The sequence below is a fragment of the Oncorhynchus tshawytscha genome, linkage group LG13 (assembly GCF_018296145.1).
Source record: "Oncorhynchus tshawytscha isolate Ot180627B linkage group LG13, Otsh_v2.0, whole genome shotgun sequence".
Lineage (NCBI taxonomy): Eukaryota > Metazoa > Chordata > Actinopteri > Salmoniformes > Salmonidae > Oncorhynchus > Oncorhynchus tshawytscha.
In genome coordinates this window covers 33,661,969-33,734,057 of record NC_056441.1, presented here as the reverse complement: position 1 = coordinate 33,734,057, position 72,089 = coordinate 33,661,969, and the positions used below count along the sequence as shown (strand labels likewise).

At 42.4% G+C, this 72,089-nt stretch overlaps 2 long non-coding RNA genes across 2 annotated transcripts; both read left to right on the top strand.

The window, feature by feature from the left end:
* The first annotated feature begins 33,914 nt into the window (after positions 1 to 33,914).
* LOC121839003 lies at positions 33,915 to 34,934 on the top strand. The gene is made up of 4 exons (XR_006078530.1): positions 33,915 to 33,995; positions 34,115 to 34,201; positions 34,511 to 34,615; positions 34,850 to 34,934. It is a non-coding gene; the product is annotated as an uncharacterized LOC121839003 (long non-coding RNA).
* Positions 34,935 to 58,525: 23,591 nt separating this feature from the next.
* LOC121839074 lies at positions 58,526 to 59,095 on the top strand. The gene is made up of 3 exons (XR_006078639.1): positions 58,526 to 58,618; positions 58,815 to 58,892; positions 59,015 to 59,095. It is a non-coding gene; the product is annotated as an uncharacterized LOC121839074 (long non-coding RNA).
* Positions 59,096 to 72,089: the final 12,994 nt, after the last annotated feature.

The following is a 72,089-nucleotide window of genomic DNA, read 5'->3' as shown; positions in this document are numbered from 1 at the left end:
GGAGAAGGTTTTACCAAACAGTGCCAATTGGTGCCGATGAACCTTGTGTTAAGAAACACAAAACTTTTTTTTTTTAAATTCCATTTAGTTTAATTTGATTAAAAACCAAGCCTCATCTCCCCTTACTGAAGGCTCCTATTTTAACTTGCCCAATGTATTCGCCAACTAGCCAAGCCTATCAATAAAGGTGTTTTGAGAGACGGCCTCGAAATAGGCCTAAAATATTCATCACCAAAGCTTTGTTAACAGTGCACGTTTGGGAGCAGCAAAACAGTGAGCAGACATTCCCTTTCTATCTACTGGACATTCTTTTAGTCAGCTCCTGCTATTGTTTTTGAATTGTGTTAAAAGGCTGCCTTTCCTTCCAGTTCTCTGCTGCCAATGAATGGAACGAATTGCAAAAATCACAGAAGTTGGAGACTTATGTCTCCCTCACTAACTTCAAGCATCAGCTGTCAGAGCAGCTTACCGATTGCTGCCGCTGTACATAGCCCATCTGTAAATAGACCATCCAACCAACTACCTACCTCATCCCATATTTGCTATTTTTTTGCCATTTTGCACACAAGTATTTCTAATTGCACATCCTCATCTGCACATCTATCACTCCAGTGTTAATTGCTAAATTGTAATTAATATGGCCTATTTATTGCCTTACCTCCTTTCTTCATTTGCACACACTGTATACAGATTTTCTATGGTGTTATTGACTGTACGTTTGTTTATCCCATGTGTATCTCTGTGTTGTTGTTTTTGTCAAGTCGCAGTTGTTGAGAACTTGTTCTGGCCTACCTAGTTAAATAAAGGTGAAATTACCAAATGTAAAAAATAAAAACTCCATGCACTAGTGTCCGTTAAGCTCATGGAACTAGTGATACGATGATGTTAGCCATCGATGGGAATAGAGATTTGGACTTGTGGTTTTCGATTATAACGGGGATTCTGATCCAACCATTATTTCATACATTGTGCCCCTGGTCTGAGAGAATGAAAGTTCAGCATGTAGCTAATGTTAACAAGCTGGCCTAGCGTATCGTTGCCCATGAAAGGAAGTTAGGCTAGCGAGCAAGTATTTTAACAAGGTAGCCTAGTGCAACAAACACTAAAGGCTCGTACTGTATGACAGAGTCATTGACTGTTTAGGCAACAGGAAAGAGGATGGCATTGGTGTTTCTCTAGAAGTAGGGTGATTCAACATCTTTTTTCTATTTGCACACACTCATGAACACACACACACAGAAATCCGTACCATAGACAACCACATCACTAAATAGTTTTTGGTAACTTTTAGTTGTCACTGTATTAGACTAAGCATAGGTGATTAGATGATGTTGAAATGTTTAGGCTGAAATGGAGCTGGCATAGTGGAGGCAGCTCCTGTTTTCTTTGCGACTTGCGGTAACTCTCTGTGGTTCTAAATCAATAGTTGTCTAGTAGTTCACCGGAGAGATGTTGCTCTCCGGTTTTGTAATGAAACAAATGTGTGGTTAAAAGGATTCTTCCACTGTGTCTTATTGTCTCGGCCTATTGTTTTAGGCCTATATATCACAGTCGCAAGGCATATGAACAGAGAAAACAAAGCAATTATCACAAAACACAAGTTGTAATATGGCTTTTTTTCCTGGATTGGCTTCCATGGTGATTTTACCCAAGCACCGCTACTGATGGTGAATGGCTAAACCCGCTATGCTAAGAAACCGCACACTATAGCAGAGACTTGGATATTAACAAGAGTTGTGCCCGAAAATATCCCCCCCTGCCAGAATCCCCCCCTTCGTGTGAACGCGCACTCACTCAATTCTTAATTGCTGCGACTTCAACATGAGTGCATATCCATAATCACAGTAAACTGCTATAACAATAGAAAATGAAACGCAGCCTAACGTGATCAGAAATCTCAACTACCAAGCAAGTCACAGCAAAGAAGACTTGAGTGAGTGCGTGTTCACGTGAAGAGGAGGGGGGGCGTTTCTGGCAGTGGTAAGCTTTTCGGCACAACACCGGCCCGCAATTGACATGGTGAAAGCAATGTGTGAGGAGGCAGAGGCACAGAAATATATTTAACGGATAACACTGTGAAACTAAGAATTGATGCTCTAGCTAGCAATCAAGAGGAAACTCTGACTGAACGATTCAAAAACTCCCCACCTTATGCTCTCCAAAAGGACGTTAGCTGTGAGGGCCCAGATGACCATGCATTGACTTTTGTTCACTACATGTCAGGGGATGCTATTCACGAGGACATAATACAATACATACAATACAATACAATACATACATATACATACAAATAATACATAATAGAAAATACACTTTACTGAACTAAAGTTACTTTGAAAAAGTAGTTCACTATATCTAAACTGCCTCGTGACAATATCTAAATCTGACATGTTATAGACTACAAATTGCAAGAACGTACCAGGCACCTGAAGACGTGGATGTCGATTAAGACAGAGCCCCCCCCCCCTCCCGCACCTCTCTGATTCAGAGGGGTTGGGTTCAATGCGAAAGACACATTTTAGTTGAAGTCATTCAGTTGTACAACTGACTAGGTATCCCCCTTTCCCTATCCCTATGGAGTCAGATGTTAACAGAATGTGTACATTTAGCCTATTAAACACAATAACTATGTTTCAAGTGATAATTAGGCAGGTTTAATGCTGAAAAAGAAAGGATATTCTGGCCTACTTCATCCATATTTTCTTTGGGGAAAAAAAGGTAGTGTGTAGGTCCAGTAGTTAGCTACAACGCTACATGGAAGAAAAGGTAGTGTGTAGGTCCAGTAGTTAGCTACAACGCTACATGGAAGAAAAGGTAGTGTGTAGGTCCAGTAGTTAGCTACAACGCTACATGGAAGAAAAGGTAGTGTGTAGGTCCAGTAGTTAGCTACAACGCTACATGGAAGAAAAGTTATTAACGACTGAAAATGCAACAAAGATTTGATTTTTAGTTCAACTATCACCAAGCTACTGCAAAAAATATAGTTCAATTACTAGTTGAAATACATGTAGTTCACTACTTCCCAACACTGCTTACCTGTGCCTACGCTAAAAATACGCATTGCGATTGAATGGCTAAATCACACAAACAGCTATAAATTCAACTTTAAATGACAATCAAATGTCGTATTATTACGAATACATAGGGCAAGGCCTATTAGATCAAGTGGTAACAAATGTTGTTGCTGTTTTCAAAGGCATTGAAATGTATATGGAAATCCATCCTCTACCACATCTGCGGCACACACAGTTGGATGGAAAATGAAGTGCATTTACAGCTGTTCCCATGAAGAGCTGTCAGAGGACAAGCAGAGATGGAAGAGGTGGATATCCAGTACATCTGAGGCCTACAAAGCTTTACCTGCCATTGTACTGCCCAATGACTGGACAAGGAGTTAAAGAATATGAGCCAGTTGAAACACAAACACACACGCTTTCATCATTTCATAACTGTTTGTACAACACATCTATAGTGTTGTCTATAACACTGTTTGTATCTATAACACTGTTTGTGCAACACATCTATTTTTTTATCATATCTATGAGATGTAGAAAGTTCTACTATAACTGCTGTTTAATTTTTGGTAGTATGTAGAAATGTTTATCATGAAAGGACGTACTAACCTACTAACCCGAAAAACAAATGTTGTTTTTATATGGTAATGGAGAGAGGTTCGAATGTTTTGGGTGTATGATATTTGTGCATCTGTAACTTTCTAACTCGTCATTATTCACGATTCATTCAGGATTGTCCGTAATCATGGTAGCATCCACATTCGTGTAGAGGTGTTCAGAAACGTATTCTACTCTTATTTACAATAAAAGGGACTCCAAAATGACACAATACATTATTTACCATTCATTTCTATTGGGCACAACACAATCCGAAAAACAAACTGCAATTGCATCCCAAAAATGTGTAGAGTCACAAGCTTGATGTAGTCATTGCGTGCTAGGAATATGGGACCAAATACTAAACTTTTGACTAAATTTAGTAGACTATAGTTACATTTCTCCAAATAATCATGACACCTTCAAATGGGGGGACTAGATACATAAAGTTCTTTCATTTCTAAACGGTAAAATACCTGCAAATAAAAGGTGACATTCTGTACTGTCACCTGTGGTGGTAAATTTCTTTACTATCAAATTAGGAGAGACAAACTTATCACACAAATCAGAGTCATACTTAAACTAAATCTTTATTCACTTATTAATAAGGGAGCAGGTCAATTCAACACACACATATAAAGTGAAACGATTAAGTGCTCTACGATAACGATGGCTGGTCAACGAATCACCCTCAGATGATTAATTGAGAGCCCGAGACAACGGTACAAAGGTCTTTTATAGCCAAGATACACCCCCTTCAGTATACATGACAAACAACAGATGGATGGAATGGGTCACAAGGTTAAGATCTGTATAAAATATACTTATAATTCACAGCAGACAGTATTTGCTGTAAAAACTGTTCTCATTGTGTAGAAACCAGGGTCCGGCCCCAAGCCATCGCTTCCTGGTACCTTATAGAACAGAAATATCAACTCATGCTATCTTGTTAGGTTCATCACCCAAAGCATCATAAATATTCTGGCCTATTTATTGCCTACCTCCTCACGCCATTTGCACACACTGTATATATACTTTTTCCCCCTATTGTGTTATTGACTGTACGCTTGTTGATTCCATGTGTAACTCTGTGTTGTTGTTTATGTCACACTGCTTTGCTTTATCTTGGCCAGGTCGTAGTTGTAAATGAGAACTTGTTCTCAACTAACTTACCTGGTTAAATAAAGGTGAAATAAAAAATAAAATAAAACATTTCTGTCATCATTTAAGCTCCCCAGAGGCCCACTTTAAGTTCACACAGACACAATAGAGTTATAAGAACCCTCTATTTTGTTGCATAAAAACAACCATTTGATGGAATAACAGTATTATAACATAATCTTGTAATTTCTCTCACACACCTCATATAAAAGCCACATCACACTTGAAATTAAATTCAAAATGCTGGAGTATAAAGCCTAATTAAAAGTTTTAGCTTCACTGTCCAAATATTTACGATTTAATGAACAGGGGGTTGATACATTTTTCTTTAGGGCAAATCAAGTCTGACATTTTAAAGTGGAAATTACAAACTTTATAAGCTTTTAAAAACTTTGGATACATTACAAATGTGCATTTCCTACTGTGCAGGAAAATTCTCTGCAACATCAGAGTGATCAATTTAAGATATCTCAACATGAGCTAGCCTACTTTGAAAAGAAGTGCTGTTTGCTAATATTAGGAGTTGCTGAGAAAAGATGTGGTAGCTTCTACAGGCAGATTAGCCTAGCCTTCTCTTTTCAGCACGTTTTATAAGGAGGATGGGATCCACCCAAATCATTTGGGTTCCTGGATCCTTTCACAGCACTATAAGGCTGTGTTGAGACAATTACTTATCAATGACAAGCAAAACTGATAGAGACATACCCCAAGCGACTTACAGCTGTAATCGCAGCAAAAGGTGGCGCTACAAAGTATTAACTTAAGGGGGCTGAATAATTCTGCACGCCCAATTTTTCAGTTTTTGATTTGTTAAAAAGTTTGAAATATCCAATAAATGTCGTTCCACTTCATGATTGTGTCCCACTTGTTGTTGATTCTTCACAAAAAAATACAGTTTTATATATTTATGTTTGAAGCCTGAAATGTGGCAAAAGGTCGCAAAGTTCAAGGGGGCCGAATACTTTCGCAAGGCACTGAATTTGTTGGTCTGTGGTGTGTAATGAGGAACAAACAGACATTGCACTTAACACATTTATGAAATTGCTTGTCCCAGTTACTAATAAGCACGCACCCATTAATTAAGAAAATGACTGTAAAAACTGTTAAATCTCTGTGGATTGATGAGGAATTTGAAAATGGTAAGGTTGTGAGGGATGAGGCAAAGGAAATGGCAAAAATGTTTGGCTGTACAACCGATTTGCAATCGTGACTAATCTGAATAAAAAGAAGAAACTACGCTATGAACCAATGACAAGCCACCAGGGTCTGACAACTTGGATGGAAATTTACTGAGGATAATAGAGGACAATATTGCCCCTCCTATTTGCCATATCTTCAATTTAAGCCTACTAGAAAGTGTGTGCCCTCAGGCCTGGAGGGAAGCAAAAATCATTCAGCTACCTAAGAATTGTAAAGCCCCCTTTACTGGCTGAAATAGCCAACCAATCAGCCTGTTACCAACCCTCAGTAAAGTTTTGGAAAATATGTTGTTTGACCGGATACAATGCTATTTTACAGTAAACAAATTGACAACAGACTTTCAGCACGCTTATAGGGAAGGACATTCAACAAGCAGACTACTTACACAAATGACTGATGATTGGCTGAGAGAAATTGATAATAAAAAGATTGTGGGGTCTGTTTTGTTAGACTTCAGTGCGGCTTTTGATATTATCGATCATAGTCTGCTGCTGGAAAAACGTATGTGTTATGGCTTTACACCCCCTGCTATATTGTGGATAAAGAGTTACCTGTCTAACAGAACACAGAGGGTGTTCTTTAATGGACAAATCATTCACTAAACCCTAAACCTCAACTAAATCAAGGTAATAAATCATGTGGAAATTGAGCAAGTTGAGCAAGTTGAGGTGACTAAACTGCTTGGAGTAGTAACCTTGGATCGTGAACTGTCATGGTCAAACATATTGATACAACAGTAGTTAAGATGGGGAGAAGTCTGTCCATAATAAAGCACTGCTCTGCCTTCTTAATAACAACACTATCAACATGGCAGGTCCTACAGGCTCCAGTTTTGTTGCCCCTAGACTACTGTTCAGTCGTGTGGTCAGGTGCCACAAAGAGGGACTTAGGAAAATTGCAATTGGCTCAGAACAGGGCAGCATGGTTGACCCTTGGATGTACACAGAGAGCAAACATTAATAATATGCATGTCAATCTCTCCTGGCTAAAAAGTGGAGAAGAGATTGACGTCATCACTACTTGTATTTGTGAGAGGTATTGACATGTTGAAAGCACCAAACTGTCTGTATAAATGACTAGCACAAAGCTCAGACACTCATTCATACCCCACAAGACATGCCACTAGAGGTTTCTTCACAGTCCCCAAGACCAGAACAGTCTATAGGAGGCACACATTACTACATAGAGCAATGACTACATGGAACTCCATTCAGATAACTGATGCAAGCAGTAGAATCAGATTTTAAAAGCAGGTAAAAATACACCTTATGGAACAGCAGGGACTGTGAATCAACACAAACATAGGCACAGACACATGCATACACACACATGATAACATACGCACTATACACACACATGGATTTTGTGTTGTAGATATGTGGTAGTGGAGTAGGGGCCTGAGGGCACACACTTAGTGTGTTGTGAAATCTGTTATGCATGTATTGTAATGTTTTAAAAACTGCATAGGCAGCAGCTAATGGGGATCCATAATAAATACAAACACAAAGTCAGGACATGCAGCCATTTTGAGTGTACCCATAAGTTTACAACACCCTTCTATGATGGCAGTAACTTTACAAGCACTAATTATGGTCAATTTGGCCTGAGAATAGTATCTAGTTATGGTAAGGGGTGAAACAAGAATAGCTAGTTATAATTGTAACAGTTTGGCAGATTATAAAAAAGAAGATCAGTCTTTACATGGCTAAAAGAAAAGGAATATAACATATACTGTTTACAGGAAACTCACTCTACATCCTTAGATGAAGTTGAGTGGAAAAGGGAATGGGGTGGTGAAATAATTTTCTGCCATGGACAAAGGAACTCAAAGGGAGTGATGATATTAATTAACAAAAATTTCGATCTGAATGTGCAAATAATCAGGAATGATTCGCAAGGAAGGTGGATCCTTTGGAATATGAATAAGTGGACGAAAAAGAGATTTGGCTCATTAATCTCTTTGGTCCAAATCAAGACGATCCACACTTCTTCGAAAACATTTATACCAATTTATTGAACTTACAGGCAACAAATGATCTAATCATTATGGTAGGAGACTATAACACAGTGTTAAGTACCTCAATGGACCGTAGAGGTAATCACTCTACAAACTATCATCACAGTGCCATTAAGGAAATCACAAATGTTATGGACACATTAGAAATAGTGAATATTTGGAGACTAAAAAACCCAGACCTAGTGAGATATACATGGAGGAGACTTATTCAAGCTAGTCATCTTGACTACTTTCTTGTCTCTTTCTCTCTTGCATCAAAGGTTAAAAAATAATAATAGGAGACAGAATGTGATCGAGTCATCATCTAATTGGCATTCACATAAGAATTTAATCAAAGTTTACTGGAGGACAACTTATTTTTAACTAAGACAAAATTATTTATAACTGTTTTTTTCCAGTATAATATAGGTTCAGCAAATCCCCTTATTGTTTGGGATAACTTTAAATGTACCTTCAGGGGTCATTCAATTCAATATTCATCAATAATAAAAAAGCTGTTTCTGGCTAAAGAAACAAGTCTAACAAGGGAAATCCATTAACTAATAGTACAGGTAGATAGCAATAAAAACCATACTACAGAGATGCAAAATAAGTTAGAGGAAAAACAAAAAGAACTTGATGAACTTATTCAATAATTATCTAATGTAATCTACTACAAAAACAAAGCAAACTGGATGGAATATGGAGAAAAATGCACAAAATTCTTCCTGAATCTCCAATACAGGAACGCTAACAAAAATTATTTGCAGAAACTGGTTACTGAAGACGGAGTCATCTATGATTCTCTGAATGATATTTTAAAAGAGGAAGCTAATTATTTTAGGCAGATGTTCTTTATTCTGTCTCATCCTCTCCCACTGAATGAAGATTACAGTAAGGAATTCTTTCCAAATAATATAAAAAATGGAAAATTAACAAATCTACAGAAAGATCAGTGCGAAGGCCAAATTACAGAGGAATAACTTTTTTAAGCTATTAAATCCTTTCAGTCTGGAAAAACCCCAGGGCTTGATGGAAAACCGGTAGAAGTACATATCAAGTATTTTTTATATATACTAAAAGCTCCATTGTTAGATTTTTTTAACTACTCCTATAGAAATGGTAATCTGTCGGGTACTCAGCAGGAAGGTCTGATTTCTCTATTATTAAAACAAGACCCAGATGGCAAATATAAAGGCCAGGTCTATCTAAAAACCTTGAGGCCCCTCACACTTCAATGTTGTGATGCAAAAATACTAGCAAAATGTAACGGTTTTCTTGTGTCGAATGAGAGGCGGACCAATACGCAGCGTGGTTGCAGTTCATGGTTTTTAATAAGAAACACTATACATGAACAAACTACAAAACAATAAATGTGAAAACCCGAAACCAATCCCGTGTGGTACAAACACTGACACAGCAGACAATCACCCACAAAACCCAACACCAAACAGGCTACCTAATCAGAGACAATGACTAACAACTGCCTCTGATTGAGAACCATATCAGGCCAAACACAGAAACAGACAAACTAGACACACAACATAGAATGCCCACTCAGATCACACCCTGACCAAACAAAACATAGAAACATACAAAGCAAACTATGGTCAGGGTGTGACACAAAATGCATAGCACTCAAAATTAAAAGGGTTTTACCAGGTATTGTTCATCCTGATCAGACAGTTTTTTTTTTACATGGATGATACATTGGAAATAACATATGACAACTACTAGAAATAATGGAACATAGAACAGAATAATAGAAGCCAGGAATGGTATTTATAGCAGATTTTGAAAAGGCATTTGATAAAGTAAGACTGGATTTCTATTTATAAATGCTTGGATTTTTTCAATTTTGGTAATTCTCTTATAAAATGGGTAAAAAATCATGAATAGCAACCCCAGGTGTAAAATAGTAAATAACGGCTACTTCTCAGAGAGTTTTGAATTGTCAAGAGGAGTTAAACAAGGGTGTCCACTGTCACCATATCTATTCGTATGGCCATCGAAATGCTAGCTATTAAAATCAGATCCAATAACAACATTAGAGGATTAGAAATACAAGGCTTAAAAACAAAGGTATCCATGTATGCCGATGACTCAAGTTATGTGAAGTCCGCAAGCTAGACTTAACAGCCCTGAAATGTTTCATTAAAGATCTAGATAACTTTTCTGTACACTCCGGATTAAAACCTAATTATGATAAGTGTACAATATTACATATTGGATCTTTAAAAATACAACTATTACATTACCTTGAAGCTTACCTTTAAAATGGGCTGATGGTGAAGTAGACATACTCGGTATTCATATCACAAAAACTATAAATAAGCTCTCCACAATGAATTTCAATAGAAAACTTGTAAAAATAAACAAGATCCTGCAACCATGGAGAGGTAAATACCTGTTTATTTATGGAAAAATTGTCCTGATTAACTCCTTAGTCATATTTCAGTTTACTCACTTATGTGGCTGCCTACTCCTGATGATTAGTTTTTCAAATCATATGAGCAAAAAATATGTTGCTTTATCTGGGAAGCTAAACCAGACAAAATAAAACGAGCCTACCTATATAATGGATGTGAATTGGGTGGGTTGAGATTATTAAATATAAAAGCACTAAACCCCTCTCTAAAAGCTTCACTCATTCAACAGTTTTATCAAGTAGATGTTACGGTTTTCTTCCGTCGAAGGAGAGTCGGACCAAAATGCAGTGTGGTTGATAATATACATCTTTAATGAAGATGAACACTAACAATACAAAACAACAAACAGAACGTGAAAACCTATACAGCCTATCTGGTGATAACAAAACACAGAGACAGGAACAATCACCCACGAAACACTCAAAGAATATGGCTGCCTAAATATGGTTCCCAATCAGAGACAACGATAATCACCTGCCTCTGATTGAGAACCGCCTCAGGCAACCATAGACTTTTCTAGACAACCCTACTAAGCCACAATCTCAATTCCCACTAAAACTCCAATACAAATACACACCACAAAATAAACCCATGTCACACCCTGGCCTGACCAAATAAATAAAGAAAACACAAAATACTAAGACCAGGGCGTGACAGTAGATGAATAAGAAAAGCTCATCCATTGTTTAAAAATTGCCTTTTTGCCTTTGTGCAGATTGCCATGTCTCATTTTCGATTGAAAATTATACTTTTTTCAAAGTATCTGTCTTTTTCAAACAAGCATTGCAGGAGCTGGCTGCAATTTCAATTTCAGCCACGTGAAAAGATAGAACAAATATTACAACAGATATTATGGCTGGACTCAAATGAGTTATGTCCTTCATTGAGTTATCAGAATTGTACGGGAAGGTCTGCTCAATCCAAAAGTAACAACCAATTGATTACAGCATTGCCCCAAAAATGGAGGAGGCGGGTGGCAGCGGGAGGAGGTCGGGAACTGGTCTGTCTGCCCAATATAAAGGATCAAAACTGGCGGAGGAATAAAAATAGCCTAAATAGGAAAGTATATCAGTTTCATTTGAGGCTCAGGATGTTGACAACTGTGCCATACAGATTGCAAAATAGTTGGGAAGAGATTTTTGATGTACCGATTCCATGGTACGAGTTGATATATAAAACAACGCAAGATTCAAGACTTCGTGCTTTTCAGCTAAAATTATTATATAGAATTCTTGCCACCAAAAATATGTTGAATATTTGGGACATAAAATCATCGAAGGTCTGCAGATTTTGTTGTGAGGATACAGAATCAATAGACCATTTATTTTGGTATTGCCCTCAGGTAGCCTGTTTCTGGTCTCAGGTTCAGGAATGGCTGAAAATGCATAGCATTGATCTAAAATTGACCCTAGAAATAGTACTGTTAGGAGATCTGGAGAGACCGGGTCAGTCAATTACTAATACACTAATACTCTTAGTAAAAGTATTTATCTTCAACACGCAATCTGTAGATTCTATTCGATTTGAAATTGTACGTTAAACATCATAGCATAGTTGAAAGATATGTGTTGCATAGAAACACGAAGTGGGTGGCCAGCAGAGATAGATGGGATGGGCTGAGGGTTGGTATGTGGAATTGTAGACAAGTGGGAGTGGAGTTGCTGTGTGAGAGAGAATGATAGTCAAAAGATAAAGGGAAAAAAAAGTCCTAAAAGTACATTTGAATGACACTAAGAGGCAGTGTTTTTACAACTAATGCCGGTTTGCCTGAGGCTGATGCCGTGCAGGTGTTTGCACACATGCATATACACACACTCACATTCAAATAAACACATACAAGAACACACACATACATGTAATAGAGCCAGACATGCACACATTGTATAACTACAACTTGTCTAGTGGGATATTTTAATGACCATCCCCCACTTTAAAAAAGTGTTTGAATGAAAACTGCAAAATCCCAGTTATTTTTCATGTTTTGCCTACATTTTAACACACTAGCATCAATATAGACACTGAAATGGGCAATCACAATAGTAAAAAATTCAAGATCCTTTCAAACGATGCTCGTGTTTAAATTGCTCACTGCCGACAGACAACTTGTTCCAGGTTGAATCACAACTTCCAAATAATTTCCCTCCATCATATTGACCATGCTGCGTACTGCAGGAACTATAATGTACCAAATTACCATAGGCTATTAGGCAACATAATTACTAATATTATTTAGATTCACTGCAGCAAACCAAAAAACGACAATACATTAAATGAGACATCATGCTCTCAGCTAAATTCTTCGGCCATCATAGTTCCATCTTTAAATCATTCATGAAATGAGTTAACAGAGTTGTGACATTGTGGTTTCTGCATTATGATCCATTTACATGACACCACAAATATTTGGCTGATTCTCATTATCTGGCTGAACCCCTTCTATTACTCATTAAACTGAAAATAAAGATATTTGATTTTGAAAATACAGGCTTCAATTCATTCTACAGCAATTTACCTAAGACTTAACACTAGCGCTAGCAACAGGCTTGTCATCATAATTAAGAGCCTAAATGTAATTCATTCTAGTAGCTGTTACTTTCCTTGCTTGTTCGTCAGTTGGTAATGTATCGTTAGTTTGTAAAGTCAAAGATGATCTATATACCTCTCAGGAAATGTCTAATTTGCCTCATTATGTCTGGATTCTATAATTTCTAGAAGGTTTGTGTTGGGGATAAATGTTTTGACTTTTGACTTTTGTCCGACAATTGGGCTCTTCCTCCCTCTCCCCCCTCTCTCTCCCTCCCTCACCGCTGTCTCCCTCTGTCTCGGTCTCTGTGCTGTGTGGAACTCCTAGGCTGCTGCTGCTGGGCTGGGAGAACAGAGAGGTTGTGGACCAGGCTGTATTGGCCCTCTGTAGGCACCCCTAGGTCCCTACTCGGCTCTTCTTAGACGGGGACGTCTTCACTGAAGAGTTTTATGGAAAACTAGTGACTTGATATTAATGTTTAATATCCTCTAAAGACCAGAGCGAGCGTATGAGAATGGATAGACTTACAGAGATAGGAACACACAAGGGTCCAGACCAAGGGATTAAATCCAGACAGGACCGCTGTCCAACCTCTTCATCCACATACTAAGCAATAAGACAGGATCAATTTAAGAGTCAGTTTGAATGATACACTGGTATTGGAGTGTCAGACTGGTATAGGGAGGATCGCAAGAGGAGGCCATTGCATTGATAGATTCTAAGACAATTGGCATTTGAAATAAAGAGGTCGGTTTGAATGTTATTGAACCAATATTCCTGATGAAGCAGTATTGCTTATTGCCTGGGTGCCAGTCTGTTTCAGTTCTCTGACAACTCCTTATGGGATTGTTAAACCAATACCATTTTGCAACGAGGGAAATGGCAAGAGAGCAGAAACAGCCTGACACTCAGGCTATTGATATTGATGTCTTATTCTTACCAGAGATAGAGGACATGCTAATGTGTACTATCTATATTATAACACCGTAATCCTCTCAGCTGGGGCACGATCTCCTCCAACAATTTTCCGCCTATTTTTTTTTTTTTACGCAACAAAAAAAATTCATACCTCTTGCAATTTTATATTCCTCTGTGTGTTGTATTTTTTTTCTCCCCCGTTTGATGTGTGTCACGCCCTGGTCTAAGTATTTTGTGTTTTTCTTCATGTATTGGGTCAGGCCAGGGTGTGGCATGGGGTTTTTGTATTGTGGTGTGTTTGTATTGGGATTGTAGCTAGTGGGGTTATCTAGCAAAGTCTATGGCTGTCTGGAGTGGTTCTCAATCAGAGGCAGGTGTTTATCGTTGTCTCTGATTGGGAACCATATTTAGGCAGCCATATTCTTTGAGTTCATCGTGGGTGATTGTCCTTAGTGTCTTTGTTCCTGTTGCTGTGTTAGTTGACACAAGTATAGGCTGTTTCGGTTTTCGTTACGTTTATTGTTTTGTAGTGTTTTGTGTTAATTCGTGTTTACGTTGTTCATTAAACATGGATCGCAATCTACACGCTGCAGTTTGGTCCGACTCTCCTTCACACCTAGAAAACCGTTACAGAATCACCCACCACCAACGGACCAAGCAGCGTGTCAACAGGCAGGAGCAGCAGGAGAGGCAACAGGTGCAGCAGGAGAGGAGGCAACAGGAGCAGCCCAAAGAGGAGTACAGTATGGACTATACTTCTTGGGAGGAGATAGACAGGTGGGCGGTCGACCCAGGGAGAGTGCCGGAGCCCGCCTGGGATTCGATGGAGCAGTGTGCGGAGGGTTATCGGAGAATGAGGTTGGCGAAGCAAGCACGGCGGCGCGGACGGAAGCCCGAGAGTCAGCCCCAAAAATTTCTTGGGGGGGGGGGCTCACAGGGAGTATGGCTATGCCAGGTAGGAGACCTGTGCAAACTTCCTGTGGTTACCGGGGGGCTAGAGAGACCGGGCAGGCACCGTGTTATGCAGTGGTGCGCACGGTGTCCCCAGTGCGGGTGCATAGCCCGGTGCGGTATATTCCAGCTCCTCGTATCGGCTGGGCTAGAGTGGGCATCGAGCCAGGTAAGGTTGGGCAGGCTCGGTGCTCAAGAGCTCCAGTGCGCCTGCACGGTCCGGTCTATCCAGTACCACCTCCACACCCAAGCCCTCCGGTAGCAGCTCCCCGCATCAGGCTTCCTGTGCGTGTCCTCGGTCCAGTACCACCAGTAGCAGCACCACGCATCAGGCCTACAGTGCGCCTCGCCTCTCCAGCGCTGTCGGAGCCTTTCTCCTCTCCTGCGCTGCCGGAGTCTCCCGCCTATCTAGCGCTGTTAGAGCTTTCCTCATCTCCAGCGCTGCCGGAGTCTCCCGCCTGTTCAGCGCAGCCAGAGCCTTCCTCTGACACAGCGCTGCAGGAGTCTCCCGCCTGTTCAGCGCAGCCAGAGCTGCCAGTCTGCATGAAGCAGCCAGAGCTGTCAGTCTGCATGGAGCAGCCAGGGCTGTCAGTTTGCATGAAGCAGCCAGAGCTGTCAGTCTGCATGAAGCAGTCAGAGCTGTCAGTCTGCATGAAGCAGTCAGAGCTGTCAGTCTGCATGGAGCAGCCAGAGCTGTCAGTCTGCAAGGAGCTGTCAAGGAGCTGTCAGTCTGCAAGGAGCCGCCAGTCTGCACGGAGCTGCCAGTCTGCACGGAGCTGCCAGTCTGCATGGAGCTGCCAGTCTGCACGGAGCTGCCAGTCTGCAATGAGCTGCCAGTCTGTAAGGAGCTGCCAGTCTGTAAGAAGCCGCCAGAGCTGCCAGTCTGTAAGAAGCCGCCAGAGCTGTCAGCCTACATGGAGCAGCCAGAGCCGCCAGTCAGCGTGGAGCAGCCAGAGCCGCCAGTCAGCATGGAGCAGCCAGATCTTTCAGTCTGCCAGGATCCACCAGTCAGCCAGACTCTTCCAGATCTGCCGGTCAACCAGACTCTTCCAGATCTGCCGGTCAACCAGACTCTTCCAGATCTGCCGGTCAACCAGACTCTTCCAGATCTGCCAGTCAACCAGACTCTTCCAGATCTGCCAGTCAACCAGACTCTTCCAGATCTGCCAGTCAACCAGACTCTTCCAGATCTGCCAGTCAACCAGACTCTTCCAGATCTGCCAGTCAACCAGACTCTTCCAGATCTGCCAGTCAACCAGACTCTTCTAGATCTGCCAGTCAACCAGACTCTTCTAGATCTGCCAGTCAACCAGACTCTTCCAGATCTGCCAGTCAACCAGACTCTTCCAGATCTGCCAGTCAACCAGACTCTTCCAGATCTGCCTTCCAGATCTGCCAGTCGGCCAGGATCTGCCAGTCGGCCAGGATCCGCCAGGATCCGCCAGTCAGCCAGGATCTGCCAGTCAGCCAGGATCTGTTGAAACCACCAGCCAGCCAGGATCTGGTAGATCTACCTACCTGCCCGAGCTTTCTCTCACTCCCGAGCTTTCTCTCACTCCCGAGCTTTCTCTCACTCCCGAGCTTTCTCTCACTCCCGAGCTTCCTCTCACTCCCGAGCTGCCTCAGTCCCGAGCTGTCCTTCAGTCCCGATCTGCTCCTCAGTCCAGTGGGTTTCTGGTTGAGGACTACTAGGTCATGGTCGGCGGCGAGGGTGGACTATCCAGGGACGCGAGGAGAGGGGACTAAGACATTAACTGAGTGGGTTCCACGTCCCGCGCCGGAGCCGCCACCATGGACAGACGCCCACCCGGACCCTCCCTATTGTTTTGAGGTGCGTTCGGGAGTCCGCACCTTAGGGGGGGGTTCTGTCACGCCCTGGTCTAAGTTTTTTTGTGTTTTTCTTCATGTATTGGGTCAGGCCAGGGTGTGGCATGGGGTTTTTGTATTGTGGTGTGTTTTGTCTTGGGGTTCTGGTGTGTTTGTATTGGGATTGTAGCTAGTGGGGTTAGATAGCAAAGTCTATGGCTGTCTGGAGTGGTTCTCAATCAGAGGCAGGTGTTTATCGTTGTCTCTGATTGGGAACCATATTTAGGCAGCCATATTCTTTGAGTTTGTCGTGGGTGATTGTCCTTAGTGTCTTTGTTCCTGTCGCTGTGTTAGTTGACACAAGTATAGGCTGTTTTGGTTTTCGTTTTGTAGTGTTTTGTGCTAATTCGTGTTTACGTTGTTCATTAAACATGGATCGCAATCTACACGCTGCAGTTTGGTCCGACTCTCCTTCACACCTAGAAAACCGTTACAATGTGTTTGTAATGGCTCGGTCACGACAGGAGATGAAACTGTCATAATGTAAATGATGTAGGCCTATTTTTTTTATCTGTAGAATGACTACATTACCCACGATGCTCCTTATCTGGATATTCCAAATTACCATGGCAATTATGCATCACAAAAGTAATACAAATGTATGCAACATGCAGCAATCGCCAGTATTTAAGGTATCCAATCAACTATGGGCGCATGCGTAAAATCTTGAACTGCATTATCTCATGACCCGCTGCCCGGTTTTCCCCAAGTCTTAACAGAACCCTAATTTGAGAGGTCAATCACAAAATCACATAAGACTCTAATCTGTCTGTAGTTAGGCTACATAAATATTTTATGAAGTCCCTCCCAGCACCCCTAACTATAAACATCTTCCCAAAGCCTTCCTGCGGCTATGCCATTTTTAAATAGGCCTATATGTGGACAACATGGGTTCAGGGTAGGCCAATCACAAAATCGAAATATGACATTTTAAATAGAAAGCGAGATAGGAACACAAGGTTCCAGACCAAGGGATTTAATCCAGACAGGGCTGCTGCCCAACCTCCTCATCCACATACTAAGGAACAAGACAGGATCAATTTAAGTCTTTGTGTCAGATTGTCAGATTGTTATTGAACCAGTCCTGATAATGAAGCAGTATTGTTGTAGCCTGGGTGCCAGGCGGTTTCAGCTCTCTGACAACTCCTTATGGGATTGTCATGCCAATATCATGTTGCCCGATGGAATTGGCAGAAGCAGACTGGCACCCAGGCATTTGATAAGCTTATTCTTACCTGAATAAGGACTGGGTCCTCCTGGTCCAGGGTGGGCTCATGATCTTCATGATCTTATTTTCTATAAATCCAACAGGTTTCAAAGTCACTTGTTTGTTATTAATAGGGGGGTTCCATAGCATGTGGGCTACATTGTAAAAGATATAACACCTCCTCTGGGGTTGCTCGGTATCATAATGTGAACATCACCTAATGGCACCCTAGCCCCTATGTAGTGCACTACTCTTGACCAAATGGAACTACGTTCCCTAATTAGTGCACTGGGCTAAAGTAGTGTAGTAGGAAATATGGTGTCATTTGGGATGAATCCTCATCATAGTATTAGTCCGGACTTAATATGTAATATTGCTGTCTGGACATTGTAAACTCCATGTTCTTCCTGGAACCAAAAAGGGTTCTTCAAAAGGTTCTCGTATGGGGACAGCCAAAGATCTATTTTCTCAGAGTATAGGCTACACACACCTCATACATTGTTTCAAAATGATTACAATAAAAGAGATTTGAGAACACAACACACTGTGATCCAATATTATTTCGAGACATGTTCATTCACAGAGTCAGACATGTTTTACAGATTGACCTGTGGCTAGAAAAATAGTTTTGTTCATCTAGTGCCCACAAGAAAAAGCAGAACCTCTGGGAACCACCACATAGTACCGCTAAACAGCACAACTGCATTGGTATACTGCGGCATAATATTTATGTAGATTAAGAAGATGACTCGATTGCCACAGAGAAGCAAGAGAAATACAGGGAGCTCCAAAAGTATTGGGACAGTGACAGTTGTTTTGTTGTTTTGGCTCTGTACTCCAGCACTTTGAATTTGAAATGATACAATGACTATGAGGTTAAAGTACAGACTGTCAGCATTGAGAGTATTTTTATCATTTTATCCATATCGGTTGAACCATTACAAAATTACAGCACTTTTTGTACATAGTTATAGTGGACCAAAAGTATTTGGACAAATTCACTTACGGTGCCTTCACAAAGTATTCACAGCACTTTATTTTTTCCACATTTTGTTGTGTTGCAGCCTGAATTTGTAATGGTTTAAATTGAGATGTTTGTGTCACTGCCCTACACAAAATACCCCATAATGTCAATGTGGAATTATGTTTATAGAAATGTTTATAAATTCATTTTAAAAATGAAAAAGCTGAAATGTCTTGAGTCAATAAGTACTCAACCACTTTCTTAAGACAAGCCTAACTAAGTTCAGGAGTAAACATTTGCTAAAGAAGTGTTGTGGAAATTCAGTACTGAGAGAGATTTGGTAATTTCTTTAAAAAATCATCTTAATTTAATATTGATTAGTTATTGCAATAATGAGGCTGGTTGAACCCTCACCCTTGAGTGTTGGACCGAGTAACCTAACCTTTACACAAATGCAGAGTACTATATATAGCTGACACTCACAATGTTCAGTCATGATTGGTTCAACCCCCCTCATGCAGACCAAGGACCATCATAAGCCACTCTGGGTTCATCCTGTCGTTATTTGCACGTGGGTTGTTGTCTTAACCCCAACCTGGCTTAGTTTCCCAGATGCAAGGATGATTTTGAGACAATGAGGGATTTTTATACTCCTAAGCTATCCCTAGTAAAACACATTACTGTCTATGTAATGCAGTCTTTAACTCATTTGTCAGCTCAAACCATCTCCAGTCACCATACGCCCAGATTAACTGCAGGGAACTGGAGTGGAGACCATAAAAACACAGACACTAACAGGACATAAATATCCTCCTATTTGTTAAGTATTAATTGTTAACTATTAATATCAAACAAATCAGGTAAATGTGTAATTTTTCTATCACAGAAGTCAGATAATAAGTTCCATGTGTGCAACAATGGTGTTTAACATGATTTTTCAATGACTACCTCATCTCTGTACCCTACACATACAATTATCAAATTAAATTTTGTTTGTCACATGCGCCGAATACAACAGGTATAGTGAAATGCTTACTTAAAAGCTCTTAATTAACCAACAATGCAGTTCAAGAAATAAAGTTGATAAAATATTTACTAAATAAACTAACTAAAATCAAATCAATCAAAAAGTAACACAAGAAATGTACATAACAATATCGAGGCTATATACAGGGGGTACCAGCACCGAGTCAATGTGCGGGATAGTCAAGGTCATTTGTAAAGTGACTATGCATAGATAGTAAACAGTGAGTAGCAGCAGCGTAAAAACAAGGTGGGGGGGATCTGGGTGGCCATTTGATTTGTTCAGTTGTTCAGCAGTCTTATGGCTTGGGGGTAGAAGCTGTTAAGAAGCCTTTTGGTCCTAGACTTGGCTCTCCGGCACTACTTGCCATGCAGTACCAGAGAGAGCAGTATCTGACACGCCTAGTTTATAGGTCCTGGATGTCAGGAAGCTTGGCCCCAGTGATGTACTGGGCCATACACACTACCATCTGTAGCGTCTTACGGTGAGATGCAGAGCAATCGCCATACCAGGCGGTGATGAAACCGGTCAGGATGATCTCGATGGCACAGCTCTAGAACTTTTTGAGGATCTGAGGACCCATGTCAAATATTTTCACTCTTGAGGAGGAAAGCGTGTTGTCGTGCCCTCTTCACATCTGTCTTGGTGTGTTTGGATCATGATAGTTTGTTGGTGGACACCAAGGAACTTGAAACTCTCGTCCCGCTCCACTTCAGTCCCATCGATGTTAATAGGGGCCTGTTCGGCCCGCCATTTCCTGTAGTCCACGATGAGCTCCTTTGTCTTACTCACATTGAGAGAGAGGTTGTTGTCCTGGTACCACACTGCCAGGTCTCTGACCTCTGACCTCTTCCCAATTATCTGTAAGATCCCCCAATCGAGCAGTGAACTTCAAACACAGATTAAACCACAAAGACCAGGGAGGTTTTCCAATGCCTCACAAAGAAGGGAATATCCCTTTGAGCATTGTGAAGTTATTAGTTACACTTTGGCTGGTGTACCAATACACCCAGTGACTACTAATTAATTGTGAATAATAATGAGTGAGAAAGTTACAGACACACAAATATCATAAGCGCAAGACATGCTAACCTCCCACCATTACAATAACAGGGGAGGTTGGCATTTCTGGGGTGTATGATATTTATACCTCTGTAACTTTCTCACTCCTCATTATTACGATTCATTCAGGATTATCCCTAATCATGGTAGCATCCACATTAATGTAGAAGTGTTTAGAAACATATTATATTCTTATCTACAATAAAAGTGACTCCAAAATGGCACAATAAATTATTTACCATTATTTTCTGTTGGGCACAAAATAATCTGAAACACAACCAAAGCAAAGAGCAAATGCATCCAACAACTTTGTAGAGTCACAAGCTTGATGAAGTCATTAGTGTGCTGTCAATATGGGACCAAGTACCTTTTACTACTTTAATTACACATATAAGTGAATTGTCCCAATACTTTTGGTCCGCTAAAATGGGGGGACAGCATACAACAAGGGCTGTAATTTCTAAAGGGTTAACCCGATATGGATGGAAATACACTCAAATTAAAGCTGACAGTCTGCCCTTTAACCCCATAGTCTATGTATCATTTAAGTCCAATGTCCTGGAGTACAGAGCCAAAACAACAACACATTTGTGGCTGTCCCAATACTATTGGAGCTCACTGTATGTGCATGCAATTTATCTTTATGAATAAAATACAGTAGTTATCTTCAATGGGTTTGGCCATTGATCTTTTGGCTAAAAGATAAGTCATCATTATCTCTGAGTGCTCTTTCACGTTGCTGTTACAAATATTTCACATGTCTGAAGTAAAATATAAAGTGATTTTCTTGGAAATATAAAAACAACCACATCAGCGAATTCAAGGTGCTATTAGAAGCAACATTGAGTCGCATTAAATCTCTCACGTAGTCTCCTTGTGTACGATATGAACATGTTCAAATCAATTTAAACTTCATGTGCAGACAAAAGGGGAATGAGCAATGCACAAGAGGAACACAATTATTTTCTCCTCTTTGTTATCAAATGATGCTATTTTCTGTGCTGAAGCCCCTTTGGGAGAACATTTACATGCAGCCTAAGAGCCATTGAGGGAATTAAGCATTTAACTCCTTCACGGGGGATTAGTTTAATTAAGATTTTGAAGTGAGGGTGAAATAGGGAAAACAGTAATGTGGAGTTCTGTAGAGTTATGGAGGAGCTCTGCAAATCAACATTCAGTGGAGGTCCTGAAGAAAGCGTCCTTTCTTGCTAATGTGGTCCGTGACATGGTCACATTAGCCATCACTTTTTTTGTAACTTACGGCTTCTCTCATATACTGTTGAAGTCGAAAGTTTACATACACCTTAGCCAAATACATTTAAACTCAGTTTTTCCACAATTCCTGACATTTAATCCTAGTAAAAATTCCCTGTGTTAGGTCAGTTAGGATCACCACTTGATTTTAAGAATGTGAAATAATAGAAGAATTATTTCGGCAGAATAATAGTAGAGAGAATGATTTACTTCAGCTTGTATTTCTTTCATCACATTCCCAGTGGGTCAGAAGTTTACATACACTCAATTAGTATTTGGTAGCATTGCCTTTAAATGGTTTAACTTGGGTCAAACGTTTCAGGGAGCCTTCCACAAGCTTCCCACAATAAGTTGGGTGAATTTTGGCCCATTCGTCCTGACAGAGCTGGTGTAACTGAGTCAGGTTGTCACGTTCGTTATAATGATTGGACCAAGGCGCAGCGTGCGTAGAGTTCCACAAAATTTTAATAAATCGAAATTCACCAAACAAAAACAATAAAGCACAAACGAAACGTGAAGACAAGATCCAACAAATCACAATGGGGAAAATGGCTACCTAAATATGATCCCCAATCAGAGACAACGATAAACAGCTGTCTCTGATTGGGAACCATACCAGGCCAACATAAACCATTAATCTCCTAGATGACCCACCCTAGTCACTATCACACCCCAACCAACATAGAGAATAAACTGCTCTCTATGGTCAAGGCGTGACACAGGTTGTAAGGCCTCCTTGCTCACACACGCTTTTTCAGTTCTGCCCACAAATGTTCTATAGGACTGAGGTCAGGGCTTTGTGATGGCCACTCCAATAGCTTGACTTTGTTGTCCTTAAGCCATTTTACCACAACTTTGGAAGTATGCTTGGGGTCATTGTCCATTTGGAAGACCCATTTGCGACCAAGCTTTAACTTCCTGACTGATGTCTTGAGATGTTGCTTCAAAATATCCACAACATGTTCCTTACCTCATGATGCCATCTATTTTGTGAAGTGCACCAGTCCCTCCACAGCAAAGTGCACCAGTCCCAGCAAAGCACCCCCACAACATGACGCTTCCCCCCCGTGCTTCACGGTTGGGATGGCATTCTTCGGCGTGCAAGCCTCCACTTTTTACCTCCAAACATAACAATGGTCATTATAGCCAAACAGTTCTATTTTTGCTTTATCAGACCAGAGGTCAGTTCTCCAGAAAGTACGATCTGTGTCCCCATGTGCAGTTGCAAACCGTAGTCTGGCTTCTATGGCGGTTTTGGAGCAGTGGCAAATTCTTTGCTGAGCGGCCTTTCAGGTTATTGTCGATATAGGACTAATTTTTACTGTGGATATAGATACTTTTGTACCTGTTTCCTCCAGCATCTTCCCACGGTTGTTTGCTGTTGTTCTGGGATTGATTTGCACTTTTCACACCAAAGTACATTAATCTCTAGGAGACAGAATGCGTCTCCTTCCTGAGTGGTATGACGGCTGCGTGGTCCCATGGTGTTTATACTTGTACTATTGTTTGTACAGATGAACGTGGTACCTTCAGGCGATTGGAAATTGCTCCCAAGAATGAACCAGACTTGTGGAGGTCTATAATAGTTTTCTGAGGTCTTGGCTGATTTCTTTTGATTTTCCCATAAGGTCAAGCAAAGAGGCACTGAGTTTAAAGGTAGACCTTGAAATACACAGGTACATGACTCAAATGATGTAAATTAGCCTATCAGAAGCTTCTAAAGCCATGACGTAATTTTCTGGAATTTTCCAAGCTGTTTAAAGGCACAGTCAACTTAGTGTATGTAAACTTCTGACCCACTGGAATTGTGATTCAGTGAATTATAAGTGAAATAACCTCTATGTAAACTATTGTTGGAAAAATGACTTGTGTCATGCACAAAGTAGATGTCCTAACCGACTTGCCAAAACTGTAGTTTGTTAACAAGAATTTTGTGGAGTGGAGTTTTAATGACTCCAACCTAAGTTTATGTAAACTTCTGACTTCAACTACAAACATATACATACACACAAACTCATATATATATATATTTTTTTCCTTTATTACTTTCTAACCCTACCACCCCTCCCTAATTGGAGTAAACTAGCGAACAACAACGCTTAGGCTTCTACTTCCAGGTTATACATACTATATACTACTTTACAATAGTTATATTTTGTTTGATTTTAGTCCTGTCCTTCCTCTACCCTCAACCTCTCTCATCTATTTCTGATGTCCATCCAGTTTGATTTCTATTTGGCATATATTTTTAACTGTGCTGTTTCACAGATGAACCACTTTAGGAGATAAGGTCAGAACCAGAAAAAGCTTTGCTATTGACTACAAAGATTCTATTTGCTATTTTATGAGTGTGTTAAGATCGCACAATGGGGTTGTGGGGATATCAGTGCAAGAGTATGTGTAAACAACATGTTATAAACAAGTTTGTAGTATTTCAGCAGTAGTACTTAGTGTGTGTTGTGCAATGGGAGAAGAATGAGGCAATAATTGGCCATGAACCATAACACTTTCCACAAGAGAAATAGAATCCTAAAGCAATTAAACTCTAATGGTGTTCCCTACCCCTTTACAAGCTATATATCTCCTATAACGGTCTTAGATGTACACCATTTAAAAGTGAATATCTAAAATGAAAGGACTTACAGGCCAACATATAGTCTATATCTATCATTCTTGATGGCTTATTATGAGTCATCTGTTTTGTTCAACTTCAGACCACAACGTTTTATACACAGAAGGAAACAGGCAGGAAAGGAGGCGAGCATGTATCACCTGCTTGCATTGTGAGACTAGATATGCAGACATTGTTCTTGACATTGATGAACTTGTCAATCCAGTTACAGTATGTGCCATTAATGTAACAGCTTATCCTATTAGTAGAAATAACAGTGAAAAATAAATCAATGCTGTCCTCTAATGGGCTAGAGGTCTTATTGCACCTGCAGGAGGGTTACTGACTGGCTCTTGTAGTTGACCAGAAATTCATGTTGCTTCTTTCAAATCTGATGAATATACAATCAGTATTATTACATAGACAACTGTATTAATATTATAGAAGGCTACAATAAAAGTCCTAAAATAATCTACTTCTTGTGTGGTGGGACCCCTACTCACTCAGGACAGAATTATTCTTCCAACACCCATTAGATATAATGATAACTTAATTCCTCTTGTTTGAAGCAGAGCAGAGGCTTGTATCAAAACTCAGATGACCAATGATGATTTGAACCCCATATTTATTCAAAATCTGCATAAGGGAGAGTGGGGTAATTTGAGCCAAAGGGGTAAGTTGAGCCACCTTCATTTCGAGGAAACCATACACAAAATGAATGATTTCAGATCTGGGCTCGATCCCGGGCTGTGTCACAGACGGCCTTGACCGGGAGGTCCATGAGGTGGCGCACAATTGGCCCAGCGTCATCTGGGTTAGGGGAGAGTTTGGCCGGCTGTGATGTCCTTGTCCCATCGCGCTCTAGCGACTCCTTGTGGTGGCCGGGTGCATGCACGCTGGCTTCAGTCGCCAGCTGTACGGTGTTTCCTCCAACATATTGGTGCTGCTGGCTTCCGGTTATGCGAGCAGTGTGTCAAGAAGCTAGGCGGGTTCGTGTTTCAGAGGATGCATGGCTCTCGACCTTCACCTCTCCCGAGTCCGTAGGGGAGTAGCAGTGATCGGACAAGACTGGACATTGGATATCATGAAATTGGGGAGTAAAAGGGGTAAATAAATAAATAATAAAATAGATGTGTTTGTTAGGTGTTAAAGCTGTGTTAGAAGATGCATAAAATTATTAAATTACAAAAAAAGTGATTGTGACTGGGTTTGTTAGGTTCTCAATCTCAGAGTAAATAACTCAACGGACACTAGAAAAGCTTAACCAAGTTTAATTCCTCCCAAAGGGTCAATACAGCTGCATTCAGACAACGACATTTCAAACAAGCACTGATATTTAACCCTTTCTCCTAGGATGAGTCTCCTCCTCCACATCTAAACAGCCAATGCATCTCTGTTGCTTGACATAACCTTAGTGATATCTGTTCTTCCTCACTTCATCTGACCTGACCTCTACCCCATAGTTCTTACTCCTCCCCTACTCAAGGGTGTCATGGTGATTGATACCAGACTGTGTCTTCTCCTCCCAGAGGATCCCTCCCATAAGATCCCTGATGGCTAACAGTAACATATCCTGACATAATGTAAACATTATACATTATCCTCTCTCCGTCAGTGACATTGTTAGGTTCTAAGATCTCCACCCGTCTCCCCTACACATTCCAAAGCCATCTGGCTCCTACAGATAACCATTAACTGCTGATTATAACAATGTTCCAAGTTTAACCCAGAATCTAACAGGTTGAATTGTGTTTGGGAAATAAATGTAGATATGTTTTTTAAAAAGTAGTAGTAATACAGTATTTCATTCAGTACAGAAATGTGTAGGCTGCTTAACCCCAAGTCAGCTGTAAGCTTAACCCCATGTCAGGTGTAACTTTTTGGGTTTATCTATGTACACTGGAAACCACATATCTTGAGGCTGTATTTATTGCAGCTGGGGATTTTAACAAAGCTAATCTGAAAACAATGCTCCCTAAATTTTATCAGCATATCGAATGCGTGACCCGTGCTGGCAGCATTCTGGATCATTGCTACTCTAAATTCTGCGACGCTTACAAAGCCCTCCCTCGCCCTCCTTTCGGCAAATCTGACCACGACTCCAGTTTGTTGCTCCCAGCCTATAGACAGAACCTAAAACAGGAAATGCCTGGGCTCAGGTCTGTTCAACGCTGGTCTGACCAATCTGATTCCACGCTTCAAGATTGCTTCAATCACGTGGACTGGGATATGTTCCGGATAGCCTCAGTCAACAGCGTTGATGTATACGCTGATTCGGTGAGCGAGTTTAATAGCAAGTGCATCAGTGATGTTGTACCCACGGCGACTATTAAAACCTTCCCCAACCAGAAACCGTGGATTGATGGCAGCTTTCATGCAAAACTGAATGCGCGAACCGCTGCATTTAATCATGGCAAGGCGAACAGAAACATGACCGAATATAAACAGTTTAGCTATTCCCTCCGCAAGGAAATTAAACAAGCTAAGCTTCAGTATAGAGACAATGTAGAGTTGCAATTCAACGGCTCAGACACGAGTTGTATGTGGCAGGGTCTACAGTCAATCACGGATTACAAAAAGAAAACCAGCCCCATCGCGGACACCGATGTATTGCTCCCAGACAAATTAAAAAACGTCTTTGCTCGCTTTGAGGACAATATAATGCCAAAACCTGTGTGCTCTGCTTCACCGCAGCCAACGTGAGTAAAACATTTAAATGTGTTAACCCTCGCTAGGCTGCCTGCCCAAACGGCATCCCTAGCCGCGTCCTCAAAGCATACGCAGACCAGCTGGCTGGTGTGTTTACGGACATATTCAATCAATCCCTATCTCAGTCTGCTGTTCCCACATACTTCAAGAGGGCCACCATTTTTCCTCTTCCCAAGAAAGCTAAGGTAACTGAGCTAAACGACTATCCCCCCGTAGCACTCACTTCGGTCATCATGAAGTGCTTCGAGAGACTAGTCAAGGATCATATCACCTCCACCCTACCTGACACCCGAGACCCACTCCAATTTGATTACCGCCCCAATAGGACCACAGACGCAATCACAATCACACTGCACACTGCCCTAACTCATCTGGACAAGAGGAATACCTATGTAAGAACGCTGTTATTCAATGACAGCTCAGCATTTAACATCATGGTACCCTCCAAACTCGTCATCAAGCTCGAGACCCCGCCCTGTGCAACTGGGTCCTGGACTTTCTGACGGGCCTCCCCCAGGTGGTGTCGGTAGGATACAACATCTCCACTCCGCTGATCCTCAACACTGGGGCCCCAAAAGGGTGCGTTCTCAGACCTCTCCTGTACTCCCTGTTCACCCATGACTGCGTGGCCATGCACGCCTCCAACCCAATCATCAAGTTTGCAGATGACACTACAGTGGTCGGCTTGATTACCAACAACTACAAGATGGCCTAAAGGGAGGAGGTGAGGGCCCTCGAAGAGTGGTGTCAGGGCAATAGCCTCACACTCAACGTCAACAAAACAAGGGAGATGATCGTGGACTTCAGGAAACAGCAGAGGGAGCACCCCCCTATCCACATCGACGGGACAGAAGTGGAGAATGTGGAACGTTTTATGTTCCTTGGGGTACACATCACTGACAAACTGAAATGGTCCACCCACATAGACAGCGTGGTGAAGAAGGCGCAACAGCGCCTCTTCAACCTCAGGAGGCTGAAGAAATTTGTCTTGTCACCGAAAACACTCACAAACTTTTACAGACGCACAATCGAGAGCATCCTGTCGGGCTGTATCACCGCCTGGTAGGGCAACTGCTCCGCATGCAACCGTGAGGTCTGTACAACGCATCACCGGGGGCAAACTACCTGCCCTCCAGGACACCTACATCACCCGATGTCACAGGAAGGCCAAAAAGATCATCAAGGACAACAACCATCCGAGCCACTGCCTGTTCACCCCGCTGTCGTCCAGAAGGCGAGGTCAGTAGAGGTGCATCAAAGCTGAGACCGAGAGATTGAAAAACAACTTCTATCTCAAGGCCATCAGACTGTTAACTAGGTCAAAGACTGTATGTGGGAAATCACTCTGGAAACTCGCTTTCGTATTCCTTCAAGTTTGCATGTCTAATGGTTACGCTTCTGGGTTTGCAAATCATTGTCATTTTCCGCACCCATCAGTAACTGCCTGTTTTGCATGGCAAAGGTTACAAATACCGCATCAATTTATTTGCTCCTCTTCTGATTGCGGGCTCTCATTCGCTGCAGCCAACGTGAGTAAAACATTTAAACGTGTTAACCCTCGCAAGGCTGCAGGCCCAGACGGCATCCCCAGCCGCATCCTCAGAGCATGTGCAGACCAGCTGGCTGGTGTGTTTACGGACATATTCAATCAATCCTTATCCCAGTCTGCTGTTCCCACATGCTTCAAGAGGGCCACCACTGTCCCTGTTCCCAAGAAAGCTAAGGTAACTGAGCTAAACGACCATCGCCCCGTAGTGATGACCATCACTTCCGTCATCATGAAGTGCTTCGAGAGACTAGTCAAGGATCATATCACCTCCCCCCTACCTGATGCCTTAGACCCACTCCAATTTGCTTACAGCCCCAATAGGTCCACAGAAGACGCAATCACAATCACACTGCCCTAACCCATCTGGACAAGGAATATCTATGCAAGAACGCAGTTCAACGATTACAGCTCAGCATTTACACCATTGTACCCTCCAAACTCGTCATTAAGCTTTAGACCCTGGGTCTCGACCCCGCCCTGTGCAACTGGGTCCTGGACTTTCTGACAGGCCACCCCAAGGTGGTGAGGGTAGGAAGCAACATATTCACCCCGCTAATCCTCACCACTGCCACAAGGGTGCGTTCTCAGCCCTCTCCTGTACTCCCTGTTCACCCATGACTGCGTGGCCATGCACGCCTCCAACTCAATCATCAAGTTTGCAGATGACACTACAGTGGTAGGCTTGATTACCAACAACGTCGAGACGGCCTACAGGGAGGAGGTGAGGGCCTTCGGAGAGTGGTGTCAGGAAAATAACCTCACACTCAACATCAACAAAACAACGGAGATGATCGTGGACTTCAGGAAACAGCAGAGGGAGCACCCCTCTATCCACATCGATGGGACACTAGTGGAGATGGTGGAAAGTTTTATGTTCCTCGGCGTACACATCACGGACAAACTGATATGGTCCACACAGACAGTGTGGTGAAGAAGGCGCAACAGCGCCTCTTCAACCTCAGGAGCCTCAAGTGTAATTCTTCACTACTATGGCCTATTTATTGCCTACCTCCTCATGCCTTTTGCACACACTGTATATAGACTTTTTTTTTACTGTGTCATTGACTTGTTTATTGTGTTATTGGCTTGTTTATTATTTATTCCATCTGTAACTATGTGTTGTTGTCTGTGTCACACTGCTTTGCTTTATCTTGGCCAAGTCGCAGCTGTAAATGAGAACTTGTTCTCAACTAGCCTACCTGGTTAAATAAAGGTGAAATAAAAAATACAAATAAACACCACACAGTATAAAAGCAGCTCAGTAAGACGAGTCTTTTACCTCATGATTAACATTTTGATCACTAATTTGCCAATAAATTTGCACAGTTAAAATGTTGAAGTGCATTTGCACAGCTCTCTCATGTGTTATTCCTTGAAAGACATGAAACCTGACCTGCATCACAAGTCTGGCTGTTTTGTTTCAAAATGTGTGGCACCTTTTTATGGAAGAGTCTTACTTCCTGTGTGAAACAGCCATAAGTAGGAGACATTAAAATGAAATAGAAGAAGTTGGCTACCAGTGCCCTGTATGCTGTAACTGTCTTTCTATGGCTCAAAATGGCTTGGCCTCAAACTTTCAGATGACACACTCCTTCAAACAGTGAAGATCAAATTTCCAGGTGGGTCAATGTAAGTTAAAGCTGACAGAGCTAATAGTTAGCTGTCCGAGAAGCTCAAACACGAAGGCTGACAATTTCAATTTGCAACGTGACCTTCTGTGTTGGCATCCTTCCGGAGAAACGTGTTTCCAAGTGTTCAAAGTAGAAATCAAATCTTAAACAAAATATATTGGACAATTAAATGTGAAGTAATGCCAAAAACAACAAGCAGTCAATTATTCGTGGACTGTGCTAGACATGGACATGGGAGATGTTTGGCTGCTTGGATTGGCTGATGCTTAATGATTTTCAACATCAAGTGACTGGTTTAGGCATAGGGGTAGACCGCACTTCAAGTCTCAAGAAGGCAGTAGCAATGCTAACTTATTCTTTCACTATGCATACTGTATCTATTACCTTGGGTGAGATCATGCCTATGGACACCCAGTTGCATTGTCAATGTTTGGATGAACTTCAAATGAGTAAACTTGGCTTTTACACAATGACTCAGCCTCTAAATGTAGTTTTTGCACCTCATTTTTTCATGGACAGTTCCACAAGTCCATATTTTCGGGTCATCCCCTTTGAACTATCTCTTCTTCATATTCAGACCTACAAAGGCTGATTACCTGTGAAATCTGCCACAATCCCCTCCCCTCTACACATGATGTTTTGATACAGATTTAGGATCTTAATTTGAATTTGAATTATGTTTTAGTCCCACACGTGGAAGTTGAATGCTTTGACACATTGAATGTGAACGTGAGAGTGGTTCAGTGAGTGGGCTCGACCTTGAACAGGGAGATGATGAATGCAGGAAAGAACGTTCCTTTTCAGAACCATGGAGAGCGTATTATGCATTGTGGCGCAGCCCCTTTTTCTACTTCGAGTTAGAGCCATATGTATTTGTTAAACTGCTCTAATCCCACTGCTCCCTAAACCATGGTTCTCAATTTTATAAACTCCCAAATCATCCTCAAAATGCATTTTAATTGATGTCACTGTTGAGTGTTTTTTAATCAGTTTGGTAAACATGTTCCTCCGATTGTGACATTGCCAACCATTCCGAATGGAATAATTTGACGTATTAATGGTTCCCTATAAAACCCTTTAATTCTAAGAAAGTGTCATATGGTCTTGAACTCGGTCAAAACACTGCAGTATGAAGGGCGATAATGAGTAGACCTACGTTCAGTAGCTTTTTGAAAGCGACCACGCTGAGATTGCTCCGCGAGCGGCCGCTTCTGTGTGCAGCTGGCCTGGTGATCGGGACAAGTTCGGCAGTCTACTTTTATAACAAATATTACGGTGTCGGTGAGGATGAACCCGCCACGGTGGAGATCGTGGACCGTGTTGTCACGGTTGAAGAGGGTACATTTACATATTTTACAATGTCTAAATAGCAATACTGACTGTATAAACGTGTAGAAAAAAAGGAGGAAGGGAAGCGCTGCTAAGGTACACAATAGTAGCTTTTGGTAGACAGAAGGTGCTCTTTGGTAAAAGGGGTAAATTGGCCGTCAAAAAGAAAGGAGGACCAAGGCACTCTTCATATAATTAATATAATGCATTTTTTTGCATGGAATGTTCAATGGAAAGTTTTTAAACATTGTTTCCCTTGAACATGACATACAAATGAAGGCATTTCCGTGTTCCGTGGTCCTCCTTACTTTTTGACATGCTGTATATAGTCCGGACTGAAACTATATTCAGGCGTCGTCTAAAATGGCACCCTATACCCTATTCCCTATTTTTTTTTTTACGAGGGCCCATAGTTATATGGTCAAAAGGCTCTGGTTAATAGTAGTGCTATAAATAGGGAATAGGGTGCCATTTAGGACTGATTCGTTGACATGATAGTAATAGTAGTAGCAGCTAGTAATTCCACTATTAACAACAACAAACGAACATGCTCCTCTGAAACCAAATATTTTCTTTAGGTTTAATTGAAGATATTGGAACATTATGCAGACACATAAATACAATGTGATATCATACCAATATAAACACAATTCAATTATAAGATCAGCCTAACTACATGGACAGATGTTTGGTGTCTTGTAGTATTTCTTCAACTTAGAGAAAATAATTCTTTATTGTTTATTCATAAAGATCATGATCCCACCCTGGACCAGGAGGACCCAGTCCTTGTTCAGGTAAGAATACTGTAGGCCTATCAATAGTCTGGGTACCGGTCGGTTTCTGCTCTCTTGCCAATTCCATCGTGGCAAAATTATATTTGCATGACAATCCCATAAGGAGTTGTTAGAGAGCTGAAACCACCTGGCACCCAGGCTATAACAATACTGCTTCATTATCAGGACTTGTTCAATAATAATCTGGCATTCAAACTGTAATTTTACTGACTTGAAAATGGATCCTGATTTATTCCTTAGTTTGTGGATGAGGAGGTTGGGCAGCGTCCCTGTCTGGCTTTAGTCCCTTGGTCTGGACCTCTGTGGGTTCCCAGCTCTGTAAGTCCAACAGTACTGATACTCTCTTGTCTTCACTCTGTTCTATAGACTGGTTTATGTAACTTAAACACAAACATGACGTTTTCTGAAGAACAATATAAGAATATATTTCTGTAAACATATTCCATATTTTTTACAACTGCAGCTGACTTATTACCTTACCCTTGCTGGGAGGATGATAGTGAAAGAGCTGGCAGTGTTAAACACACAGGTAACCATGCAGATTATTGGACAAAGATCATCTTTTCTAATAGGCATGATTACCTTCAGTATCCACTATGGTCGTGAAATACTTTGTTGTCCTTTCCCTCATTTTCACACAGATTTTCATGATGGAGCAGCCTATTTTCATCTGTTTCACTCCTGTAGGGAGGTTGGTGTGGGAGGAACTGTCTTCTCAAACTGAACAGGTAGCCATTCATATGCAGGTACCTCAGATGTTTCCTCAACCTTAGAACACAGACCTGTGTAGTTCAACTGCCAAATCTTTTAGCATCTATAATCAGTGGCCACCACTTGCTATCCTCCCTATATGTCTGTCAATCCTTTAGGCTACCAGTCTATCATTCAAACGGACTCTTAAATTGATCCTGTCTTGTTCCTTAGTATGTGGATGAGGAGGTTCAGCAGCAGCCCGGTCTGACTTCAATCTCTTGGTCTGGACCTCAGTGGGTTTCAAGCGCCGTGAGTCCATCCATGCTGATACTCTCTGGTCTTTAGGGGCTTAAACATAAACACAACGTTCTCTGAAGAAGAAAAAAACGTATGGAAATGCATTTCTGTAAACATATTCCCTTTTGTTATAGCCTGTCAAACTGCAGCCAACATATTACTTTACCCATGCTGGGAACACGCTGGTGAGAGAGCTGTCAGTATTAAATACACAGGTAACCATGCCGAAAATTAACCAATGCTCATGTGATCTAATAGAGATAATTACCTTCAGTATCCACTATGGTAGATGAATACTTTGACGTCTTTAAAGCTGTTTCTTATTGTCTCACAGATTTTCATGATGGAGCAGCCGATTTTCATCTGTTTCACTCCTGTAGGGAGGATGGTGTGGGAGGAACTGACTTCTCAAACTGAACAGGTAGCCATTCATGTGCAGATACTTCAGATGTTTCCTTAACATTTGAACACAGACCAGTGTAGTTCAACTGCCAACCCTTTTAGAATCTATAATGCAGTGGCCTCCTTTTGAGATCCTCCATATACCAGTCTGTCACTCCTATAGGCTACCAGTCAATCATTCAAACTGACTCATAAATTGATCCTGTCTTCTTCCTTAGTATATGGATGAGGAGGTTGGGCAGCAGCCCTGTCTGGATTTAATCCCTTGGTCTGTTTATTATTAATCACAGAGAAAGCTCTACAATTAGGGGATGTCTTTGTTTTGCAGCCAAATAGTGAAGACTCTGGTTTTCCCTTTGAGAAGATGCAGCTGGTTGGGAACTGGGGTTCGTTTCATTTCCATACCTGGATAATCCGTTATGGACGAGTGCAGGTACTTCAGATATATTCTTAACATTTATGAACACACCTGTGTGTTTTAACTCCCATTTGTCTCTGGGGTTTCTTTTGTATGGCTGGTCCTAATTGAAACCTAGAGGAAAGTTGTTGTACGAACATCATGTGGGCTCTATATCACTGCCAGTGGTGATCACCTGCCAAATGATATAGAAATCTACAGCTAAAATATACAGAGAGGTGTGCAGACTGAAGCTGTTTTTCCTTATAGCAAAACGAAGAGGACATGCATCACCTGTGCATTGTGAGGGGAGTGGAGAAACAGCTGTGGTGGAGCAGAGTCATTCAGGAAAAAATCCTGGACCCATGGGTGAGAGATTCTCAACTGATCTTTCATCTCAAATGCACCTGTTTTGTGTCAAATGATGCACAAAATATAGGGCTACTTATATTTCCTGAATTAAATGTAATTTTTCCATGTGCCTCTTTGAAAGGGTAATGTCCAGGTGGTCCTCACCAACAAGGAGGTGACTGGTATTAAGGTACAGTCAAACACTCATAAAAGAAAATGGAAAGTGGCAAATGTCCATTTACCTATTTCCATAAATGTTGACAAAATGAAATGATACATTTACATTTCTATCCTCATTTTTAGTTCCTTGGTAGAAGGATCCATGGACTCAACTCTTGCCTCGTCAAGAGGAGGTCAGAGTTCACCTATTATGAGGACGCCCAGGTATGCCTCGTTGTTTCTCTGTGGTAGGATTTATTTCAGTGTTTGGTTGAGGGGTTTTCAACATTGTGGTTGGGCTGACGGTGTTGTTTGTTAAACAGCAGGTGGATATCTCCACCACAGTGGAGGGGTTCCAGGAGAGGGGGGATGACATGATGACCTATCAGTTCTCTACCTCTGACATTATCACCACCCCTCATGAGCCGTCCTCTGGCTCCTCTCAGCAGTTCCCCAGGATTCTCCACCTCCCCCTCCGCCTCCCCCGTTCCCTTCCCCTCCACCTTACCACTTCACCCAGGACCAGACCCCTGACAGCACTCCTCAGGTAAAACTCTTTCTACAGTCAATAACCCTTTTTATTTGTTTTCCTGACATTGGTACTTGTGTGTACAGGTGTGTGTCTCAGTGTCATTGTGTTCCAAGCACAGTGTTTTGGTTTCAACAGGTTTGTCAAGTTTTTAGGTCAGGATGAAAGTATTGTTATGATGTCACTGAATGTTTTGTCCTCTTCAGTTGCAGGTGAAATGCAGTTTAGTATTTATTTTATTTACTTATCTAGGAACAAATTCTTAACTGACTTACCTTGGGAGCCCAGAGTTGATGTTAATGTGATGTCTGTTTTAGGAGTTTGTGGAGGAGCAACATAATGTTGCAGATGTGCCCCAGCTGTGGTGAGTTTGCTTTCATGTGTTCATCTATAGTAAAAACATTTGCTTTGAAATAATCTGCCCCTATATTGTAGTTATACAGATGTAGGACCTTAATAACCTTTTACTGCAGTGGACTAAATCAGGGTCACTGTCAGGATCGTCATAAGAACACTTGGACCAAAGCGCAGCGTGAAATCGGTTCGACATCTTTTATTTGAAGTGAACCGCACAAAAACAATAAAGAATAAACGAAACGTGACGATCTAGTGCTCAAAGGCAACATCACAAAAACAAGATCCCATAAAACACAGAGGGGAAATGGCTGCCTAAATATGATTCCCAATCAGAGACAATGATAAACAGCTGCCTCTGATAGGGAACCATACCAGGCCAACATAGAAAAAAACAACCTAGATTACCCAGCCTAGTCACACACCAACCTAACCAAAAAGAGAATAAAAAGGCTCTCTATGGTCAGGGTGTGACAGTCACACACAGTGTTTCTTAGTAGTCTTAAACAAATCTACCTTGAAACAAAAGTATACATCTCACACACATGGATATAGTCTTAAAAAAAGAAGACACCATTAGCATTTCAGATATAGAGTTGAAACACTTTATATACACTACTGTTCAAAAGTTTTCAAACACCTACTGATTCAAGGGTTTTCTTTATTTTTACTCTTTTCTACGTTGTAGAATAATAGCGAAGACATCAAAACTATGAAAGAACACATGGAATCAAAATATATTTTAGGTTTGAGATTCTTCAAATAGTCACCCTTTGCCTTGACAACAGCTTTGCACACTTTTGGCACACTCTTGGCATATTAAATATTTGTTATTATGTGGATTATAATTTACATTTTTGTAGGGGTTGATAGATTTTTCGTTAGGGCAAATCAAGTCTGTAATTACAAACTTTAAAAGCCTTTTTAAAACTAAAATACACTACAAGTGTCTCAGCAACAAACGAGTGATCAAATTAAGATCATATATTGGTATGGTTTTTATAAATCCTGCAGTTGTAACATAGGCTAACATAAAAGGATATCTTAATCTCATGGCATTAATGTATGCTTTAGCTTCTTATGTTGCACATTTGCTACTAAACATTTCTATTTACAGGAGTTACTTTGGAAACCAAGGGACAAGCAACTTCTCTCTGAGGTTGGCCGGTATCCGACGTGCTATGGAGGTGAGAAAGTTTACCACCTTTTGAATTTCATTTGATGTACATTTCTGTACCATTTCTAAATGTACTGTCTTGTTCTCACAGGCTCTGACATCCTCAGACAGTACCTCCCTTAATTACCTCACCCACGCTGGGAGGATGGTGTTGAGTGGACTGTCCGAGCTCAACCAGCAGGTAACCGTTCAAATAATTGTACAACATTCATCAGACCAGATATATAGTTCCCACTAGGCACAGATGTCATTTCAGAATGTCGTTTTTAGTTACATTTGGTTGAGTTGTCAACTAATGTGAATTCAATCAAAAAAAATCTACCATGTCATTGGACTTAGGTTAAAAGTTTGGTGAAAAAAATACTTTGATGACTTTTTTCAATTACAATCAGTTTTCCATGTTTATTCAACATCATCACATTACATTTTTTGTTGTTGAAATGACAAGGAAACAAAGTTGATTCAAGCAGTCTTTGCCCAGTGGCTTACATTTAGGCAATAGTTATTCATAAGGTTTAGTTGAAAAGTTCCAATGTCTTACAAGCCAAACAATCAGAGGCCCTCTGAATTACAGACCTGAATCTTTGAGTTTATGATCCAAGTTCTAAGGAATTTTATGATTGTTTTGTTTTGAGGATGTGAGGAAGTTTCAGCAGGCCTACGACATCCTGGTGAACTTCATTAATGAGCCAGCAAACAGGGAGCGACTAGAGCTGGAGATGGCTCTTGTAGGAGTAGGTTTACATGCAAGCTTGAGCGTTAGCTGCAGGCACCATCTGCTCATCCAACATCTACTCAATGAGACTTTCTAAAGTGCTTGTCAATGAAAAAGATGTAATTATCTTATTTGTTTGACTTCAGATCAACCACATCAATTTCACAGATGTATTTTATGAATTCGTTCTACTGAGCCTTCTTGAAGGAAAAACATCTCTTCCAACATCTGTAAGTGACCCTAATAATGTAAACATCCTGTTGTTTATCTACCCTATCCACACTGTAGCCATACCAGGTCTGTAGACACTCACTCATGTCCCCTGTTCCTACTCCAGAGTTCTGGTACCTTCTTTTATCTGCTCATGGAAGTGATGATGAGGATTCGCCCTCCTGGAGGAGCCTGGACAGAGTCTGCTGAGAACTTCTACCTCCTCATTAAGGTGCATATTTATTTATTTATTTATTTATTTATTTATCCTCTCTCTCTCTAACTGTGTGTGATGGTTTGTCATCCTTATCTTTGTAGCTGGTCATTATCTATTTGTTGATGATGTGTCTGTTGTCGTCAGGATCAGATGAAGGCGTTGTTGGACTCCATCTTCAACCTCGATGAGTCCATCTATGAAAGCCCACAAAGGCTCTCGTGGCAGGTGATGGAGAATCTAGAAATGCAGGTTGACTTCCTCCTGTCCAGCCTTGATTAAGGGTCCCAAACTGAGCTGAGGATCCCAAACACAAAATAAAGTATTTTGCATTTAAACATGATCTGTCAATCTCAAACTATTTTTACATCATGTCAAATCACATCAATGCACATTTTGTTGGTCACAAACACATGGTTAGCAGATGTTAATGCGAGTGTAGCGAAATGCTTGTGCTTCTAGTTCTACTCCTATAGGCTACCAGTCAATCATTCAAACTGACTCATATATTGATCCTGTCTTGTTCCTTAGTATATGGATGAGGAGGTTGGGCAGCAGCCCTGTCTGGATTTAATCCCTTGGTCTGTTTATTATTAATCACAGAGAAAGCTCTACAATTAGGGGATGTCTTTGTTTTGCAGCCAAATAGTGAAGACTCTGGTTTTCCCTTTGAGAAGATGCAGCTGGTTGGGAACTGGGGTTTGTTTCATTTCCATACCTGGATAATCCGTTATGGATGAGTGCAGGTACTTCAGACATATTCTTAATATTTATGAACACACCTGTGTGTTTTAACTCCCATTTGTCTCTGGGGTTTCTTTTGTATGTCTGGTCCTAATTGAAACCTAGAGGAAAGTTGTTGTACGAACATCATGTGGGCTCTATATCACTGCCAGTGGTGATCACCTGCCAAATGATATAGAAATCTACAGCTAAAATATACAGAAAGGTGTGCAGACTGAAGCTGTTTTTCCTTATAGCAAAACGAAGAGGACATGCATCACCTGTGCATAGTGAGGGGAGTGGAGAAACAGCTGTGGTGGAGCAGAATCATTCAGGAAAAAATCCTGGACCCATGGGTGAGAGATTCTCAACTGATCTTTCATCTCAAATGCACCTGTTTTGTGTCAAATGATGCACCAAATATAGGGCTACTTATATTTCCTGAATGAAATGTAATTTTTCCATGTGCCTCTTTGAAAGGGTAATGTCCAGGTGGTCCTCACCAACAAGGAGGTGACTGGTATTAAGGTACAGTCAAACACTCATAAAAGAAAATGGAAAGTGGCAAATGTCCATTTACCTATTTCCATAAATGTTGACAAAATGAAATGATACATTTAAATTTCTATCCTCATTTTTAGTTCCTTGGTAGAAGGATCCATGGACTCAACTCTTGCCTCGTCAAGAGGAGGTCAGAGTTCACCTATTATGAGGACGCCCAGGTATGCCTCGTTGTTTCTCTGTGGTAGGATTTATTTCAGTGTTTGGTTGAGGGTTTTCAACATTGTGGTTGGGCTGACGGTGTTGTTTGTTAAACAGCAGGTGGATATCTCCACCACAGTGGAGGGGTTCCAGGAGAGGGGGGATGACATGATGACCTATCAGTTCTCTACCTCTGACATTATCACCACCCCTCATGAGCCGTCCTCTGGCTCCTCTCAGCAGTTCCCCCAGGATTCTCCACCTCCCCCTCCGCCTCCCCCGTTCCCTTCACCTCCACCTTACCACTTCACCCAGGACCAGACCCCTGACAGCACTCCTCAGGTAAAACTCTTTCTACAGTCAATAACCCTTTTTATTTGTTTTCCTGACATTTGTACTTGTGTGTACAGGTGTGTGTCTCAGTGTCATTGTGTTCCAAGCACAGTGTTTTGGTTTCAACAGGTTTGTCAAGTTTTTAGGTCAGGATGAAAGTATTGTTATGATGTCACTGAATGTTTTGTCCTCTTCAGTTGCAGGTGAAATGCAGTTTAGTATTTATTTTATTTACTTATCTAGGAACAAATTCTTAACTGACTTGCCTTGGGAGCCCAGAGTTGATGTTAATGTGATGTCTGTTTTAGGAGTTTGTGGAGGAGCAACATAATGTTGCAGATGTGCCCCAACTGTGGTGAGTTTGCGTTCATGTGTTAATCTATAGTAAAAACATTTGCTTTGAAATAATCTGCCCCTATATTGTAGTTATACAGATGTAGGACCTTAATAACCTTTTACTGCAGTGGGCTAAATCAGGGTCACTGTCAGGATCGTCATAAGAACACTCGGACCAAAGCGCAGCGTGAAATCGGTTCGACATCTTTTATTTGAAGTGAACCACACAAAAACAATAATGAATAAACGAAACGTGACGATCTGGAGTGCTCAAAGGCAACAACACAAAAACAAGATCCCACAAAACACAGAGGGGAAATGGCTGCCTAAATATGATTCCCAATCAGAGACAACGATAAACAGCTGCCTCTGATAGGGAACCATACCAGGCCAACATAGAAAAAAACAACCTAGATTACCCAGCCTAGTCACACCCCAACCTAACCAAAAAAGAGAATAAAAAGGCTCTCTATGGTCAGGGTGTGACAGTCACACATAGTGTTTCTTAGTAGTCTTAAACAAATCTACCTTGAAACAAAAGTATACATCTCACACACATGGATATAGTCTTAAAAAAGAAGACACCATTAGCATTTCAGATATAGAGTTGAAACACTTTATATACACTACTGTTCAAAAGTTTTCAAACACCTACTGATTCAAGGGTTTTCTTTATTTTTACTCTTTTCTACGTTGTAGAATAATAGCGAAGACATCAAAACTATGAAAGAACACATGGAATCAAAATATATTTTAGGTTTGAGATTCTTCAAATAGTCACCCTTTGCCTTGACAACAGCTTGGCACACTTTTGGCATATTAAATATTTGTTATTATGTGGATTATAATTGACATTTTTGTAGGGGTTGATAGATTTTTCGTTAGGGCAAATCAAGTCTGTAATTACAAACTTTAAAAGCCTTTTTAAAACTAAAATACACTACAAGTGTCTCAGCAACAAACGGGTGATCAAATTAAGATCCTACATTGGTATGGTTTTTATAAATCCTGCAGTTGTAACATAGACTAACATAAAAGGATATCTTAATCTCATGGCATTAATGTATGCTTTAGCTTCTTATGTTGCACATTTGCTACTAAACATATCTATTTACAGGAGTTACTTTGGAAACCAAGGGACAAGCAACTTCTCTCTGAGGTTGGCCGGTATCCGACGTGCTATGGAGGTGAGAAAGTTTACCACCTTTTGAATTTCATTTGATGTACATTTCTGTACCATTTCTAAATGTACTGTCTTGTTCTCACAGGCTCTGACATCCTCAGACAGTACCTCCCTTAATTACCTCACCCACGCTGGGAGGATGGTGTTGAGTGGACTGTCCGAGCTCAACCAGCAGGTAACCATTCAAATAATTGTACAACATTCATCACACCAGATATATAGTTCCCACTGGGCACAGATGTCATTTCAGCGTGTCGTTTTTAGTTACATTTGGTTGAGTTGTCAACTAATGTGAATTCAATCAAAAAAATCTACCATGTCATTGGACTTTGGTGAAAATTTGGTGAAAAAAATACTTTGATGACTTTTTTCAATTCCAATCAGTTTTCCATGTTTATTCAACATCAACACATTACATTTTTTGTTGTTGAAATAACAAGGAAACAAAGTTGATTCAACCAGTCTTTGCCCAGTGGCTTACATTGCGGCAATAGTGATTCATAAGGTTTAGTTGAAAAGTTCCAATGTCTTACAAGCCAAACAATCAGAGGCCCTCTGAATTACAGACCTGAATCTTTGAGTTTATGATCCAAGTTCTAAGGAATTTTATGATTGTTTTGTTTTGAGGATGTGAGGAAGTTTCAGCAGGCCTACGACATCCTGGTGAACTTCATTAATGAGCCAACAAACAGGGAGCGACTAGAGCTGGAGATGGCTCTTGTAGGAGTAGGTTTACATGCAAGCTTGAGCGTTAGCTGCAGGCACCATCTGTTCATCCAACATCTACTCAATGAGACTTTCTAAAGTGCTTGTCAATGAAAAATATGTAATTATCTTATTTGTTTGACTTCAGATCAACCACATCAATTTCACGGATGTATTTTATGAATTTGTTCTACTGAGCCTTCTTGAAGGAAAAACATCTCTTCCAACATCTGTAAGTGACCCTAATAATGTAAACATCCTGTTGTGTATCTACCCTATCCACACTGTAGCCATACCAGGTCTGTAGACACTCACTCATGTCCCCTGTTACTACTCCAGAGGCCTGGTAGCTTCTTTTATCTGCTCATAGAAGTGATGATGAGGATTCGCCCTCCTGGAGGAGCCTGGACAGAGTCTGCTGGGAGCTTCTACTTCCTCATTAAGGTGCATTTCTCTCTCCCTCTCCCTCTCTCTGTCTCTGTATCCTGAACTGTGTGAAATGGTTTGTTTCATCCTTTTCTTTGTAGTTGGTCATTAAAGAATAGTTGATGATGTGTCTGTTGTCTTCAGGATCAGATGAAGGCGTGGTTGGACTCCATCTTCAACCTCGATGAGTCCATCTATGAAAGCCCACAGAGGCTCTCGTGGCAGGTGATGGAGATTCTAGAAATGCAGGTTGACTTCCTCCTGTCCAGCCTGGATTAAGGGTCCCAAACTGAGCTGAGGATCCCAAACACAAAATAAAGTATTTTGCATTTAAACATTATCTGTCAATCTCAAACTAATTTTACATCATGTCAAATCAAATCAAAGCACATTTTATTGGTCACAAACACATGGTTAGCAGATGTTAATGCGAGTGTAGCGAAATGCTTGAGCTTCTAGTTCCGACCGTGCAGTAATATATAAAAAGTAATCTAACAATTTCAAAACAACTACCTTATACACACACAAGTGTAAAGGAATGAATAAGAATATGTACATGTAAATATATGGATGAGCGATGGCCCACCCAGCAACAAGGAAAACACACAAGAACTATGGTCAGAACGTGACAGTACCCCCCTCCCCCAAGGTGCGGACTCCGACCACACAACCTAAACCTATAGGGGAGGGTCTGAGTGGGCATCTGTCCGCGGTGGCGGCTCTGGCGCTGGACGTGGACCCCACTCCATCATTGTCTTAGTCCACCTCCTTAGCGTCCTTTGAGTGGCGACCCTCGCCGCCGACCTAGGCCTAGGAACCCTAACAAAGGACTCCATTGGACTGAGTGGCAGCTCCGGACTGAGGGGCAGCTCGGGACTGAGGTAGCTCAGGACTGAGGGGTAGCTCAGGACTGATGGGTAGCTCAGGCCTGAGGGGTAGCTCAGGACTGAGGGGTAGCTCAGGACTGAGAGGTAGCTCAGGCTGGTTGACGGCTCTGGCAGCTTCTGGCTGACTGACGGCTCTGGCAGATCCTGGCTGACTGGCGACTCTGGCAGATCCTGGCTGACTGGCGACTCTGGCAGATCCTGGCTGACTGGCGACGATCCTGGCTGACTGGCGACTCTGGCAGATCCTGGCTGACTGGCGACTCTGGCAGATCCTGGCTGACTGGCGACTCTGGCAGATCCTGGCTGACTGGCGACTCTGGCAGATCCTGGCTGACTGGCGACGATCCTGGCTGACTGGCGACTCTGGCAGATCCTGGCTGACTGGCGACTCTGGCAGATCCTGGCTGACTGGTGACTCTGGCAGATCCTGGCTGACTGGCGGCTCTGGCAGATCCTGGCTGACTGGCGGCTCCATGCTGACCTGCGGCTCTGGCGGCTCTGGACAGACGGGAGACTCTAGCGGCTCTGGACAGAAGGGAGAATCTGACGGCGCTGGAGAGACGGGAGACTCTAGCAGCTCTGGACAGACGGGCAGCTCAGGCGGCGCTGGGCAGACGAGCAGCTCAGGCGGCGCTGGGCAGACGGGTAGCTCAGGCGGCGCTGGGCAGCTCAGGCGGCGCTGGGCAGACGGCCAGCTCAGGCGGCGCTGGGCAAACTGGAGACTCCGGCAACGCTGGAGAGGAGGAAGGCTCTAGCAGCTCTGGACAGAGGAATTCTGACGCCTTTCGACTGAGGGGCTCTGGCACCTCTGGACTGAGGGGCGCTGGCGCCTTTTGACTGAGGGGCTCTGGCGCCTTTTGACTGAGGGCCTCTGGCGCCTCTGGACTGAGGGGCTCTGGCGCCTCTGGACTGAGGGGCTCTGGTGCCTCTGGACTGAGGGGAGGAAACTCTGGTAGCGCCGGACAGGCGGGAGCACCTGTATTGATGGGACGGAGAGACAGCCTGGTGCGGGGTGCCGGCACTGGTGGTACCGGGCTGGGGACAGGCACCTCAGGGAGAATGCCTTGCATACTACGCCAAATCAACTGCTCTCTCTCTTCACACACCCCCAATTCTATTAACAACTCCTCGAATGTCTCCTCATCTCCCATCCGTTCACTCTCCTCCATTCTGTCCAATAACTCCTCGACCCTCTCAGACTCAGCCCTCAGCTTCGCCGATAGCTCCAATAACATCCATGGCTCCTTACGGTAAACAGGGGGAGTTGGCTCAGGTCTGGCTCCTGACTCTGCCACACTCTCCCTGTGCCCCCTCCCCCAATACATTTTTGGGGCTGCCTCTCGGGCTTCCAGCCACTCTGCCGTGCTAGCTCCTCATAATGCCGCCTCTCTGCTTTTGCTGCCTCCAGCTCGGCTTTGGGGCGGCAATATTCCCCTGGGCAGAATAGCTCCCAAGTCCATTTTTCCAAATAGTGCAGCCTCTCCCACTGCTGCTGCTGCTGCTGCTGCTGCCTCTGTTGCTTCTCCTGCTGCTGCTTTTGCTGCTGCTGCTGTTGCTCCTGCTGCTGCTGCTGTTGCTGCTGCTGCTGCCGCTGTCTGTTACCACGCCGCTTGGTCCTTGGTTGGTGGGTGATTCTGTAACGGCTTTCTTCCTGGGAAGGAGAGGCGGACCAAAACGCAGCGTGGTTAGGGTTAAACATCTTTAATAAAGACAAAGACCGAGAAAACACTACAAATTTACAAAACAATAAATGTGAAAACCCGAAAACAGTCCTGTGTGTTGAATCAAACACGGAAATAATCACCCACAAACCCCAACACAAAACAAGCTACCTAAATATGGTTCACAATCAGAGACAATGACTAACACCTGCCTCTGATTGAGAACCATATCAGGCCAACCACAGAAACAAACAAACTAGACACACAACATAGAATGCCCACCCAGCTCACGTCCTGACCAACACTAAAACAAGGAAAACACACAAGAACAATGGTCAGAATGTGACAGTCTGTCTCATTCAGCTCCCATTCCCCCTCCTTCATAGTAGAAGCATCAAAGACTGTTGACATCTAGTGGAAGCCTTAGGAAGTGCAATATGGCCCCATGGACACTGTATAGTCGATAGACAATGACTTGAAAAACTACAAACCCCAGATTTCCCACTTCCTGGTTGGATTGTTTTTCTCAGGTTTTTGCCTGCCATATAGTTTCTGTTATACTGACAGACATCATCATCATCATCATCAAAATTCAATAGCTGCTGACATCTGCAAAATCCTGATTTGTCCCCGTTATCTGTATTCCAAGATGGCATAGCAGTTCAGACGTCTTTTGTCCTCGTCTTGTCGTGTCCCGTATATATATATATTTACAACTTTTTCACATACATTTTTTAAATTTTCCATAAACTCATCTTCAAAACACTCTCCTGCAACCCGCCTCACCAATTTATATTTATAAAAAGTATTATTCACCTTAAATCTGTAATCCTCCAAGAAGCTAGCCAGAAACTCCAAGAAGCTAGCCAGAAACTAGCCAGAAGCTAGCCAGGAGCTAGCCAGAAGCTAGCCAGAAACTAATCCAGAAGCTAATCAGAAGCTAGTTCAGAAGCTAGTTAGCTTCTTTACTGGCAAATCGTTAGTATTCATCTAACCACGGTTTGTGGTCATCAGCTATCCTTTAGCTCGAAAATCTATCGCCAGTTTTGTACAGCGCAGCGCAGCGCGGCTCGCAACGGAACATACCGGACCAATTTTTCTCTCCATGTCCCTGGATTTCAACCGCTAACTCTGGACATTCCTACCTGGATCTCACAGCTAGCTAGGTGCTCACCGTGTGACTATCGGCTTTCGTCGATTCCGGAGCAAAAATCAATTATTCCGGAGCTAGCCAGCTGAAGAGTTCCATCAATCACTCCTGGGCTGCAGTCACCTATCCGGACCCGTTTTACTGCCTACGCGGAGCCCCACCGGGCCTTCACAACTGGACTGCCGACGTTATTTACCCGAAGGAGTTATCCGGCTGGCTCCTCCGTCGCGACGTTACCTGAACGCCCATCTGCGGCCTGCTAACCGTTAGCTGTCTTATCGGCTGCTATCTGAATAGACACTCGGACAATTTATTTATTTATTTTTATTATTATTATTATTATTATTATTTCTTCTTGGGCCTCTATAACTATATCTATTGTTTTTTGTGTGGTTTTTTTGTGATTTGGATTAATCCCCTCTAGCACACGGAACCCCACTAATCTACTGACGGAACGCAAGAGGTGGCTAATAACAGACCTCCATCCTATGCTAGCTTGCTACCGATGGCCTGGCTAGCTGTCTAAATCGCCGTGACCCCCAACCAACCTCTCCACTCACTGGACCCTTTTGATCACTCGACTAAGCATGCCTCTCCTTAATGTGAATATGCCTTGTACATTGCTGTTCTGGTTAGTGTTTATTGGCTTATTTCACTGTAGAGCCTCTAGTCCTGCTCACTATACCTTATCCAACCTATTAGTTCCACCACCCACACATGCAATGACATCTCCTGGTTTCAATGAAGTTTCTAGAGACAATATCTCTCTCTTCATCACTCAATACCTAGGTTTACCTCCACTGTATTCACATCCTACCATAACTTTGTCTGTAAATTATACCTTGATGCTATTTTATCGCCCCCAGAAACCTCCTTTTACTCTCTGTTCCAGATGTTCTAGACGACCAATTCTTATTGCTTTTAGCCGCACCCTTATTCTACTCCTCCTCTGTTCCTCTGGTGATGTAGAGGTGAATCCAGGCCCTGCAGTGCCTAGCTCCACTCCTATTCCCCAGGCGCTCTCTTTTGACGACTTCTGTAACCGTAATAGCCTTGGTTTCATGCATGTTAACATTAGAAGCCTCCTCCCTAAGTTTGTTCTATTCACAGCTTTAGCACACTCTGCCAACCCGGATGTTCTAGCTGTGTCTGAATCCTGGCTTAGGAAGACCACCAAAAATTCTGAAATTTTAATTCCAAACTACAACATTTTCAGACAAGATGGAACTGCCAAAGGGGGCGGTGTTGCAATCTACTGCAAAGATAGCCTGCAGAGTTCTGTCCTACTATCCAGGTCTGTACCCAAACAATTTGAACTTCTACTTTTAAAAATCCACCTCTCTAAAAACAAGTCTCTCACCGTTGCCGCCTGCTATAGACCACCCTCTGCCCCCAGCTGTGCTCTGGACACCATATGTGAACTGATTGCCCCCATCTATCTTCAGAGCTCGTGCTGCTAGGCGACCTAAACTGGAACATGCTTAACACCCCAGCCATCCTACAATCTAAACTTGATGCCCTCAATCTCACACAAATTATCAATGAACCTACCAGGTACCTCCCCAAAGCCTTAAACACGGGCACCCTCATAGATATCATCCTAACCAACTTGCCCTCTAAATACACCTCTGCTGTCTTCAACCAAGATCTCAGCGATCACTGCCTCATTGCCTGCATCCGTAATGGGTCAGCGGTCAAACGACCTCCACTCATCACTGTAAAACGCTCCCTGAAACACTTCAGCGAGCAGGCCTTTCTAATCGACCTGGCCGGGGTATCCTGGAAGGATATTGATCTCATCCCGTCAGTAGAGGATGCCTGGATATTTTTTTTTGAAAAGCCTTCCTAACCATCTTAAATAAACATGCCCCATTCAAGAACTGTAGAACCAGGAACAGATATAGCCCTTGGTTCTCCCCAGACCTGACTGCCCTTAACCAACACAAAAACATCCTATGGCGTTCTGCATTAGCATCGAACAGCCCCCGTGATATGCAGCTGTTCAGGGAAGCTAGAAACCATTATACACAGTCAGTTAGAAAAGCCAAGGCTAGCTTTTTCAAGCAGAAATTTGCTTCCTGCAACACTAACTCAAAAAGTTCTGGGACACTGTAAAGTCCATGGAGAATAAGAACACCTCCTCCCAGCTGCCCACTGCACTGAAGATAGGAAACACTGTCACCACTGATAAATCCACCATAATTGAGAATTTCAATAAGCATTTTTCTACGGCTGGCCATGCTTTCCACCTGGCTACTCCTACCCCGGTCAACAGCACTGCACCCCCACAGCAACTCGCCCAAGCCTTCCCCATTTCTCCTTCTCCCAAATCCATTCAGCTGATGTTCTGAAAGAGCTGCAAAACCTAGACCCGTACAAATCAGCTGGGCTTGACAATCTGGACCCACTATTTCTGAAACTATCCGCCACCATTGTCGCAACCCCTATTACCAGCCTGTTCAACCTGTCTTTCATATCGTCTGAGATCCCCAAGGATTGGAAAGCTGCGGCAGTCATCCCCCTCTTCAAAGGGGGAGACACCCTGGACCCAAGCTGTTACAGACCTATGTCCATCCTGCCCTGCCTATCTAAGGTCTTCGAAAGCCAAGTCAACAAGCAGATTACCGACCATTTCGAATCTCACCGTACCTTCTCCGCTGTGCAATCTGGTTTCTGAGCCGGTCACGGATGCACCTCAGCCACGCTCAAGGTACTAAACGATATCATAACCGCCATCGATAAAAGACAGTACTGTGTAGCCGTCTTCATCGACCTTGCCAAGGCTTTCGACTCTGTCAATCGCCATATTCTTATCGGCAGACTCAGTAGCCTCGGTTTTTCTGATGACTGCCTTGCCTGTTTCACCAACTACTTTGCAGACAGAATTCAGTGTGTCAAATCGGAGGGCATTCTGTCCGGTCCTCTGGCAGTCTCAATGGGGGTGCCACAGGGTTCAATTCTCGGGCCGACTCTTTTCTCTGTATATATCAATGATGTTGCTCTTGCTGCGGGCAATTCCCTGATCCACCTCTACGCAGACGACACCATTCTGTATACTTCCAGGCCCGTCCTTGGACACTGTGCTATCTAACCTCCAAACGAGCTTCAATGCCATACAGCACTCCTTCCGTGGCCTCCAACTGCTCTTAAACGCTAGTAAAACCAAATGCATGCTTTTCAACCGTTCGATGCCTGCACCCGCACGCCCGACTAGCATCACCACCCTGGATGGTTCCGACCTAGAATACGTGGACATCTATAAGTACCTAGGTGTCTGGCTAGACTGTAAACTCTCCTTCCAGACTCATATCAAACATCTCCAATCTAAAATCAAATCTAGAGTCGGTTTCTATTGAGCAAAAAAGCCTCCTTCACTCACGCCGCCAAACTTACCCTAGTAAAACTGACTATCCTACCGATCCTCGACTTCGGCGATGTCATCTACAAAATAGCTTCCAACACTCTACTCAGCAAACTGGATGCAGTTTATCACAGTGCCATCCGTTTTGTTACTAAAGCACCTTATACCACCCACCACTGCGACCTGTATGCTCTAGTCGGCTGGCCCTTGCTTCATATTCGTCGCCAGACCCACTGGCTCCAGGTCATCTACAAGTCCATGCTAGGTAAAGCTCCGCCTTATCTCAGTTCACTGGTCACGATGGCAACACCCACCCGTAGCACGCGCTCCAGCAAGTGTATCTCACTGATCATCCCTAAAGCCAACACCTCATTTGGCCGCCTTTCGTTCCAGTTCTCTGCTGCCTGTGACTGGAACGAATTGCAAAAATCGCTGAAGTTGGAGACTTTTATCTCTCTCACCAACTTCAAACATCTGCTATCTGAGCAGCTAACGATTGCTGCAGCTGTACATAGTCTATCGGTAAACAGCCCACCCAATTTTACCTACCTCATCCCCATACTGTTTATATTTATTTACTTTTCTGCTTTTTTGCACACCAATATCTCTACCTGTACATGACCATCTGATCATTTATCACTCCAGTGTTAATCTGCAAAATTGTAATTATTCGCCTACCTCCTCATGCCTTTTGCACACAATGTATATAGACTCTCTTTTTTTCCCTACTGTGTTATTGACTTGTTAATTGTTTACTCCATGTGTAACTCTGTGTTGTCTGTTCACACTGCTATGCTTTATGTTGGCCAGGTCGCAGTTGCAAATGAGAACTTGTTCTCAACTAGCCTACCTGGTTAAATAAAGGTGAAATAAAAAAATAAAAATAAAAAACCTCTCTCATCTATTTCTGATGTCAATCCAGTTTGATTTCTATTTGCCATATATTTTTAACTGTGCTGTTTCACAGATGAACCAATTTAGGAGATAAGGTCAGAACCAGAAAAAGCTTTGCTATTGACTACAAAGATTCTATTTGCTATTTTATGAGTGTGTTAAGATCACACAATGGGGTTGTGGGGATATCAGTGCAAGAGTATGTGTAAACAACATTTTATAAACAAGTTTGTAGTATTTCAGCAGTAGTACTTAGTGGTTGTTGTGCAATGGTAGTAGAATGAGGCAATAATTGTCCATGAACCATAACACTTTCCACAGGAGAAATAGAATCATAAAGCAAGTAAACTCTAATGGTGTTCCCTACCCCTTTACAAGCTATATGTCTCCTATAACGGTCTTAGATGTACACCATTTAAAAGTGAATATCTAAAATGAAAGGACTTACGGGCCAAAATATAGTCTATATCTATCATTCTTGATGGCTTATTATGAGTCATCTGTTTTGTTCAACTTCAGACCACAACGTTTTATACACAGAAGGAAACAGCTGTCAGAAAGACAGCTCTCTCAGGCAGGAAAGGAGGCGAGAATGCATCACCTGCTTGCATTGTGAGACTAGATATGCAGACATTGTTCTTGACATTCATGAACTTGTCAATCCAGTTACAGTATATGCCATTAATGTAACAGGTTATCCTATTAGTAGCCATAGCTGTGAAAAATAAATCAATGCTGTCCTCTAATGGGCTAGAGGTCTTATTGCACCTGGAGGAGGGTTACTTACTGGCTCTTGGAGTTGTCCAGAAATTCCTGTTGCTCCTTTCAAATCTGATGAATATACAATCAGTATTATTACATAGACAACTGTATTAATATTATAGATGGCTACAATAAAAGTCCTAAAATAATCTACTTCTTGTGTGGTGGGACCCCTACTCATCTTGTACCAGGTAGGACAGAATTAATCTTTCAACATCCATTAGATATGATGATCATTTAATCCCTCTTGTTTGAATCAGAGCAGAGGCTTATATCTAAACTCAGATGACCAATGATGTTTTGAACCCCATATTTATTCCAAATCTGCATAAGGGAGAGTGGGGTAATTTGAGCCAAAGGGGTAAGTTGAGTCACCTTTATTTTGAGGAAACCATACACAAAATGAATCATTTGACAAATAATTAGGAAGCGGTCATCCTTTCATGGAGTCTATGAAGAAAGAAACCACATGGAAAAAGAGATAAGCAAATAAGGTCCAACAACAGATTTTCACCAAGTCAAATTAATTTAATGTGTTAGAGGTTTCATTATGCTTGTCTCTAAACCAAAGAAGATCACTTTAAGATTGTTCTATACATCAGTTGGGATCTCTAGAAACTTTAATATGAGGTCCTAAACCTGTCATGAAAGTGCATCATTGTAGCTGTGTCAGCAAATAAAGTCTAAATGTTTTCCTTTGGGTAAGTTGAACCAATGACAATGAGACAAGTTGAGCCAATGACTGAGCCAATGGAAAGTTGAGCAAACTGAAGAATTTTCTTCCCAGGCGTAATGCAAGGCATTTACAGTGCCTTGCGAAAGTATTCGGCCCCCTTGAACTTTGCGACCTTTTGCCACATTTCAGGCTTCAAACATAAAGATATAAAACTGTATTTTTTTTGTGAAGAATCAACAACAAGTGGGACACAATCATGAAGTGGAACGACATTTATTGGATATTTCAAACTTTTTTAACAAATCAAAAACTGAAAAATTGGGCGTGCAAAATTATTCAGCCCCCTTAAGTTAATACTTTGTAGCGCCACCTTTTGCTGCGATTACAGCTGTAAGTCGCTTGGGGTATGTCTCTATCAGTTGTGCACATCGAGAGACTGAAATTTTTTCCCATTCCTCCTTGCAAAACAGCTCGAGCTCAGTGAGGTTGGATGGAGAGCATTTGTGAACAGCAGTTTTCAGTTCTTTCCACAGATTCTCGATTGGATTCAGGTCTGGACTTTGACTTGGCCATTCTAACACCTGGATATGTTTATTTTTGAACCATTCCATTGTAGATTTTGCTTTATGTTTTGGATCATTGTCTTGTTGAAGACAAATCTCAGTCCCAGTCTCAGGTCTTTTACAGACTCTATCAGGGTTTCTTCCAGAATGGTCCTGTATTTGGCTCCATCCATCTTCCCATCAATTTTAACCATCTTCCCTGTCCCTGCTGAAGAAAAGCAGGCCCAAACCATGATGCTGCCACCACCATGTTTGACAGTGGGGATGGTGTGGTCAGGGTGCCCTGGCTGTAGTGAAAGTGAAAGACACCGTGCGCTTGACTGCATAACATGGTGCCTGACCAGTACTGCGCTTCTTACGGTAAGCACGAGGAGTGGGCTCAGGTCTCCAACCTGACTCTGCCACACTCCCCGTGTGCCACCCCGTGTGCCATTTTTGGGGCTGCCTCCCGTGCTTGTCGCGCTGCCGTGCTAACTCCTCATATCGCCGCCACTCAGCTTTCGCTGCCTCCAGCTCTGCCTTGGGGTGGCGATATTCCCCAGCCTGTTTCCAGGGTCCTTTTCCGTCCAAAATCTCCTCCCATGTAAATGAGTCCGGAGATCGCTGCTGCCAGATACCACGCTGCTTGGTCCTTGGTTGGTGGGTGATTCTGTAACGATTGGCCTCGTCATCTGAGGAAGAGTAGTCAAGATCGGACCAATGCGCAGCGTGCTATGTGTCCATGTTAACATTTAAAAATCAACTGAACACTGAATAACAAAATAACAAAGTGAATGTACGAAACGACAACGAAACAGTCCTGTCTAGTGAAGACACAAAACAGAAAACAATCACCCACAAAACACAGGTTGGAAAAGGCTACCTAAGTATGATTCTCAATCAGAGACAGCGAATGACACCTGCCTCTGATTGAGAACCATACTAGGCCAAACACATAGAAAAAAGAACATAGACTACCCACCCCAACTCACGCCCTGACCAACCTAAAACAAAGACATAACAAAGGAACTAAGGTCAGAACGTGACACGCCCTCCTTTCGGCAAATCTGTCCACAACTCCATTTTGTTGCTCCCAGCCTATAGACAGAAACTAAAACAGGAAACACCTGTGCTCAGGTCTGTTCAACGCTGGTCCGACCAATCTGATTCCACGCTTCAAGATTGCTTCAATCACGTGGACTGGGATATGTTCCGGATAGACTCAGTCAACAGCGTTGATGTATACGCTGATTCGGTGAGCGAGTTTAATAGCAAGTGCATCAGTGATGTTGTACCCACGGTGACTATTAAAACCTTCCCCAACCAGAAACCATGGATTGATGGCAGCATTCACGCAAAACTGAATGCGCGAACCATTGCATTTAATCATGGCAGGGCGACCAGAAACATATATGAACAGTGTAGCTATTCCCTCCGTAAGGAAATTAAAGAAGCTAAGCTTCAGTATAGAGACAATGTAGAGTTGCAATTCAACGGCTCAGACACAAGTTGTATGTGGCAGGGTCTACAGTCAATCACGGATTACAAAAAGAAAACCATCCCCGTCGACGAAATACTGGACGGTAAAGGATCCTGGACGTGGGAGGAAATATTGGCAAGAGAGAATCGCCTACCATGGAGGCAGGTGGGGATAGCACGGGATGAACGGCGACGATATGAGGGGACACGTTTAGCACGGAATCCCGAGATCCCGATATGGGGGGCACACGAGGCGATTGGCTGAGTCAGTTTGGAGACCTGAGCCAACTCCTCGTACTCCTTCCATTTCAATATTATCGCTTGCACAGTGCTCCTTGGGATGTTTAAAGCTTGGGAAATCTTTTTGTATCCAAATCCGGCTTTAAACTTCTTCACAACAGTATCTCGGACCTGCCTGGTGTGTTCCTTGTTCTTCATGATGCTCTCTGCGCTTTTAACGGATCTCTGAGACTATCACAGTGCAGGTGCATTTATACGGAGACTTGATTACACAAAGGTGGATTGTATTTATCATCATTAGTCATTTAGATCAACATTGGATCATTCAGAGATCCTCACTGAACTTCTGGAGAGAGTTTGCTGCACTGAAAGTAAAGGGGCTGAATAATTTTGCACGCCCAATTTTTCAGTTTTTGATTTGTTAAAAAAGTTTGAAATATCCAATAAATGTCGTTCCACTTCATGATTGTGTCCCACTTGTTGTTGATTCTTCACAAAAAAATACAGTTGCATATCTTTATGTTTGAAGCCTGAAATGTGGCAAAAGGTCGCAAAGTTCAAGGGGGCCGAATACTTTCGCAAGGCACTGTATCTTTATGTACATATTCTTTATCCCTTTACACTTGTAAATATAGTAGTTTTGGAATTGTTAGGGTAGATTTCTAATTGGTTATTACTGCATTGTCGGAACTAGAAGCACAAGCATTTCGCTACACTCGCATTAACATCTGCTAACCATGTGTATGTGACCAAAAAAAATTATTTGATTTGATTTGATTTGAATAGACCCTGATAAAATAAGTCATGTGGATCTCAGGTGTGAGGCTTTATCTAGTTCAGACACATCCCCAAAGCCAACACCTCATTTGGCTGCCTTTCCTTCCAGTTCTCTGCTGCCAGTGACTGGAACCAATTGCAAAAATGGCTGAATCTGGAGACTTTTATTTCCCTCACCAACTTTAAACATCAGCTATATGAGCAGCTAACCGATCGCTGCAGCTGTACATAGTCCATCTGTATATAGCCCACCCAATCAACCTACCTCATCCCCATACTGTTTTTATTTACTTTTCTGCTCTTTTGCACACCAGTATCTCTACTTGCACATCATCATCTGCTCATTTATCACTCCAGTGGTAATCTACTAAAGTGTAATTCTTCACTACTATGGCCTATTTATTGCCTACCTCCTCATGCCTTTTGCACACACTGTATATAGACTTTTTTTTTACTGTGTCATTGACTTGTTTATTGTGTTATTGGCTTGTTTATTATTTATTCCATCTGTAACTATGTGTTGTTGTCTGTGTCACACTGCTTTGCTTTATCTTGGCCAAGTCGCAGCTGTAAATGAGAACTTGTTCTTGACTAGCCTACCTGGTTAAATAAAGGTGGAATAAAAAATGACAAACAGTGAAGGTCAAATTTCCAGGTGGGTCAATGTAAGTTAAAGCTGACAGAGCTAATAGTTAGCTCTCCGAGAAGCTCAAACGCGAAGGCTGACAATTTCAATTTGCAACGTGACCTTCTGTGTTGGCATCTTTCCGGAGAAATGTGTTTCCAAGTGTTCAAAGTAGAAATCAAATCTTAAACAAAATATATTAGACAATTAAATGTGAAGTAATGCCCAAAAACAACAAGCAGTCAATTAGTCTTGGACTGTGCTAGACATGGACATGGGAGATGTTTGGCTGCTTGGATTGGCTGATGCTTAATGATTTTCAACATCAAGTGACTGGTTTAGGCATAGGGGTAGACCACACTTCAAGTCTCAAGAAGGCAGTAGCAATGCTAACTTATTCTTTCACTATGCATACTGTATCTATTACCTTGGGTGAGATCATGCCTATGGACACCCAGTTGCATTGTCAATGTTTGGATGAACTTCAAATGAGTAAACTTGGCTTTTACACAATGACACAGCCTCTAAATGTAGTTTTTGCACTTCATTTTTTCATGGACAGTTCCACAAGTCCATATTTTCGGGTCATCCCCTTTGAACTATCTCTTCTTCATATTCAGACCTACAAAGGCTGATTACCTGTGAAATCTGCCACAATCCCCCTCCCCTCTACACAGGATGTTTAGATACAGATTTAGGATCTTAATTTGAATTTGAATTATGTTTTAGTCCCACACGTGGAAGTTGAATGCTTTGACACATTGAATGTGAAAGTGAGAGTGGTTCAGTGAGTGGACTCGACCTTGAACAGGGGGATGATGAATGCAGGAAAGAACGTTCCTTTTCAGAACCATGGAGAGCGCATTATGCATTGTGGCGCAGCCCCTTTTTCTACTTCGAGTTAGAGCCATATGTATTTGTTAAACTGCTCTACTCCCACTGCTCCCTAAACCATGGTTCACAATTTTATAAACTCCCAAATCATCCTCAAAATACAATTTAATTGATTTCACTGATGAGTGTTTTTTAATCAGTTTGGTAAACATGTTCCTCCGATTGTGACATTGCCAACCATTCCGAATGGAATGATTTGACGTATTAATGGATCCCTATAAAACCCTTTAATTCTAAGAAAGTGTCATATGGTCTTGAACTCGGTCAAAACACTGCAGTATGAAGGGCGATAATGAGTAGGCCTACGTTCAGTAGCTTTTTGAAAGCAACCACGCTGAGATTGCTCCGCGAGCGGCCGCTTCTGTGTGCAGCTGGCCTGGTGATCGGGACGGGTTCGGCAGTCTACTTTTATAACAAATATTACGGCGTCGGTGAGGATGAACCCGCCACGGTGGAGATCGTGGACCGGGTTGAAGAGGGTACATTTACATATTTTACAATGTCTAAATAGCAATACTGACTGTATAAACGTGTAGAAAAAAAGGAGGAAGGGGAGCGCTGCTAAGGTACACAATAGTAGCTTTTGGTAGACAGAAGGTGCTCTTTGGTAAAAGGGGTAAATTGGCCGTCAAAAAGAAAGGAGGACCAAGGCACTCTTCATATCATTAATATAATGCATTTTTTTGTATGGAATGTTCAATGGAAAGTTTTTAAACATTGTTTCCCTTGAACATGACATACAAATGAAGGCATTTTAATGAATGATATGAAGAGTTCCGTGGTCCTCCTTACTTTTTGACATGCTTTATATAGTCCGGACTGAAACTATATTCAGGCGTCGTCTAAAATGGCACCCTATACCCTATTCCCTTTTTTTTTTTTTTTTACCAGGGCCCATAGTTATATGGTCAAAAGGCTCTGGTTAATAGTAGTGCTATAAATAGGAAATAGGGTGCCATTTAGGACTGATTTGATGACATGATGATGGCTAGTAATTCCACTATTAACAACAACAAACGAACATGCTCCTCTGAAACCAAATATTTTCTTTAGGTTTAATTGAAGGTATTGGAACATTATGCAGACACATAAATACAATGTGATATCATACCAATATAAACACAATTCAATTATAAGATCAGCCTAACTACATGGACAGATGTTTGGTGTCTTGTAGTATTTCTTCAACTTAGAGAAAATAATTATTTATTGTTTATTCATAAAGATCATGATCCCACCCTGGACCAGGAGGACCCAGTCCTTGTTCAGGTAAGAATATTGTAGGCCTATCAATAGTCTGGGTACCGGTCGGTTCCTGCTCTCTTGCCAATTCCATCGTGGCAAAATTATATTTGCATGACAATCCCATAAGGAGTTGTCAGAGAGCTGAAACCGCCTGGCACCCAGGCTATAACAATACTGCTTCATTATCAGGACTTGTTCAATAATAATCTGGCATTCAAACTGTAATTGATTTATTCCTTAGTTTGTGGATGAGGAGGTTGGGCAGCGTCCCTGTCTGGCTTTAGTCCCTTGGTCTGGACCTCTGTGGGTTCCCAGCTTTGTAAGTCCAACAGTACTGATACTCTCTTGTCTTCACTCTGTTCTATAGACTGGTTTATGTAACTTAAACACAAACATGACGTTTTCTGAAGAACAATATAAGAATACATTTCTGTAAACATATTCCATATTTTTTACAACTGCAGCTGACTTATTACCTTACCCTTGCTGGGAGGATGATAGTGAAAGAGCTGGCAGTGTTAAACACACAGGTAACCATGCAGATTATTGGACAAAGATCATCTTTTCTAATAGGCATGATTACCTTCAGTATCCACTACGGTCGTGAAATACTTTGTTGTCCTTTCCCTCATTTTCACACAGATTTTCATGATGGAGCAGCCTATTTTCATCTGTTTCACTCCTGTAGGGAGGTTGGTGTGGGAGGAACTGTCTTCTCAAACTGAACAGGTAGCCATTCATATGCAGGTACCTCAGATGTTTCATCAACCTTAGAACACAGACCTGTGTAGTTCAACTGCCAAATCTTTTAGCATCTATAATCAGTGGCCACCACTTGCGATCCTCCCTATATGTCTGTCAATCCTTTAGGCTACCAGTCTATCATTCAAATGGACTCTTAAATTGATCCTGTCTTGTTCCTTAGTATGTGGATGAGGAGGTTCAGCAGCAGCCCGGTCTGACTTTAATCTCTTGGTCTGGACCTCAGTGGGTTTCAAGCGCCGTGAGTCCATCCATGCTGATACTCTCTGGTCTTTAGGGGGCTTAAACATAAACACAACGTTCTCTGAAGAAGAAAAAACGTATGGAAATGCATTTCTGTAAACATATTCCCTTTTGTTATAGCCTGTCAAACTGCAGCCAACATATTACTTTACCCATGCTGGGAACACGCTGGTGAGAGAGCTGTCAGTATTAAATACACAGGTAACCATGCCGAAAATTAACCAATGCTCATGTGATCTAATAGAGATAATTACCTTCAGTATCCACTATGGTAGATTAATACTTTGACGTCTTTAAAGCTGTTTCTTATTTTCTCACAGATTTTCATGATGGAGCAGCCAATTTTCATATGTTTCACTCCTGTAGGGAGGTTGGTGTGGGAGGAACTGACTTCTCAAACTGAACAGGTAGCCATTCATGTGCAGATACTTCAGATGTTTCCTTAACATTTGAACACAGACCAGTGTAGTTCAACTGCCAACCCTTTTAGAATCTATAATGCAGTGGCCTCCTTTTGAGATCCTCCATATACCAGTCTGTCACTCCTATAGGCTACCAGTCAATCATTCAAACTGACTCATAAATTGATCCTGTCTTCTTCCTTAGTATATGGATGAGGAGGTTGGGCAGCAGCCCTGTCTGGATTTAATCCCTTGGTCTGTTTATTATTAATCACAGAGAAAGCTCTACAATTAGGGGATGTCTTTGTTTTGCAGCCAAATAGTGAAGACTCTGGTTTTCCCTTTGAGAAGATGCAGCTGGTTGGGAACTGGGGTTCGTTTCATTTCCATACTTGGATAATCCGTTATGGACGAGTGCAGGTACTTCAGACATATTCTTAATATTTATGAACACACCTGTGTGTTTTAACTCCCATTTGTCTATGGGGTTTCTTTTGTATGTCTGGTCCTAATTGAAACCTAGAGGAAAGTTGTTGTACGAACATCATGTGGGCTCTATATCACTGCCAGTGGTGATCACCTGCCAAATGATATAGAAATCTACAGCTAAAATATACAGAGAGGTGTGCAGACTGAAGCTGTTTTTCCTTATAGCAAAACGAAGAGGACATGCATCACCTGTGCATTGTGAGGGGAGTGGAGAAACAGCTGTGGTGGAGCAGAGTCATTCAGGAAAAAATCCTGGACCCATGGGTGAGAGATTCTCAACTGATCTTTCATCTCAAATGCACCTGTTTTGTGTCAAATGATGCACAAAATATAGGGCTACTTATATTTCCTGAATGAAATGTAATTTTTCCATGTGCCTCTTTGAAAGGGTAATGTCCAGGTGGTCCTCGCCAACAAGGAGGTGACTGGTATTAAGGTACAGTCAAACACTCATAAAAGAAAATGGAAAGTGGCAAATGTCCATTTACCTATTTACATAAATGTTGACAAAATGAAATGATACATTTAAATTTCTATCCTCATTTTTAGTTCCTTGGTAGAAGGATCCATGGACTCAGGTCTTGCCTCGTCAAGAGGAGGTCAGAGTTCACCTATTATGAGGACGCCCAGGTATGCCTCGTTGTTTCTCTGTGGTAGGATTTATTTCAGTGTTTGGTTGAGGGGTTTTCAACATTGTGGTTGGGCTGACGGTGTTGTTTGTTAAACAGCAGGTGGATATCTCCACCACAGTGGAGGGGTTCCAGGAGAGGGGGGATGACATGATGACCTATCAGTTCTCTACCTCTGACATTATCACCACCCCTCATGAGCCGTCCTCTGGCTCCTCTCAGCAGTTCCCCCAGGATTCTCCACCTCCCCCTCCGCCTCCCCCGTTCCCTTCCCCTCCACCTTACCACTTCACCCAGGACCAGACCCCTGACAGCACTCCTCAGGTAAAACTCTTTCTACAGTCAATAACCCTTTTTATTTGTTTTCCTGACATTTGTACTTGTGTGTACAGGTGTGTGTCTCAGTGTCATTGTGTTCCAAGCACAGTGTTTTGGTTTCAACAGGTTTGTCAAGTTTTTAGGTCAGGATGAAAGTATTGTTATGATGTCACTGAATGTTTTGTCCTCTTCAGTTGCAGGTGAAATGCAGTTTAGTATTTATTTTATTTACTTATCTAGGAACAAATTCTTAACTGACTTACCTTGGGAGCCCAGAGTTGATGTTAATGTGATGTCTGTTTTAGGAGTTTGTGGAGGAGCAACATAATGTTGCAGATGTGCCCCAGCTGTGGTGAGTTTGCTTTCATGTGTTCATCTATAGTAAAAACATTTGCTTTGAAATAATCTGCCCCTATATTGTAGTTATACAGATGTAGGACCTTAATAACCTTTTACTGCAGTGGGCTAAATCAGGGTCACTGTCAGGATCGTCATAAGAACACTCGGACCAAAGCGCAGCGTGAAATCGGTTCGACATCTTTTATTTGAAGTGAACCGCACAAAAACAATAAAGAATAAACGAAACGTGACGATCTAGTGCTCAAAGGCAACATCACAAAAACAAGATCCCATAAAACACAGAGGGGAAATGGCTGCCTAAATATGATTCCCAATCAGAGACAATGATAAACAGCTGCCTCTGATAGGGAACCATACCAGGCCAACATAGAAAAAAACAACCTAGATTACCCACCCTAGTCACACCCCAACCTAACCAAAAAAGAGAATAAAAAGGCTCTCTATGGTCAGGGTGTGACAGTCACACACAGTGTTTCTTAGTAGTCTTAAACAAATCAACCTTGAAACAAAAGTATACACTTCACACACATGGATATAGTCTTAAAAAAGAAGACACCATTAGCATTTCAGATATAGAGTTGAAACACTTTATATACACTACCGTTCAAAAGTTTTCAAACACCTACTGATTCAAGGGTTTTCTTTATTTTTACTCTTTTCTACATTGTAGAATAATAGTGAAGACATCAAAACTATGAAAGAACACATGGAATCAAAATATATTTTAGGTTTGAGATTCTTCAAATAGTCACCGTTTGCCTTGACAACAGCTTTGCACACTTTTGGCACACTTTTAGCATATTAAATATTTGTTATTATGTGGATTGACATTTTTGTAGGGGTTGATAGATTTTCGTTAGGGCAAATCAAGTCTGTAATTACAAACTTTAAAAGCCTTTTTAAAACTAAAATACACTACAAGTGTCTCAGCAACAAACGAGTGATCAAATTAAGATCATATATTGGTATGGTTTTTATAAATCCTGCAGTTGTAACATAGGCTAACATAAAAGGATATCTTAATCTCATGGCATGAATGTATGCTTTAGCTTCTTATGTTGCACATTTGCTACTAAACATTTCTATTTACAGGAGTTACTTTGGAAACCAAGGGACAAGCAACTTCTCTCTGAGGTTGGCCGGTATCCGACGTGCTATGGAGGTGAGAAAGTGGGAATTTACCACCTTTTGAATTTCATTTGATGTACATTTCTGTACCATTTCTAAATGTACTGTCTTGTTCTCACAGGCTCTGACATCCTCAGACAGTACCTCCCTTAATTACCTCACCCACGCTGGGAGGATGGTGTTGAGTGGACTGTCCGAGCTCAACCAGCAGGTAACGGTTCAAATAATTGTACAACATTCATCAGACCAGATATATAGTTCCCACTAGGCACAGATGTCATTTCAGAATGTCGTTTTTAGTTACATTTGGTTGAGTTGTCAACTAATGTGAATTCAATCAAAAAAAATCTACCATGTCATTGGACTTAGGTTAAAAGTTTGGTGAAAAAAATACTTTGATGACTTTTTTCAATTCTAATCCGTTTTCCATGTTTATTCAACATCATCACATTACATTTTTTGTTGTTGAAATGACAAGGAAACAAAGTTGATTCAAGCAGTCTTTGCCCAGTGGCTTACATTTAGGCAATAGTTATTCATAAGGTTTAGTTGAAAAGTTCCAATGTCTTACAAGCCAAACAATCAGAGGCCCTCTGAATTACAGACCTGAATCTTTGAGTTTATGATCCAAGTTCTAAGGAATTTTATGATTGTTTTGTTTTGAGGATGTGAGGAAGTTTCAGCAGGCCTACGACATCCTGGTGAACTTCATTAATGAGCCAGCAAACAGGGAGCGACTAGAGCTGGAGATGGCTCTTGTAGGAGTAGGTTTACATGCAAGCTTGAGCGTTAGCTGCAGGCACCATCTGCTCATCCAACATCTACTCAATGAGACTTTCTAAAGTGCTTGTCAATGAAAAAGATGTAATTATCTTATTTGTTTGACTTCAGATCAACCACATCAATTTCACAGATGTATTTTATGAATTCGTTCTACTGAGCCTTCTTGAAGGAAAAACATCTCTTCCAACATCTGTAAGTGACCCTAATAATGTAAACATCCTGTTGTTTATCTACCCTATCCACACTGTAGCCATACCAGGTCTGTAGACACTCACTCATGTCCCCTGTTCCTACTCCAGAGTTCTGGTACCTTCTTTTATCTGCTCATGGAAGTGATGATGAGGATTCGCCCTCCTGGAGGAGCCTGGACAGAGTCTGCTGAGAACTTCTACCTCCTCATTAAGGTGCATATTTATTTATTTATTTATTTATTTATCCTCTCTCTCTCTAACTGTGTGTGATGGTTTGTCATCCTTATCTTTGTAGCTGGTCATTATCTATTTGTTGATGATGTGTCTGTTGTCGTCAGGATCAGATGAAGGCGTTGTTGGACTCCATCTTCAACCTCGATGAGTCCATCTATGAAAGCCCACAAAGGCTCTCGTGGCAGGTGATGGAGAATCTAGAAATGCAGGTTGACTTCCTCCTGTCCAGCCTGGATTAAGGGTCCCAAACTGAGCTGAGGATCCTAAACACAAAATAAAGTATTTTGCATTTAAACATTATCTGTCAATCTCAAACTATTTTTACATCATGTCAAATCACATCAATGCACATTTTGTTGGTCACAAACACATGGTTAGCAGATGTTAATGCGAGTGTAGCGAAATGCTTGTGCTTCTAGTTCCGACCGTGCAGTAATATCTAAAAAGTAATCTAACAATTTCAAAACAACTACCTTATACACACACAAGTGTAAAGGAATGAATAAGAATATGTACATGTAATTATATGGATGAGCCTTGGCCGTGTGGCATTGGCAAGATGCAGTAGATTGTATAGTACAGTATATACATATGAGATGAGTAATGTAGGGTATGTAAACATTATATAAAGTGGCATTGTTTAAAGTGACCAGTGATACATTTATTACATCCAATTTATTATTATTTAAGTGGCTAGAGATTTGAGTCAGTATGTTGGCAGCAGACACTCAGTGTTAGTGATGGCTGCTTAACCTCACTAGGGAATGTGGGACGCTAGCGTTCGATGTCCATCATTTATGTCCAATACCTCCTTTTTGTTCTCGAGTTTAGCACAGTAATCCAAATTCATGAGGCGCGAGCAGCCGAAAAGTCAAAACGTTCCGTTACAGTCCGTAGAAACATGTCAAACGATGTATAGAATCAATCTTTAGGATGTTTTTAACATAAATCTTCAATTATGTTTCAAACGGAGAATGCCTTTGTCTGTAGAAATGCAGTGGAACGCAAGCTAACTCTCACGTGAACGCGCGTGATCCGCTCATGCCACTCTGGCAGATGTCTGTGTAACGGCTTTCTTCCTGGGAAGGAGAGGCGGACCAAAACACAGCGTGGTTAGGGTTAAACATCTTTAATAAAGACGAATACCGAGAAAACACTACAAATATACAAAACAATAAATGTGAAAACTGAAAACAGTCCTGTGTGTTAAAACAAACACAGACATGGAAATAATCACCCACAAACCCCAACACAAAACAAGCTACCTAAATATGGTTCCCAATCAGAGACAATGACTAACACCTGCCTCTGATTGAGAACCATATCAGGCCAACCACAGAAACAGACAAACTAGACACACAATATAGAATGCCCACCCAGCTCACGTCCTGACCAACACTAAAACAAGGAAAACACACAAGAACTATGGTCAGAACGTGACAGTCTGACTCATTCAGCTCCCATTCCCCCTCCTTCACAGTAGAAGACAAAGACTGTTGACATCTAGTGGAAGCCTTAGGAAGTGCAATATGACCCCATAGACACTGTATATTCGATAGGCAATGACTTGAAAAACTACAAACCCCAGATTTCCCACTTCCTGGTTGGATTTTTCAAATTCTTTGCCTGCCATATGCGTTCTGTTATACTCACATTATACTGACATCATTCAAACAGTTTTAGAAACTTCAGAATGTTTTCTATCCAAATCTACTAATTATATGCATATTCTGGCTTTTATGGCTGAGTAGCAGGCAGTTTAATTTGGGCACTCTTTTCATACAAAATTCCGAATGCTGCCCCCTACCCTAGAGAAGTTAACAGTGTGATGGCCTTGAGATAGAAGCTGTTTTTCAATCTCTCGGTCCCAGCTTTGATGCACCTGTACTGACCTCGCCTTTTGGATGATAGCGGGGTGAACAGGTAGTGTCTCGGGTGGTTGCTGTCCTTGATGATCTGTTTGGCCTTCTGTGACATCGAGTGGTGTAGGTGTCCTGGAGGGCAGGTAGTTTGCCCCCAGTGATATGTTGTGCTGACCTCACTACCCTCTGGAGAGCATTACGGTTGTGGGAGGAGCAGTTTCCGTACCAAGCGGTGATACAGCCCGACAGGATGCTCTCGATTGCGCATCTGTAAAAGTTTGTTTGTGCTTTAGTTGACAAGCCAAATTTCTTCAGCCTCCAGAGGTTGAAGAGGCGCTGTTGCGCCTTCTTCACCACGCTGTCTGTGTGGGTGGACCATTTCAGTTTGTCTGTGATGTATACGCCGAGGAACTTAAAACTTTCTCCACTTCGGTCCCGTCGATGTGGATAGGGGGGTGCTCACTCTGCTGTTTCCTGTAGTCCACGATCGTCTCCTTTGTTTTGTTGACGTTGAGTGTGAGTATTTTCCTGACACCACACTCCGAGAGCCCTCACCTCCTCCCTGTTTGCCATCTCGTCATTGTTGGTAATCAAGCCTGCCACTGTAGTGTCGTCTGCAAACTTGATGATTGAGTTGGAGGCGTGCATGGCCACGCACTCATTTGTCAGCTCAAACCATCTCCAGTGACCATACGCCCAGATTAGCTGCAGGGAACTAGAGTGGAGACAATAAACACACAGACACTAACAGAACAGAAATATCCTCCTATTTGTTAAGTATTAATTGATAACTATAAATCTCAAACAAATCAGGTAAATGTGTCATTTTTCTATCACAGAAGTCAGATAATAAGTTCCATGTGTGCAATAATGGTGTTTAACATCTCTGTACCCTACACATACAATTATCAAATCAAATTTTATTTGTCACATGCGCCGAATACAACAGGTGTAGTAGACCTTATAGTGAAATGCTTACTTAAAAGCTCTTAACCAACAATGTAGTTCAAGAAAAAAGTTGATGAAATATTTACTAAATAAACTAACTAAAATCAAATCAATCAAAAAGTAACACAAGAAATGTACATAACAATATCGAGGCTATATACAGGGGGTACCAGCACCGAGTCAATGTGCGGGATAGTCAAGGTCATTTGTAAGTTGACTATGCATAGATAGTAAACAGCGAGTAGCTACAGTGTAAAAACAAGGTGCGGGGTGGGGGGGGGGGGATCTGGGTGGCCATTTGATTAGTTGTTCAGCAGTCTTATGGCTTGGTGGTAGAAGCTGTTAAGAAGCCTTTTGGTCCGAGACTTGGCTTTCCGCCACTACTTGCCATGCGGTACCAGAGAGAACAGTATCTGACACCTTCTAGTTTATAGGTCCTGGATGTCAGGAAGCTTGGCCCCAGTGATGTACTGGGCCATACACACTACCCTCTGTAGCGTCTTACGGTCAGATGCAGAGCAATCGCCATACCAGGCAGTGATGCAACCGGTCAGGATGCTCTCGATGGCGCAGCTCTAGAACTTTTTGAGTATCTGGGGACCCATGTCAAATATTTTCAGTCTCTTGAGGGGGAAAACGTGTTGTCGTGCCCTCTTCACATCTGTCTTGGTGTGTTTTGATCATAATAGTTTGTTGATGATGTGGACACCAAGGAACTTGAAACTCTCGTCTCGCTCCACTTCAGTCCCATCGATGTTAATAGGGGGCCTGTTCGGCCCGCCATTTCCTGTAGTCCACGATCAGCTCCTTTGTCTTACTCACATTGAGAGAGAGGTTGTTGTCCTGGTACCATACTGCCAGGTCTCTGACCTCTGACCTCCTCCCTATTATCTGTAAGGTCCCCCAATCGAGCAGTGAACTTCAAACACAGATTAAACCACAAAGACCAGGGAGGTTTTCGAATGCCTCACAAAGAAGGGCACCTATTGGTAGATGGGTAAAAGCAGACATTGAATATCCCTTTGAGCATTGTGAAGTTATTAGTTGCACTTTGGCTGGTGTACCAATTCACCCAATGACTACAAATTAATCGTGAATAATGATGAGTGAGAAAGTTACAGACACACAAATATCATAAGCGCAAGACATGCTAACCTCCCACCATTACAATAACAGGGGAGGTTAGCATTTGTGGGGTGTATGATATTTATACCTCTGTAACTTTCTCACTCCTCATTATTCACGATTCATTCAGGATTATCCCTAATCATGGTAGCATCCACATTAATGTAGAAGTGTTTAGAAACATATTATATTCTTATCTACAATAAAAGTGACTCCAAAATGGCACAATAAATTATTTACCATTATTTTCTGTTGGGCACAAAATAATCTGAAACACAACCAAAGCAAAGAGCAAATGCATCCAACAACTTTGTAGAGTCACAAGCTTGATGAAGTCATTAGTGTGCTGTCAATATGGGACCAAGTACCTTTTACTACTTTAATACACATATAAGTGAATTGTCCCAATACTTTTGGTCCCCTAAAATGGGGGACAGCATACAACAAGGGCTGTAATTTCTAAAGGGTTAACCCGATATGGATGGAAATACCCTCAAATTAAAGCTAACAGTCTGCCCTTTAACCCCATAGTCTATGTATCATTTAAGTCCAAAGTCCTGGAGTACAGAGCCAAAACAACAACACATTTGTGGCTGTCCCAATACTATTGGAGCTCACTGTATGTGCATGCAATTTATCTTTCTGAATAAAATACAGTAGTTATCTTCAATGGGTTTGGCCATTGATCTTTTGGCTAAAAGATAAGTCATCATTATCTCTGAGTGCTCTTTTACGTTGTGGTTACAAATATTTCACAAGTCTGAAGTAAAATATAAAGTGATTTTCTTGGAAATATAAAAACAACCACATCAGCGAATTCAAGGTGCTATTAGAAGCAACATTGAGTCGCATTAAATCTCTCACGTAGTCTCCTTGTGTACGATCCGAACATGTTCAAATCAATTTAAACTTCATGTGCAGACAAAAGGGGAATGAGCAATGCACAAGAGGAATACAATTTTTTTCTCCTCTTCGTTATCAAATGATGCTTTTTTCTGTGCTGAAGCCCCTTGGCAGAACATTTACATGCAGCCTAAGAGCCATTGAGGGAATTAAGCATTTATCTCCTTCACGGGGGATTAGTTTAATTAAGATTTTGAAGTGAGGGTGAAATAGGGAAAACAGTAATGTCGAGTTGTGTAGAGTTATGGAGGAGCTCTGCAAACCAACATTCAATGGAGGTCCTGAAGAAAGCTTCCTTTCTTGATAATGTGGTCCGTGACATGGTCACATTAGCCATCTGTCACGGGATTCTTCTGTTGAAGGAGAGGCGGACCAAAACGCATCGTGGTTATTTAGATACATCTTTAATAAGGATGAAAATAGAACAATATACAAATACAAGAAACGTGAAAAACCGAAAGCAGCCCTATCTGGTGTAACAAACACAAAGACAGGAACAATCACCCACAAAACCCAACACAAAACAGGCTACTTAAATATGGCTCCCAATCAGAGACAATGACTAACACCTGCCTCTGATTAAGAACCATATCAGGCCCAAACACAGAAACAGACAAACAAGACATCCAACATAGAATGACCACTCAGATCACACCCTGACCAAACAAAACATAGAACATACAAAGCAAACTATGGTCGGGGTGTGACAGTACCCCCCCCCCCAAAGTGGCCCCCACTTCACCATAGTCTTAGTCCGCCCCATTGTCAGCTTCTGTGGCCTCCTAACCACGGCGACCCTTCTAAATGAACCCACTGGACTGAGGGGCAGCTCGGGACAGAGGGGCAGCTCTGGACAGAGGGGCAGCTCGGGACAGACTGATGACTCTGGCAGATCCTGGCTGACTGGCGGCTCTGGCAGATCCTGGCTGACTGGCGGCACTGGTGGCTCCTGGCAGACTGGCGGCACTGGCGGCTCCTGGTAGACTGGCGGCACTCGTGGCTCCTGGCAGACTGGCGGCACTGGCGGCTCCTTGCAGACTGGCGGCTCCTTGCAGACTGGCGGCACTGGCGGCTCCTTGCAGACTGGCGGCACTGGCGGCTCCTTGCAGACTGGCGGCACTGGCAGCTCAGGACAGACGGGAGACTCTGATGGCGCTGGGCAGACGGGCAGCTCCGGCAACGCTGGAGAGGAAGGCTCTGGCAGCGCTTGACTGAGTAGCTCTGGCGCCCCTGGACTGAGGGGCTCTGGTGCCTCTGGACTGAGGGGCTCTGGCGTCTCTGGATTGAGGGGCTCTGGCGCCTCTGGACTGATGGGATCTGGCGCCTCTGGATTGAGGGGCTCTGGTGCCCCTGGAATGAGGTGCTCTGGAATGAGGGACTCTGGCGCCTCTGGAATGAGGGGCTCTGGCGCCTCTGGACTGAGGGGCTCTGGCGCCTCTGGACTGAGGGGCTCTGGCGCCTCTGGACTGATGGGCTCTGGCGCCTCTGGACTGAGGGGCGGGAGCTCTGTCAGCGCCGGACAGGCTGGAGACTCTGGCTGCGCTGGAGAGGAGGAAGGCTCTAGCAGCGCTGGACAGGCGGGACGCACTATTGGCCTGATGCGTGGTGCCGGCACTGGTGGTACTGGGCCGAGGACACGCACCTCAGGGCGAGTGCGGGGAGGAGAAACATGGAGTACTGGGCTCTGGACACGCACAGGAAGCCTGGATCGAGGGGCTGCCACCGGAGGGCTGGTGCGTGTAGGTGGCACTGGATAGACCGGACCGTGCAGGTGCACTGGAGCTCTTGAGCACCGAGCCTGCCCAACCTTACCTGGCTCGATGCCCACTCTAGCCCGGCCGATACGAGGAGCTGGTATGTACCGCACCGGGCTATGCACCCGCACTGGAAACACCGTGCGCTCCACAGCATAACACGGTGCCTGCCCGGTCTCTCTCGCTCTCCGGTAAGCACAGGAAGTTGGCGCAGGTCTCCTACCTGGCTTCGCCATACTCCCTGTGTGCCACCCCCCAAGAAATTTTTGGGGTTGACTCTCGGGCTTCCTACCGCGCCGCCGTGCTCGCTTCGCCAACCTCATTCTCCTTTAACCTTCCTCGCACTGCTCCATCGAATCCCAGGCGGGCTCCGGCACTCTCCCTGGGTCGACCGCCCACCTGTCTATCTCTTCCCAAGTTGTGTAGTCCAGATTCTGCTCCCATGTCCAGAAATCCTGACATCGCTGCCTCTCCTGCTCCTCGTAATGCCGCCTCTCTGCTTTCGCTGCCTCCAGCTCTGCTATGGGGCGGCAATATTCCTCTGACTCTGCCCAGGGTCCTTTTCCGTCCAACTCGTCCTCCCAAGTCTATGAGTCTTGTGATGCTGGCTGCTTCTCACCACGCCGCTTGATCCTGTTGTGGTGGGTGATTCTGTCACGGGATTCTTCTGTTGAAGGAGAGGCGGACCAAAACGCAACATAGTTTTTTAGATACATCTTTAATAAGGATGAAAATAGAACAATATACCAAAACAAGAAACGTGAAAAACCGAAAACAGCCCTATCTGGTGTAACAAACACAAAGACAGGAACAATCACCCACAAAACCCAACACAAAACAGGCTACCTAAATATGCCTCCCAATCAGAGACAATGACTAACACCGGCCTCTGATTGAGGACCATATCAGGCCCAAACACAGAAACAGACAAACAAGACATCCAACATAGAATGCCCACTCAGATCACTCAGTGACACCATCACTTGTTTTGCAACTTACAGCTTCTCTCATATACAGTTGAAGTCGGAAGTTTACATACACCTTAGCCAAATACATTAAACTCAGTTTTTCCACAATTCCTGACATTTATTCCTAGTAAAAATTACCTGTCTTAGGTCAGATAGGATCACCACTTTATTTTAAGAATGTGAAATGGCAGAATAATAGTATAGAGAATGATATACTTCAGCTTGTATTTCTTTCATCACATTCCCAGTGTGTCAGAAGTTTACATACACTCAATTAGTATTTGGTGGCATTGCCTTTAAATGGTTTAACTTGGGTCAAACGTTTCGGGGAGCCTTCCACAAACTGCCCACAATAAGTTGGGTGAATATTGGCCCATTCCTCCTGACAGAGATGGTGTAACTCAGTCAGGTTGTAGGCCTCCTTGCTCACACATGCTTTTTCAGTTCTGCCCACAAATGTTCTAAAGGATTGAGGTCAGGGCTTTGTGATGGCCACTCCAATAGCTTGACTTTGTTGTCCTTAAGCCATTTTGCCACAACTTTGGCAGTATGCTTGGGGTCATTGTCCATTTGGAAGACCCATTTGCGACCAAGCTTTAACTTCCTGACTGATGTCTTGAGATTGCTTCAAAATATCCACACAATTTTCCATCCTCATGATGCCATCTATTTCGGGAAGTGCACCAGTCCCTCCTGCAGCAAAGAACCCCCACAACATGATGCTGCCACATCCGTGTCACGCCCTGACCTTAGTTATCTTTGTTTTCTTTATTATTTTGGTTAGGTCAGGGTGTGACTAGGGTGGGTGTGTTAGTTTTTGAAATGTCTAGGGTTTTTTGTAAGTCTAGGTATTTGTATGTCTGTGGTGGCCTGAATTGGTTCCCAATCAGAGTCAGCTGTTTATCATTGTCTCTGATTGGGGACCATATTTAGGTAGCCATTTTGTCTAGGGTATTTGTGGGTTCTTATTCTATGTTTAGTTGCCTGTCTGCACTATCCGTGTTAGCTTCACGTTTCGTTTTGTTAATTTGTTCAGTGTTCTTTCTTCATTAAAAGAAGAATGTATGCATATCACTCTGCACCTTGGTCTCCTCATTACAAC